This window comes from Oncorhynchus masou, unplaced genomic scaffold (genome assembly GCF_036934945.1).
Source record: "Oncorhynchus masou masou isolate Uvic2021 unplaced genomic scaffold, UVic_Omas_1.1 unplaced_scaffold_2497, whole genome shotgun sequence".
Taxonomy (NCBI): Eukaryota; Metazoa; Chordata; class Actinopteri; order Salmoniformes; family Salmonidae; genus Oncorhynchus; species Oncorhynchus masou.
Genome location: NW_027008949.1, coordinates 1 through 63,175, shown reverse-complemented (window position 1 = coordinate 63,175; position 63,175 = coordinate 1). Strand labels below are relative to the sequence as shown.

General features: G+C 43.5%; 1 protein-coding gene across 1 annotated transcript; it reads left to right on the top strand.

Annotated features, from left to right (window-relative positions):
* Window positions 1-20,139: 20,139 nt before the first annotated feature.
* On the top strand, window positions 20,140-56,029 carry LOC135533600 (metallophosphoesterase 1-like). The gene is made up of 8 exons (XM_064960889.1): window positions 20,140-20,399; window positions 20,672-20,780; window positions 23,916-24,019; window positions 46,643-46,723; window positions 47,114-47,225; window positions 50,553-50,675; window positions 53,729-53,869; window positions 55,738-56,029. The coding sequence occupies exons 1-8, from the start codon at window positions 20,140-20,142 to the stop codon at window positions 55,915-55,917; spliced, it is 1,110 nt and encodes a 369-aa protein (XP_064816961.1). The 3' UTR covers window positions 55,918-56,029.
* The last annotated feature ends 7,146 nt before the right edge of the window (window positions 56,030-63,175 follow it).

Below are 63,175 nucleotides of genomic sequence, written 5' to 3'. Positions count from 1 at the left end.
GAATATTACAGGAATATTACAGGAACATTACAGGAACATTACAGGAACATTACAGGAACATTACAGGAACATTACAGGAACAACACATTACAGGAACAATATTACAGGAACATTACAGGAACATTACAGGAACATTACAGGAATATTACGGGAATATTACGGGAACATTACGGGAACATTACGGGAACACTACGGGAACATTACGGGAACATTACGGGAACATTACGGGAACACTACGGGAACATTACGGGAATATTACAGGAACATTACAGGAACATTACAGGAACACTACAGGAACATTACAGGAACATTACAGGAACACTACAGGAACATTACAGGAATATTACAGGAACATTACAGGAATATTACAGGAACATTACAGGAATATTACAGGAATATTACAGGAATATTACAGGAATATTACAGGAATATTACAGGAATATTACAGGAACATTACAGGAACACTACAGGAACATTACAGGAATATTACAGGAACACTACAGGAACATTACAGGAATATTACAGGAACATTACAGGAATATTACAGGAATATTACAGGAATATTACAGTGCACGATTCACTCTGTGGTCAATAGTGTTATTACTGTGGGCTGTACTGTCTTCCATCTACTGATGTTGGTCCATCTCCTAATGGTGGTCCATCTCCTAATGTTGGTCCATTTCCTGATGTTGGTCCATCTCCTGATGGTGGTCCATCTCCTGATGTTGGTCCATCTCCTAATGTTGGTCCATCTCCTAATGTTGGTCCATCTCCTGATGTTGGTCCATCTCCTGATGTTGGTCCATCTCCTGATGGTGGTCCATCTCCTGATGTTGGTCCATCTCCTAATGTTGGTCCATCTCCTGATGTTGGTCCATCTCCTGATGTTGGTCCATCTCCTAATGTTGGTCCATCTCCTGATGGTGGTACATCTCCTGATGTTGGTCCATCTCCTGATGTTGGTCCATCTCCTGATGTTGGTCCATCTCCTGATGTTGGTCCATTTCCTAATGTTGGTCCATCTCCTGATGTTGGTCCATCTCCTGATGTTGGTCCATTTCCTGATGTTGGTCCATCTCCTGATGTTGGTCCATCTCCTAATGTTGGTCCATCTCCTGATGTTGGTCCATCTCCTGATGTTGGTCCATTTCCTGATGTTGGTCCATCTCCTGATGTTGGTCCATCTCCTGATGTTGGTCCATCTCCTGATGTTGGTCCATCTCCTGATGTTGGTCCATCTCCTGATGTTGGTCCATCTCCTAATGTTGGTCCATCTCCTGATGTTGGTCCATTTCCTGATGTTGGTCCATCTCCTGATATTGGTCCATCTCCTGATGTTGGTCCATCACCTAATGTTGGTCCATCTCCTAATGTTGGTCCATCTCCTGATGGTGGTCCATCTCCTGATGTTGGTCCATCTCCTGATGGTGGTCCATCTCCTAATGTTGGTCCATCTCCTGATATTGGTCCATCTCCTGATGGTGGTCCATCTCCTAATGTTGGTCCATCTCCTAATGTTGGTCCATCTCCTAATGTTGGTCTATCTCCTGATGTTGGTCCATCTCCTGATGTTGGTCCATCTCCTAATGTTGGTCCATCTCCTGATGGTGGTCCATCTCCTAATGTTGGTCCATCTCCTAATGTTGGTCCATCTCCTAATGTTGGCCCATCTCCTAATGTTGGCCCATCTCCTAATGTTGGTTCATCTCCTAATGTTGGTCCATCTCCTAATGTTGGTCCATCTCCTAATGTTGGTCCATCTCCTGATGTTGGTCCATCTCCTGATGGTGGTCCATCTCCTGATGTTGGTCCATCTCCTGATGTTGGTCCATCTCCTGATGTTGGTCCATCTCCTGATGGTGGTTCATCTCCTAATGTTGGTCCATCTCCTAATGTTGGTCCATCTCCTAATGTTGGTCCATCTCCTGTTGTTGGTCCATCTCCTGATGTTGGTCCATCTCCTGATGTTGGTCCATCTCCTAATGTTGGTCCATCTCCTGATGTTGGTCCATCTCCTGATGTTGGTCCATCTCCTGATGGTGGTCCATCTCCTAATGTTGGTCCATCTCCTAATGTTGGTCCATCTCCTAATGTTGGTCCATTTCCTGATGTTGGTCCATCTCCTGATGTTGGTCCATCTCCTGTTGTTGGTCCATCTCCTGTTGTTGGTCCATCTCCTAATGGTGGTCCATCTCCTAATGTTGGTCCATCTCCTGTTGTTGGTCCATCTCCTGATGTTGGTCCATCTCCTGATGTTGGTCCATCTCCTGATGGTGGTCCATCTCCTAATGTTGGTCCATCTCCTGATGTTGGTCCATCTCCTGATGTTGGTCCATCTCCTAATGTTGGTCCATCTCTAATGTTGGTCCATCTCCTAATGTTGGTCCATCTCCTAATGTTGGTCCATCTCCTGTTGTTGGTCCATCTCCTAATGTTGGTCCATCTCCTGTTGTTGGTCCATCTCCTAATGTTGGTCCATCTCCTAATGTTGGTCCATCTCCTAATGTTGGTCCATCTCCTGTTGTTGGTCCATCTCCTAATGTTGGTCCATCTCCTGTTGTTGGTCCATCTCCTAATGTTGGTCCATCTCCTAATGTTGGTCCATCTCCTAATGTTGGTCCATTTCCTGATGTTGGTCCATCTCCTGATGTTGGTCCATCTCCTGTTGTTGGTCCATCTCCTGTTGTTGGTCCATCTCCTAATGGTGGTCCATCTCCTAATGTTGGTCCATCTCCTGTTGTTGGTCCATCTCCTGATGTTGGTCCATCTCCTGATGTTGGTCCATCTCCTGATGGTGGTCCATCTCCTAATGTTGGTCCATCTCCTGATGTTGGTCCATCTCCTGATGTTGGTCCATCTCCTAATGTTGGTCCATCTCCTAATGTTGGTCCATCTCCTAATGTTGGTCCATCTCCTAATGTTGGTCCATCTCCTGTTGTTGGTCCATCTCCTAATGTTGGTCCATCTCCTGTTGTTGGTCCATCTCCTAATGTTGGTCCATCTCCTAATGTTGGTCCATCTCCTAATGTTGGTCCATCTCCTGTTGTTGGTCCATCTCCTAATGTTGGTCCATCTCCTGTTGTTGGTCCATCTCCTAATGTTGGTCCATCTCCTAATGTTGGTCCATCTCCTGATGTTGGTCCATCTCCTGATGTTGGTCCATCTCCTGATGGTGGTCCATCTCCTAATGTTGGTCCATCTCCTGATGTTGGTCCATCTCCTGATGTTGGTCCATCTCCTGTTGTTGGTCCATCTCCTAATGTTGGTCCATCTCCTGATGAATAGGAACAGCCATGAACACATGTCTGTTCTTACTGTCACCCACTTTACTGATAGCAGCTTTATGGAGGAAAGTTTGACTGACGATAACTGTGACTATAACTGTCCTACCTAGCTACCTTGAGAGGTCACTCTGGGTAAGACTTCAATGTAAAGATGTATACATTCAAATGGGTATGGTATAATCATTTAACAAATAGTTCTTGACCATTCTCAGGTATTTGCTAGAATACATATGAAGTCACAAAAAAATATTATATTTTTTTCTACAAAATAACAGTCCGTGAATATAGGCGACCAACTGTCATGAGCATTTCAAATACCAGTATGTACCATGTTGGATTTGACCACTCCGTTCTCCACCCTTTGTGGGTCTCCAGCTCTCCTACCATTTTGACACAGGTTGTTAAAATTGGTTGTAAAACAAGTTCAGTAATGTTGTCAAGGTTAGAAACTGTGAAGGTGAAGTAGTATTATAGGGTGTTGGTCGGAGGGGTGAAGTGCTCTTATCCTCAGGCATCTCAGATCATTATTGCTGTTTTAAAAGCTTTACCGTTATTGCCCTGTGCATTACCCTGTGTGAGTACTTCCTACGACGACCAAGAAGCTTAAATAATGTATGTCTTTATGTGTTCACCCAATGGCCATATATTGGCCCATACAGCTGCCCAGTCCCATACAGCTGCCCAGTCCCATACAGATGCCCAGTCCCATACAGATGCCCAGTCCCATTCAGATGCCCAGTCCCATACAGATGCCCAGTCCCATACAGCTGCCCAGTCCCATACAGATGCCCAGTCCCATTCAGATGCCCAGTCCCATACAGATGCCCAGTCCCATACAGCTGCCCAGTCCCATACAGCTGCCCAGTCCCATACAGCTGCCCAGTCCCATTCAGATGCCCAGTCCCATACAGATGCCCAGTCCCATTCAGATGCCCAGTCCCATACAGATGCCCAGTCCCCATACAGATGCCCAGTCCCATACAGCTGCCCAGTCTCATTCAGATGCCCAGTCCCATACAGCTGCCCAGTCCCATACAGCTGCCCAGTCTCATTCAGATGCCCAGTCCCATACAGCTGCCCAGTCCCATACAGCTGCCCAGTCCCATTCAGATGCCCAGTCCCATACAGCTGCCCAGTCTCATTCAGATGCCCAGTCCCATACAGCTGCCCAGTCCCATACAGCTGCCCAGTCTCATTCAGATGCCCAGTCCCATACAGCTGCCCAGTCTCATTCAGATGCCCAGTCCCATACAGCTGCCCAGTCCCATACAGCTGCCCAGTCCCATTCAGATGCCCAGTCCCATACAGATGCCCAGTCCCATTCAGATGCCCAGTCCCATACAGCTGCCCAGTCCCATACAGCTGCCCAGTCCCATACAGCTGCCCAGTCCCATTCAGATGCCCAGTACCATTAAAATGCCCAGTCCCATACAGCTGCCCAGTCTCATTCAGATGCCCAGTCCCATACAGCTGCCCAGTCTCATTCAGATGCCCAGTCCCATACAGCTGCCCAGTCTCATTCAGATGCCCAGTCCCATACAGCTGCCCAGTCTCATTCAGATGCCCAGTCCCATTCAGATGCCCAGTCCCATACAGCTGCCCAGTCTCATTCAGATGCCCAGTCTCATTCAGATGCCCAGTCTCATTCAGATGCCCAGTCCCATTCAGATGCCCAGTCCCATTCAGATGCCCAGTCCCATACAGCTGCCCAGTCTCATTCAGATGCCCAGTCTCATTCAGATGCCCAGTCTCATTCAGATACCCAGTCCCATACAGCTGCCCAGTCCCATACAGCTGCCCAGTCTCATTCAGATGCCCAGTCTCATTCAGATGCCCAGTCCCATACAGATGCCCAGTCTCATTCAGATGCCCAGTCCCATACAGCTGCCCAGTCCCATACAGCTGCCCAGTCCCATTACAGATGTCAGGTCTTAACTTGATCACCCTTTTGTTGCGGGGTGCAGCTGTATACTTGTTTTAGTTTCCACCATAATTTGCAAATAAATTCATTAAAAATCCTACAATGTGATTTTCGGGATTTTTTTTCTCATTTTGTCTGTCATAGTTGAAGTGCACCTACGATGAAAATTACAGGCCTCTCTCATCTTTTTAAGTGGGAAAACTTGCACAATTGGTGGCTGACTAAATACTTTTTTGCCCCACTGTATATATATTCTCATATGTGTGTTCTGTTGGAGCCTACAAGGATGTATTTGATAAATTAAATTCCGATATGGTTATATTTGTTGTACTGCTACGCTATGTGTTCCGGGACTTCCCGATTTACAAATGAAGTACTGCCTGTGTTGGCGAGGGTTTTGATTCTGGCCCGCGTCCTTCTGGCTCAAATAACTCAATCCCCTTCCCCCCGATTGATTTGATTTAATTAGACATTTCAAATATGGACAGTTCAGGGTTATTTTCACCCTTGATCTTGATATGAAATGACCATACCAGACACTTTTGGGTACGATAAATAGGAAAACCAATAAAATAACAACAGGCTAGACCAACATTAGTTTCCATTCATAGACAGTTTTGGGTAATTTGCCACAGTAGATTGGCATTGGTAAACTATAAAATACTTTATTTGTATTGTACAGAATGCTTGTCAAATAGATAAATAACCTTTAGTCTGTTCTAAAAGGACTAAGATGTTCCGATTAGAGTACCAACCAGAGGCGAAACATATCTTAAAATACTTTGGTTGCAAGCATGATTAATAGCTGATTTATGCTTGATTCGGCAGTGCTGTATGAAGGCTCCATATAGAGGGTGGGACATCATGCTGTCTGGAGGCTCCATATAGAGGGTGGGACATCATGCTGTCTGAAGGCTCCATATAGAGGGTGGGACATCATGCTGTCTGGAGGCTCCATATAGAGGGTGGGACATCATGCTGTCTGGAGGCTCCATATAGAGGGTGGGACATCATGCTGTCTGGAGGCTCCATATAGAGGGTGGGACATCATGCTGTCTGGAGGCTCCATATAGAGGGTGGGACATCATGCTGTCTGGAGGCTCCATATAGAGGGTGGGACATCATGCTGTCTGAGGCTCCATATAGAGGGTGGGACATCATGCTGTCTGGAGGCTCCATATAGAGGGTGGGACATCATGCTGTCTGGAGGCTCCATATAGAGGGTGGGACATCATGCTGTCTGCAGGCTCCATATAGAGGGTGGGACATCATGCTGTCTGGAGGCTCCATATAGAGGGTGGGACATCATGCTGTCTGGAGGCTCCATATAGAGGGTGGGACATCATGCTGTCTGCAGGCTCCATATAGAGGGTGGGACATCATGCTGTCTGGAGGCTCCATATAGAGGGTGGGACATCATGCTGTCTGGAGGCTCCATATAGAGGGTGGGACATCATGCTGTCTGGAGGCTCCATATAGAGGGTGGGACATCATGCTGTCTGCAGGCTCCATATAGAGGGTGGGACATCATGCTGTCTGGAGGCTCCATATAGAGGGTGGGACATCATGCTGTCTGGAGGCTCCATATAGAGGGTGGGACATCATGCTGTCTGGAGGCTCCATATAGAGGGTGGGACATCATGCTGTCTGGAGGCTCCATATAGAGGGTGGGACATCATGCTGTCTGCAGGCTCCATATAGAGGGTGGGACATCATGCTGTCTGGAGGCTCCATATAGAGGGTGGGACATCATGCTGTCTGGAGGCTCCATATAGAGGTGGGACATCATGCTGTCTGGAGGCTCCATATAGAGGGTGGGACATCATGCTGTCTGGAGGCTCCATATAGAGGGTGGGACATCATGCTGTCTGGAGGCTCCATATAGAGGGTGGGACATCATGCTGTCTGGAGGCTCCATATAGAGGGTGGGACATCATGCTGTCTGGAGGCTCCATATAGAGGGTGGGACATCATGCTGTCTGGAGGCTCCATATAGAGGGTGGGACATCATGCTGTCTGCAGGCTCCATATAGAGGGTGGGACATCATGCTGTCTGGAGGCTCCATATAGAGGGTGGGACATCATGCTGTCTGGAGGCTCCATATAGAGGGTGGGACATCATGCTGTCTGGAGGCTCCATATAGAGGGTGGGACATCATGCTGTCTGGAGGCTCCATATAGAGGGTGGGACATCATGCTGTCTGGAGGCTCCATATAGAGGGTGGGACATCATGCTGTCTGGAGGCTCCATATAGAGGGTGGGACATCATGCTGTCTGGAGGCTCCATATAGAGGGTGGGACATCATGCTGTCTGGAGGCTCCATATAGAGGGTGGGACATCATGCTGTCTGGAGGCTCCATATAGAGGGTGGGACATGGAGGGTTGGACATGGAATTAACCCTGTAACCACGTGGAATTAACCCGGTAACCACGTGGAATTAACCCTGTAACCATGTGGAATTAACCCTGTAACCACGTGGAATTAACCCTGTAACCACGTGGGATTAACCCTGTAACCACGTGGAATTAACCCTGTAACCACATGGAATTAACCCTGTAACCACGTGGAATTAACCCTGTAACCACGCGGAATTAACCCTGTAACCACGTGGAATTAACCCTGTAACCACATGGAATTAACCCTGTAACCACGTGGAATTAACCCTGTAACCACGTGGAATTAACCCTGTAACCACGTGGAATTAACCCTGTAACCACATGGAATTAACCCTGTAACCACGTGGAATTAACCCTGTAACCACGTGGAATTAACCCTGTAACCACATGGAATTAACCCTGTAACCGCGTGGCATTAACCCTGTAACCGCGTGGCATTAACCCTGTAACCACGTGGAATTAACCCTGTAACCATGTGGAATTAACCCTGTAACCACATAACTATTGACAATACCTTGTGTAAACTGTGTGTATTAGTTTTATGAAAATCTGTATGAACCTCGTTTTAATTGGATTGAATGTGGACATTTTATGAAACTTATCCATGGTCATGATCCAATTAGTTCAAGTCCATATGTGAAGATGAGTGTTCTATAGTAGAAATTAGAGACGCTATTACAATCTATGAGGAAGGACAAAGCACCTGGGAACAGATGGTCTTTCTTTGGAATTTCATTTTAAATTTTGGGGAACATTTAGAGTGACCAGTATTAAACATGAACCAAGAATGCCTAGCTAACGGTGAGATGATTACTACCATGGAGCATGGGGTTATTTCCTTAATACCAACACCTGATAAAGATCCCCTTTTCGTAAGATAACTGGAGGCTGATTATATTAAGTACAGATTATAAATTGATAACTTTAGCATATGCTAATAGACTTAAAATTAGTGAGGGGAATGGCACCGCAGTACCTCCAGGCTCTGATCAGGCCCTACACCCAAACAAGGGCACTGCATTCATCCACCTCTGGCCTGCTCGCCTCCCTACCACTGAGGAAGTACAGTTCCCGCTCAGCCCAGTCAAAAGTGTTCGCTGCTCTGGCCCCCCAATGGTGGAACAAACTCCCTCACGACGCCAGGACAGCGGAGTCAATCACCACCTTCCGGAGACACCTGAAACCCCACCTCTTCAAGGAATACCTAGGATAGGATAAAGTAATCCTTCTCACCCCCCCCCTTAAATGATTTAGATGCACTATTGTAAAGTGGCTGTTCCACTGGATGTCAGAAGGTGAATTCACCAATTTGTAAGTCGCTCTGGATAAGAGCGTCTGCTAAATGACTTAAATGTAAATGTAATGTAAAATGGTCCTTAACCACCTTGTTAATGAAACCCAAGCTGTTTTCATGAAAGGTCGCCACATCAGCTGTGCCATTGGGTTCGTTTTAGACTTGATTGATTACGCTGATTTAAATGACTAAAACATTGATTAAAACATTTAATACAATAGAGCACAAGTTTATTTTACATTGTCGTACACTTTTTTGTTATTAAAAAGGTCAAAATATATCTCAATTAAGCAGCTTTGTTTCTAAAAGATAAGGCTCAAGTTACTATTGAACTTAAAATAATCAAATCATTCTCTTCTACTTCTGGTCTGGAACTTAATTGAGAAATATTGTCCGTACGTAACTCAAATGATCAATCTGTTGAGAATATTGTCCGTACGTAACTCAAATGACCAATCTGTTGAGAATATTCCGGGGAAAGATCATGTGACATATTGTGGGGTGCACATGGCGAAAAGCCATATCAGAGATGAAAGAAAACTAAATCCCTCTTTAATACATGGCTCTAACGTGAACTCTCTGTTATTGGAAGGGTTTTACTGTCTAAAGCAGAGGGTCTGTCATGTTTTTTGTCTACCCTACTTTATCCCTATCTGTTACTGATCAAACCAGCAAGGATATCAACAACACTTTCCTAGCCTTTATATGGGGAAATAAACAACACAAACTTCAGAAGTCTGTCATATCAAACCTAAGAGCCGATGATGGGATAGAAGCACTAGATTTCATTGATATCAACAATACCTTTCAAATAAACTTGATAAAAAGATGTATGCTTAGCTCTGAATCCATAGTGATACTTCTGTCCTTGTCATATTTTTTTTGTAAAAAACAATTTTTTAACTTTTCTTTAGCAAAATTACCCATCAAATTGTCCAGATTTCACAAACAAGCTTTTTTTAGACTAGAAACTCTACAACTCCAAAAGAAAAATGTCCACAACTTCTCCCCCGACACAAAATACTTCTATGGAACAACAAAGATAATGTTGTTAAAAACAAGTCTTTCTTATTTATCCCTAAGTGGTTTGAAATAAATATTATATTTGTGCTTGATTAGATCTTAGAAACATAGAACTTACCAAAAAAATTATAAATAATTTAATTCTATATGCTAAGCAATACCTTCATAAATTACTCAATTAATGGCATCTCATTAGTGTTTTGGAGAACATGTCACGACAGATGCACAATTTATGTTAGAAGGTTGCCCCCTGCTGGATATGAAATGTAATCATACATTCTTAAGGGAACTCATTTTACTCCAAGAACAAGATCCCTCCTAGAGGGAAGTTCTTCTGGAACGCATATATTACTGAAATCGAAATGGAAAAAAGCTTGGTTTCTCCCTCTTAAATTTTGTATATCAAATAAAGTAAAATAAATTAACTTTAAAATCTTGCACAAAATATTCTCTTGTAAGATACCCTTGTAATGTTGGGGCGGTAGGTATCCTTGTGGTTAGAGCATTGGGCCAGTAACCGAAAGGTTGCTAGAGCTGACAAGATACAAATCTGTCAATCTGCCCCTGAACAAGGCAATTAACCCACTGTTCCACTGCTCCTAGACCAGTTAACCCACTGTTCCCAGGCCGTCATTGTAACTAAGAATCTGTTCTTCACTGACTTGCCTAGTTAAATAAAAGATAAATAATGTGGACACATTCCTTTTCTGTGATAATTTGTTATTTTGGAGTGAGTTAAGTAGTTAAATGTTTTGTTTCATGAAGACAACCCATGTATTTACAATGAAAGATCTAATATGATATTATTCAAATGAAAACAAAGCTATTGAAATCAGTTGTTCATTTATTAATTATCTCTGGGTAAATTTTACATACACAAAAACAAGTATTTGAAATCTGTCACCAAATGCAATATATTTTTACTTCAAATCAAATATTTTATCAAATGTATTAATAACAAACAAAAGTATTCTTACAACTTAAATGTATTTACTTTATTGTTATTTTATGTTTCTTAAAATAAAAAATATTTGTTGTGATGTCCTGTGTTTATTTGTTATTGTATAGTAATTTATGAAATGTTACCTTGTCAAAGCGTCACTACATGACGACAGCATACAATGACAGTCTATATGATTCTTTGCTTCTAACTTTGTGGCAACAGTTTGGGCAAGGCCCTTTGCTGTTTCAGCATGACAATGCCCCCGTGCACACAGATATGGTTTGTTGAAATCAGTGTGGAAGAACTTGACTTGCCTGCACAGAGTCCTGACCTCAACCCCATCGAACACCTTTGGGATGAATTGGAACGCCAACTGCGAGCCAGGCCTAATTGCCCAACATCAGTGCCTGTTCTCACTAATGCTCTTGTGGCTGAATGGAAGCAAGTCCCCAGCAACAATGTTCCAACATCTAGTGGAAAGCCTTCCCAGAAGAGTGGAGGCTGTTATAGCAGCAAAGGGAGGGACCAACTCAATATTAATGCCCACAATTTAGGAATGAGATGTTCGGTGAGCACGTGTACACATACCTTTGGCCATGTAGTGTAGCTACTAGAACTAACCAGTTAGTTATGCAGTAGTGAACCGTTTGAAAGCAGTTAAGCAGTTACACTAATACATTCAGAAAAACAAAATCTTACCTTGAATTGGAAGAGTTACGGTGTTGGATAACCATAGCCAGCTAGCTAACATAGCATCCCTCTCTGTTGGATAGCCATAGCTAGCTATCTAACATAGCATCCCTCTCTGTTGAATAGCCATAGCCAGCTAGCTAACATAGCATCCCTCTCTGTTGGATAGCCATAGCCAGCCAGCTAACATAGCATCCCTCTCTGTTGGATAGCCATAGCCAGCTAGCTAACATAGCATCCCTCTCTGTTGGATAACCATAGCCAGCTAGCTAACATAGCATCCCTCTCTGTTGGATAGCCATAGCTAGCTAGCTAACATAGCATCCCTCTCTGTTGGATAGCCATAGCCAGCTAGCTAACATAGCATCCCTCTCTGTTGGATAGCCATAGCCAGCTAGTTAACATAGCTTCCATCTCTGTTGGATAACCAAAGCCAGCTAGCTAACATAGCATCCCTCTCTGTTTGAGCAGGGTGTTTCAGTAGGCTAATCTAGTGAAAGTTTAATAACATACAACCAAATATAGCTAGCTTTCTCTCCCTCCTTAATTTAGGAAGAAATTAATTTGTTCAAAACGTTTCAACTATTATCTTTCTCTCTCTTTGAGTCAACTACTTGCCACATTTTATGCACCGCAGTGCTAGCTAGCTGTAGCTTATGCTTTCAGTACTAGATTCATTCTCTGATCCTTTGATTGGGTGGACAACATGTCAGTTCATGCTGCAAGAGCTCTGATAGGTTGGAGGACGTCCTCCGGAAGTTGTCATAATTACTGTGTAAGTCTATGGAAGGGGGAGACATCCATGAGCCTCATTGGTTTTATATTGCAGTCAATGTACCCAGAGGAGGACGGAAGCTAGCTGTCCTTCAGCTACACCATGGTGCTACCCTACAGAGTGCTGTTGAGGCTACCTTCATTACAAAACGGTGTGCTTTAATCAATTACTTGGTGGCATGTAAATATATTTAGTATAGTTTCATCTAAAAAGGATAACTTTAATGTTTTACTATTTTTTATTTTTTTTAATGAAATTCCCTGAGGATGGTCCTCCCCTTCCTCCTCTGAGGAGCCTCCACTGCTGTCTGTTATATGTAATAGGTATGTGAAATACAGAAAATAACATTCCTTATGTAAAGTGTTTAGTTGTTGTTCTTTGATAAGCCTCTCTCTCACATTGTGACTGTTGTCCTCGCCTCAGCTGTGGTGTGCTTGTGACGGCCGGGAGGCGTGTAGTGGTGGTGTGTTGGCTGAATTCCGCCCCTTGTCTCTAATTAACCGTATCATCTCAGTAGCAGGCTGGTGGGTGACTGAGGACAGGACAGAGTATTGGGTGGCGAGAAACTTCTGAGTACGTCCCCACACACACACCACAACACACACAGGACACACACACACCACAACATACACAGGACACACACACACCACAAAACACACAGGATACACACACACCACAAAACACACAGGATACACACACACCACAAAACACACAGGATACACACACACCACAACACACAGGATACACACACACCACAACACACACAGGACACACACACACACCACAAAACACACAGGACACACACACACACCACAACACACACAAGATACACACACACCACAACACACACAGGATACACACACACCACAACACACACATGATACACACACACCACAACACACAGGATACACACACACCACAAAACACACAGGATACACACACACCACAACACACACAGGAGACACACACACACCACAAAACACACAGGATACACACACACACCACAAAACACACAGGATACACACACACCACAAAACACACAGGATACACACACACCACAACACACAGGATACACACACACCACAACACACACAGGACACACACACACACCACAACACACACAGGACACACACACACACCACAACACACACAGGATACACACACACCACAAAACACACAGGACACACACACCACAACACACACAGGATACACACACACCACAACACACACAGGATACACACACACCACAACACACACAGGACACACACACACACCACAAAACACACAGGATACACACACACCACAACACACAGGATACACACACACCACAAAACACACAGGATACACACACACCACAACACACACAGGACACACACACACACCACAAAACACACAGGATACACACACACCACAAAACACACAGGATACACACACACCACAAAACACACAGGATACACACACACCACAACACACACAGGACACACACACACCACAACACACACAGGACACACAACACACACAGGACACACACACACAGGACACACACAGGACACACACACACCACAACACACACAGGATACACACACACCACAACACACACAGGACACACACACACGGGACACACACACACAGGACACACACACACACACCACAACACACACAGGATACACAGACACCACAACACACACAGGACACACACACACCACAAAACACACAGGATACACACACACCACAACACACACAGGATACACACACACCACAAAACACACAGGATACACACACACACCACAAAACACACAGGATACACACACACCACAAAACACACAGGATACACACACACCACAACACACACAGGATACACACACACCACAACACACACAGGATACACACACACCACACACAGGACACACACACACAGGACACACACACACCTACCGTGTGATAAGTCAGTCCCTTTCAAAAATCCTATTTTCCCTAACTCTAACCCCTAAAACTAACCCTAGCTCCGATACATAATTCTAACACTAATTCTAACCTTTGACCTTGTGGGGACTAACAAAATGTCAAAATTTGGTGTTGGGGAGTAACAGATTATATGTAAGGGAACAAAACAAACAAAAACAGCTAAAATATTATAATCAGATTACAGATACTTTTGAAAAACAAAATTATTACTTTTAAATTCAGAAAGGATATTTGTTGAAATACATATTTGACTTTCTGTTTTCTCAATGACATTCAAATCAGCATTGGGGGAAAAAAGGCGCAAGTTTGATCCACCTGAGCGAGTCAGAGACAAAATGTGTTTGATCAAAATAATTTAAAATAATAAAAGCCTTTGAATGGCAGAGATGCAAAGAAAAAGCCATATCTCAGACTGGCCAATAAAATAACACAGACACTGGACAGAGGAACTCTGCCTAGAAGGCCAGCATCAGAGAGTCGCCTCTTCACTGTTGACCTTGAGACTGGTGTTTATACACTGCTCAAAAAAATAAAGGGAACACTAAAATAACACATCCTAGATCTGAATGAATGAAATATTCTTATTAAATACTTTTTTCTTTACATAGTTGAATGTGCTGACAACAAAATCACACAAAAATTATCAATGGAAATCAAATTTATCAACCCATGAGGGTCTGGATTTGGAGTCACACTCAAAAGTGGAAAACCACACTACAGTTTGATCCAACTTTGATGTAATGTCCTTAAAACAAGTCAAAATGAGGCTCAGTAGTGTATGTGGCCTCCACATGCCTGTATGATTCAGGTCTGGGGAACGGGCAGGCCAGTCCATAGCATCAATGCCTTCCTCTTGCAGGAACTGCTGACACACTCCAGCCACATGAGGTCTAGCATTGTCTTGCATTAGGAGGAACCAAGGGCCAACCGCACCAGCATATGGTCTCACAAGGTGTCTGAGGATCTCATCTCGGTACCAAATGGCAGTCAGGCTACCTCTGGCGAGCACATGGAGGCCCCCCAAAGAAATGCCACCTCACACCATGACTGACCCACCGCCAAACCGGTCATGCTGGAGGATGTTGCAGGCAGCAGAACGTTCTCCACGGCCTCTCCAGACTCTGTCACAGACTCAGTGGCGAATATGCCAATCTTGGTGTTCTCTGGCAAATGCCAAACGTCCTGCACGGTGTTGGGCTGTAAGCACAACCCCCACCTGTGGACATAGGGCCCTCATACCACCCTCATGGAGTCTATTTCTGACCGTTTGAGCAGACACATGCACATTTGTGGCCTGCTGGAGGTCATTTTGCTCTGGCAGTGCTCCTCCTTGAATAAGGCGGAGGTAGCGGTCCTGCTGCTGGGTTGTTGCCCTCCTACGGCCTCCTCCACGTCTCCTGATGTACTGGCCTGTCTCATGGTAGCGCCTCCATGCTCTGGACACTACGCTGACAGACACAGCAAAACTTTTTGCCACAGCTCGCATTGATGTGCCATCCTGCATGAGCTGCACAACCTGAGCCACTTGTGTGGGTTGTAGACTCCGTCTCATGCTACCACTAGAGTGAAAGCACCGCCAGCATTCAAAAGTGACCAAAACATCAGCCAGGAAGCATAGGAACTGAGAAGTGGTCTGTGGTCCCCACCTGCAGAACCACTCCTTTATTGGGGGTGTCTTGCTAATTGCCTATAATTTCCACCTGTTGTCTATTCCATTTGCACAAAAGCATGTGAAATTTATTGTCAATCAGTGTTGCTTCCTAAGTGGACAGTTTGATTTCACAGAAGTGTGATTGACTAGGAGTTACATTGTGTTATTTAAGTGTTCCCTTTATTTTTTTGAGCAGTGTGTATATATATATATAACCATTAATTCTTGAAGAATGTAACTTTTATAAATGCCTCATGAGTTTAGTTCAACTGTCACACTCCCATCAGAACCCAAAATAGAAGCTTGTTCTCCTCCAATGTTTGTAAACATTGTATATGTAAACAAACACTGGTTATAACTATAATGTTGATATCATGGATGGTCAGTCCTGTATAGCCTCATAACATGGTTATAACTATAATGTTGATATCATGGATGGTCAGTCCTGTATAGTCTCATAACATGGTTATAACTATAATGTTGATATCATGGATGGTCAGTCCTGTATAGCCTCATAACATGGTTATAACTATAATGTTGATATCATGGATGATCAGGCCTTGCGTCCATTTCTCTGTCTATTAATCTGAGACTGGTTACATTTCTCCAGGCCCTTCCCTCAGCTTTATACAAAAACTGATTTTCCCTTTAAACAACTGCATATTATCAAGATATCAAAGTGTCACCAACTAAAAGGTAAACAATATATTCCTGTCGTAAATGCAGAATATGGTATTTATTTTTCCCATGTAAATAGTCCTTTTCAGTAGTGCTCAAAGCAGGCCATTCCATGAGCTCAGCGTTCGTTTTTCAACTGGAATCAATGAGCCCAGTCAGTCCTCCATGACAACACAATCATAAACAACAATCAGTCCTCCATGACAACACAATCATAAACAACAATCAGTCCTCCATGACAACACAATCATAAACAACAATCAGTCCTCCATGACAACACAATCATAAACAACAATCAGTCCTCCATGACAACACAATCATAAACAGCAATCAGTCCTCCATGACAACACAATCATAAACAACAATCAGTCCTCCATGACAACACAATCATAAACAACAATCAGTCCTCCATGACAACACAATCATAAACAACAATCAGTCCTCCATGACAACACAATCATAAACAACAATCAGTCTTCCATGACAACACAATCATAAACAACAGAGTAGGCTAATAAGTCCTTAGTTTTGGGGTCATGCTCAGGTAAAACTATTTAGATAATCTATACTTCTATATATCCAGGTCCTGTTCTTGAAGGTCAAGGGGTATAACAATTATAGGAATGACTGGAAATCTGATAGACTTTGGTTTTTAATTTAAAGATATAATGTAAATGTATTATCATGTTGTAGAAAGCGATGGGTTAGAAGAAGTCTACATCTCCAACCCATAAAGTAACATTTAACATCCATATATGGCCAGCTATGTAAACTTTAACATTGATTTATGAAATGAAAATATGTTTTGTCTTCTTCTAACGCCTCTTAAGGGGAAAGTAATCTAAAAGTAACTGAATGTAATCAGATTACATTAGACTACAATTTTGACCCGGTAACGAGTAATTGTAACGATTTACATTTAGAAGGTAACCTACCCGACCCATGTTTGTTTGTTTACTATTCTTGTGGGGACTTCTGGTACAGTATAGTTAAACACACACACACACACAACTTAGTATGGGCCTTTTTACAATAGAACAATTGTCTGTCATGAAATACGTGTTCTGATTCCTCAACAAACAACAGCTGACGTAGAGAAGCTGCTGCTACTGTATATCAATCTGGAAAGAAGGTAGAAAGAACAGTATGTTGGGTTTGTTTTACAGGGAGAATATGTTTGGGCGAGGATCGTGACCTGTGCTTATAAAGGAAGGAAAGGCAACACGTACCACCTGGCTATTAGGAAGACCGTTGCCCCTCAGAATCCCATTGTGACATAAGAGGAAGGAAAGGCAACACGTACAACCTGGCTATTAGAAGACCGTTGCCCCTCAGAATCCCATTGTGACATAAGAGGAAGGAAAGGCAACACGTACAACCTGGCTATTAGGAAGACCGTTGCCCCTCAGAATCCCATTGTGACATAAGAGGAAGGAAAGGCAACACGTACAACCTGGCTATTAGGAAGACCGTTGCCCCTCAGAATCCCATTGTGACATAAGAGGAAGGAAAGGCAACATGTACAACCTGGCTATTAGGAAGACCGTTGCCCCTCAGAATCCCATTGTGACATTAGAGGAAGGAAAGGCAACACGTACAACCTGGCTATTAGGAAGACCGTTGCCCCTCAGAATCCCATTGTGACATAAGAGGAAGGAAAGGCAACACGTACAACCTGGCTATTAGGAAGACCGTTGCCCCTCAGAATCCCATTGTGACATAAGAGGAAGGAAAGGCAACACGTACAACCTGGCTATTAGGAAGACCGTTGCCCCTCAGAATCCCATTGTGACATAAGAGGAAGGAAAGGCAACACGTACAACCTGGCTATTAGGAAGACCGTTGCCCCTCAGAATCCCATTGTGACATAAGAGGAAGGAAAGGCAACACGTACAACCTGGCTATTAGGAAGACCGTTGCCCCTCAGAATCCCATTGTGACATAAGAGGAAGGAAAGGCAACACGTACAACTTGGCTATTAGGGAGACCGTTGCCCCTCAGAATCCCATTGTGACATTAGAGGAAGGAAAGGCAACACGTACAACCTGGCTATTAGGGAGACCGTTGCCCCTCAGAATCCCATTGTGACATAAGAGGAAGGAAAGGCAACACGTACAACCTGGCTATTAGGAAGACCGTTGCCCCTCAGAATCCCATTGTGACATAAGAGGAAGGAAAGGCAACACGTACAACCTGGCTATTAGGAAGGCCGTTGCCCCTCAGAATCCCATTGTGACATAAGAGGAAGGAAAGGCAACACGTACAACCTGGCTATTAGGAAGACCGTTGCCCCTCAGAATCCCATTGTGACATTAGAGGAAGGAATGATAACACTATTAGCTTCTAGACCTGTCAATCAAAAGCCTTAGAGGCGTATCCCTGAACATATATTGTCTTCCTTATTAATGAAGGAACGAACCAAGTCCTATATTTCTTACCAGTTCCATCGCAAGTCAACGATGTCATTACGAAACAGTTGTGCCTGCCGGCTGACCTGATATTTTTTTGACATTTCTGAATGTTAATATTGAAGAATATATCAGAGATAGTACTGTCCATTCATTTCAGTGTAAACATACCGTATGAATGCCCTGTGACAGCACTGAAACACTCTCAGACACGTTACTGAACTGCACCGCACACTCATTCTGCATTGGGCTGTTTGACTGCTGTTAGCAAATGTCATATAAGAATGAACACTGATTTTGCCTTTTCATTTGTCCAGTGAAATATCAAATTGGTGAAGCAGGTAACCGTGACTGTGCCTTTAAAGCTGTTCATTGGTCCTCTCAAGAAATTGTTAGGATAATCTGGTTCCTTTATGCTCCTGAGCTCTTCATAGATTGGCTAGCTAGTTAATCTGAGAGCCCAGTCCTGATGCCACATTATAATTAGGAATCATTGTTATGTGTTGACAGTGTAAATGAAGGCTGTATTATATGATTTTAACCCCAACGTGACAAGAATGTTGTTGTAATCATAGTTATATAATTCACTGCTTTGCTGTCTGGCTTTACAGGAAAATATTCAATAAGACCTATTTCAAGTCATCTAGAGAAATCTCCAATCAATAAAGGCCCTCTTTAGAGACTCATTGTCAAGAATTACACATGGAATTATATTATTGAATGAGCCCCGTGGATCAAGGACAACAGAATCAACTACATCTACCCCCCCCCCCTCTCCCCGCTCCTCCACCCCCATCCAACTGCGAAAGCTTGAATGGGGACCTATTGCAAAACAGCGTCTTGCAGATCGCTCAGCTGTCAACAGTCCACTCGACTGCTTCCTCGGGGAGACAAGGTTATCGGTCGCCGTTCAGATCTTTGAATAAAAAATAAAAAAACATTTTTTGTATTTCTCTTCAATTGTTCAACAATGCGATGAAAACGCCACGAAGACATTGTGATATTTAGGTTTGAAAAACAGAAAAAAAGAGACGATGCCTGGTGAAACGCCGCCGATTCACCAGCGCGCCTCTATTGCAGGCCATCTGAAAACCATAACAATAGAGATATGATGCCGGGCTTGAGCGTCGTATGCAGCGCCGTTATTGTCCTGTTCGGAGCGGTTTGCAGCGTTTTCATATTCTGTGAGTATCTGATTTATTACGCCGCGATATTACAGTGTGGTTGGCCAGGGATCGACCATGGTGCGCCGGCGGCTGAGAAGAGCGCAGACGGGCAACCAAATGCGGAGGTTCTCCGCGCTTTGGTGCTTTCAGACCCGCACCTCCTCGGCGCTGTCGGAGGGCACTGGTTCGACAAACTGCGAAGGTAATTGATCCTGATAAATAGATCGAACTAAGCATTTTATTGTGAAAATAAATAATTGTATGTTTTGCATATACTTTGTGAGCGAGTTTCTATTATACAAGGGAATGCATGAGATGCGTGTACGGTGGTTCCTCCGCTCCCCGACTCTCTTTATCAGCCAATATCCACGCTGTCTCCAAGAAGACGAGTTGAGTCGTCAACAATCACAACAGAGCGGGTAATGCATGGTGCACTGAGCAGACAGTGTGTCGGTCTGTTTCTGTGCCACCCAGAGAATGGCAGATGGAACGGGCTTTCCAGACCGCGCTGGCACTGCTCCGACCCGAGGTCGTTTTTATTCTGGGAGATGTGTTCGACGAGGGGAAGTGGAGCTCTCCAAAGGTATGTGCCCATAAACGCCCGTTAATACAGGATACACTGCAGCGAATTCTTGGAGTTGTCCATATTGAGATTCGAACCAGCAACTTATTCTTAGCAATTATGCAAAGAGGTACAAGCCTGTTGATGCGGCGTCGATGTTATTCTAGCGACAGTAGGCAAACACTGAACAGCTCTATGTAATAGTCCTATATACTGACTGTATTTATTCCCCCTGTCCCGACAGGTCTATGTAATAGTCCTATATACTGACTGTATTTATTCCCCCTGTCCCGACAGGTCTATGTAATAGTCCTATACTGACTGTATTTATTCCCCCTGTCCCGACAGGTCTATGTAATAGTCCTATATACTGACTGTATTTATTCCCCCTGTCCCTACAGGTCTATGTAATAGTCCTAAAGACTGACTGTATTTATTCCCCCTGTCCCTACAGGTCTATATAATAGTCCTATATACTGACTGTATTTATTCCCCCTGTCCCTACAGGTCTATGTAATAGTCCTAAAGACTGACTGTATTTATTCCCCCTGTCCCGACAGGTCTATGTAATAGTCCTATACTGACTGTATTTATTCCCCCTGTCCCGACAGGTCTATATAATAGTCCTATATACTGACTGTATTTATTCCCCCTGTCCAGACAGGTCTATATAATAGTCCTAAAGACTGACTGTATTTATTCCCCCTGTCCCTACAGGTCTATGTAATAGTCCTAAAGACTGACTGTAATTATTACCCCTAATAATAGTCCTATAGACTGACTGTATTTATTCCTCTTCCTATGCAATAGTCCTATATACTGACTGTATTTATTCCCCCTGTCCCTACAGGTCTATATAATAGTCCTAAAGACTGACTGTATTTATTCCCCCTGTCCCTACAGGTCTATGTAATAGTCCTAAAGACTGACTGTATTTATTCCCCCTGTCCCTACAGGTCTATGTAATAGTCCTATATACTGACTGTATTTATTCCCCCTGTCCCTACAGATCTATGTAATAGTCCTAAAGACTGACTGTATTTATTCCTCTTCCTATGTAATAGTCCTATAGACTGACTGTATTTATTCCTCTTCCTATGCAATAGTCCTATATACTGACTGTATTTATTCCCCCTGTCCCTACAGATCTATGTAATAGTCCTAAAGACTGACTGTATTTATTCCCCCTGTCCCTACAGGTCTATGTAATAGTCCTAAAGACTGACTGTATTTATTCCCCCTGTCCCTACAGGTCTATGTAATAGTCCTATAGACTGATTGTATTTATTCCCCCTGTCCCTACAGGTCTATGTAATAGTCCTAAAGACTGACTGTATTTATTCCCCCTGTCCCTACAGGTCTATGTAATAGTCCTATATACTGACTGTATTTATTCCTCTTCCTATGCAATAGTCATATATACTGACTGTATTTATTCCCCTTGTCCCGACAGGTCTATGTAATAGTCCTAAAGACTGACTGTATTTATTCCCCCTGTCCCTACAGGTCTATGTAGTAGTCCTAAAGACTGACTGTATTTATTCCCCTGTCCCTACAGGTCTATGTAATAGTCCTATATACTGACTGTATTTATTCCTCTTCCTATGCAATAGTCATATATACTGACTGTATTTATTCCCACCTGTCCCGACAGGTCTATGTAATAGTCCTAAAGACTGACTGTATTTATTCCCCCTGTCCCTACAGGTCTATGTAATAGTCCTATATACTGACTGTATTTATTCCTCTTCCTATGTAATAGTCCTATAGACTGACTGTATTTATTCCTCTTCCTATGCAATAGTCCTATATACTGACTGTATTTATTCCCCCTGTCCCGACAGGTCTATGTAATAGTCCTATACTGACTGTATTTATTCCCCCTGTCCCTACAGATCTATGTAATAGTCCTAAAGACTGACTGTATTTATTCCTCTTCCTATGTAATAGTCCTATAGACTGACTGTATTTATTCCTCTTCCTATGCAATAGTCCTATATACTGACTGTATTTATTCCCCCTGTCCCTACAAGTCTATGTAATAGTCCTAAAGACTGACTGTATTTATTCCCCCTGTCCCTACAGGTCTATATAATAGTCCTAAAGACTGACTGTATTTATTCCCCCTGTCCCTACAGGTCTATGTAATAGTCCTATAGACTGATTGTATTTATTCCCCCTGTCCCTACAGGTCTATGTAATAGTCCTAAAGACTGACTGTATTTATTCCCCCTGTCCCTACAGGTCTATGTAATAGTCCTATATACTGACTGTATTTATTCCTCTTCCTATGCAATAGTCATATATACTGACTGTATTTATTCCCCTTGTCCCGACAGGTCTATGTAATAGTCCTAAAGACTGACTGTATTTATTCCCCCTGTCCCTACAGGTCTATGTAGTAGTCCTAAAGACTGACTGTATTTATTCCCCCTGTCCCTACAGGTCTATGTAATAGTCCTATATACTGACTGTATTTATTCCTCTTCCTATGCAATAGTCATATATACTGACTGTATTTATTCCCCCTGTCCCGACAGGTCTATGTAATAGTCCTAAAGACTGACTGTATTTATTCCCCCTGTCCCTACAGGTCTATGTAATAGTCCTATATACTGACTGTATTTATTCCTCTTCCTATGTAATAGTCCTATAGACTGACTGTATTTATTCCTCTTCCTATGCAATAGTCCTATATACTGACTGTATTTATTCCCCCTGTCCCGACAGGTCTATGTAATAGTCCTATACTGACTGTATTTATTCCCCCTGTCCCTACAGATCTATGTAATAGTCCTAAAGACTGACTGTATTTATTCCTCTTCCTATGTAATAGTCCTATAGACTGACTGTATTTATTCCTCTTCCTATGCAATAGTCCTATATACTGACTGTATTTATTCCCCCTGTCCCTACAAGTCTATGTAATAGTCCTATATACTGACTGTATTTATTCCCCCTGTCCCTACAGGTCTATGTAATAGTCCTATAGACTGACTGTATTTATTCCCCCTGTCCCTACAGGTCTATGTAATAGTCCTAAAGACTGACTGTATTTATTCCCCCTGCCCCTACAGGTCTATATAATAGTCCTATAGACTGACTATTTATTCCTCTTCCTATATAATACTCCCCTTGGTCTTATTCACTCCACAGAACTGGGAGGATGATGTCTGTCGTTTCCAGAAGATGTTCAGACATCCCAGTGACACAGAGCTGGTAGTTCTGGTTGGAAACCACGACATCGGCTTCCACTACGAGTAGGTTCATATCCATCAGCATGAAGCTGTAGACTCTATACTGTACATACGGTATACTGCAGACTCTATACTGTACATACCGTATACTGCACATACCGTATACTGCAAACTCTATACTGTACATACCGTATACTGCAGTCCCTATACTGTACATAATGTATACTGCAGACTCTATACTGTACATACCGTATACTGCAGTATCTATACTGCACGAACCGTACACGGCAGGTTCTATAATGTACATACTGTATACTGCAGCCTCCTGTACATACCGTATACGGCAGACTCTATACTGTACATACCGTATACTGCAGACTCTATACTGCAGACTCTATACTGTACATACCGTATACTGCACACTCTATACTGTACATACCGTATACTGCAGACTCTATACTGTACATACGGTATACTGCAGACTCTATACTGTACATACCGTATACTGCACATACCGTATACTGCAAACTCTATACTCTACATACCGTATACTGCACATACCGTATACTGCAGACTCTATACTCTACATACCGTACACTGCAGACTCTATACTCTACATACCGTATACTGCACATACCGTATACTGCAGACTCTATATTCTACATAACGTATACTGCAGACTCTATACTGCACATACCGTATACTGCAGACTCTATACTCGACATACCGTATACTGCAACCTATACTGCACATAACATACACTGCAGACTCTATACTGTACATACCGTATACTGCAAACTCTATACTTTACATACCGTATACTGCACATACTGTATACTGCAGACTCTATACTCTACATAACGTATACTGCACATACCGTATACTGCAGACTCTATACTGTACATACCGTATACTGCAGACTCTATGCTGCACATACCGTATACTGCAGACTCTATATTGTACATACCGTATACTGCAAACTCTATACTGCACATAACATATACTGCAAACTCTATACTGTACATACCGTAAAATGCAAACTATATTCTGCACATACGGTATACTGCAGACTCTATACTGCACATAACGTATACTGCAAACTCTATACTCTACATACCGTACACTGCAGACTCTATACTGTACATACCGTATACTGCAGACTCTATACTGTACATACCGTATACTGCAAACTTTATACTCTACATACCGTATACTGCAGACTCTATACTGTACAGACCGTATACTGCACACTCTATACTGTACATACCGTATACTGCAGACTCTATACTGTACATACCGTATACTGCAGACTCTATACTGTACATACCGTATACTGCACATACCGTATACTATAAACTCTATACTCTACATACCGTATACTGCACTCTATACTCTACATACCGTACACTGCAGACTCTATACTCTACATACCGTATACTGCACATACCGTATACTGTAACCTATACTAAACATAACATACACTGCAGACTCTATACTGTACATACCGTATACTGCAAACTCTATACTTTACATACCGTATACTGCACATACTGTATACTGCAGACTCTATACTCTACATAACGTATACTGCACATACCGTATACTGCAGACTCTATACTGTACATACCGTATACTGCAGACTCTATGCTGCACATACCGTATACTGCGGACTCTATACTGTACATACCGTATACTGCAAACTCTATACTGCACATAACATATACTGCAAACTCTATACTGTACATACCGTATACTGCAAACTATATACTGCACATACGGTATACTGTAGACTCTATACTGCACATAACGTATACTGCAAATTCTATACTCTACATACCGTACACTGCAGACTCGATACTGTACATACCGTATACTGCAGACTCTATACTGCACATACGGTATACTGCAGACTCTATACTGCACATAAAGTATACTGCAAACTCTATACTCTACATACCGTATACTGCACATACCGTATACTGCAGACTCTATACTCTACATACCGTATTCTGCAGACTCTATACTGCACATAACATACACTGCAGACTCTATACTGTACATACAGTATACTGCAAACTCTATACTGTACATACCGTATACTGCACATACCGTATACTGCAGACTCTATACTCTACATACCGTATACTGCAGACTCTATACTGCACATACCGTATACTGCAGACTCTATACTCTACATACCGTATACTGCAACCTATACTGCACATAACATACACTGCAGACTCTATACTGTACATACCGTATACTGCAGACTCTATACTCTACATAACGTATACTGCACATACCGTATACTGCAGACTCTATACTGTACATACCGTATACTGCAGACTCTATACTGTACATACCGTATACTGCAAACTCTATACTGCACATAACATATACTGCAAACTCTATACTGTACATACCGTATACTGCAGACTCTATACTGTACATACCGTATACTGCAGACTCTATACTGTACATACCGTATACTGCACATACCGTATACTGCAAACGCTATACTCTACATACCGTATACTGCACATACCGTATACTGCAGACTCTATACTCTACATACCGTACACTGCAGACTCTATACTCTACATACCGTATACTGCAAACTCTATACTGTACATACCGTATACTGCAGACTCTATACTGCACATAACAAACACTGCAGACTCTATACTGTACATACCGTATACTGAAAACTCTATACTGTACATACCGTATACTGCAGACTCTATACTGCAGACTCTATACTGTACAGACCGTATACTGCACACTCTATACTGTACATACCGTATACTGCAGACTCTATACTGTACATACCGTATACTGCAGACTCTATACTGTACATACCGTATACTGCACATACCGTATACTGCAAACTCTATACTCTACATACCGTATACTGCACTCTATACTCTACATACCGTACACTGCAGACTCTATACTCTACATACCGTATACTGCACATACCGTATACTGCAACCTATACTGCACATAACATACACTGCAGACTCTATACTGTACATACCGTATACTGCACATACTGTATACTGCAGACTCTATACTCTACATAACGTATACTGCACATACCATATACTGCAGACTCTATACTGTACATACCGTGTACTGCAGACTCTATGCTGCACATACCGTATACTGCGGACTCTATACTGTACATACCGTATACTGCAAACTCTATACTGCACATAACATATACTGCAAACTCTATACTGTACATACCGTATACTGCAAACTATATACTGCACATACGATATACTGCAGACTCTATACTGCACATAACGTATACTGCAAACTCTATACTCTACATACCGTACACTGCAGACTCTATACTGTACATACCGTATACTGCAGACTCAATACTGCACATACGGTATACTGCAGACTCTATACTGCACATAAAGTATACTGCAAACTCTATACTCTACATACCGTATACTGCACATACCGTATACTGCAGACTCTATACTCTACATACCGTATACTGCAGACTCTATACTGCACATAACATACACTGCAGACTCTATACTGTACATACCGTATACTGCAAACTCTATACTGTACATACCGTATACTGCACATACCGTATACTGCAGACTCTATACTCTACATACCGTATACTGCAGACTCTATACTGCACATACCGTATACTGCAGACTCTATACTCTACATACCGTATACTGCAACCTATACTGCACATAACATACACTGCAGACACTATACTGTACATACCGTATACTGCAGACTCTATACTCTACATAACGTATACTGCACATACCGTATACTGCAGACTCTACACTGTACATACCGTATACTGCAGACTCTATACTGTACATACCGTATACTGCAGACTCTATGCTGCACATACCGTATACTGCAGACTCTATACTGTACATACCGTATACTGCAAACTATATACTGCACATAAGGTATACTGCAGACTCTATACTGCACATAACGTATACTGCAAACTCTATACTCTACATACCGTACACTGCAGACTCTATACTGTACATACCGTATACTGCAGACTCTATACTGCACATACGGTATACTGCAGACTCTATACTGCACATAACGTATACTGCAAATTCTATACTGTACATACCGTATACTGCAAACTCTATACTCTACATACCGTACACTGCAGACTCTATACTCTACATACCGTACACTGCAGACTCTATACTGTGCATACTGTATACTGCAGACTCTATACTGTACATACCGTATACTGCAAACTCTATACTCTACATACCCTTACTGCACATACCGTATACTGCAGACTCTATACTCTACATACCGTATACTGCAGACTCTATACTGCACATACCTTATACTGCAGACTCTATACCGTACATACCGTATACTACAGACTCTATACTGCACATACCGTATACTGCAGACTCTATACTGTACATACCGTATACTACAGACTCTATACTCTACATACCGTATACTGCAGACTCTATACTGTACATACCGTATACTGCAGACTCTATACTGTACATACCGTATACTACAGACTCTATACTGCACATACCGTATACTGCAGACTCTATACTGTACATACCGTATACTACAGACTCTATACTGTACATACCGTATACTGCAGACTCTATACTGTACATACCGTATACTGCAGACTCTATACTGCAGACTCTATACTGTACATACCGTATACTGCACACTCTACTGTACATACCGTATACTGCAGACTCTATACTGTACATACCGTTTACTGCAGACTCTATACTGTACATACCGTATACTGCAGACTCTATACTGTACATACCGTATACTGCACATACCGTATACTGCAAACTCTATACTGTACATACCGTATACTGCACATACCGTATACTGCAGACTCTATACTCTACATACCGTATACTGCAGACTCTATACTGCACATACCGTATACTGCAGACTCTATACTCGACATACCGTATACTGCAACCTATACTGCACATAACATACACTGCAGACTCTATACTGTACATACCGTATACTGCAAACTCTATACTTTACATACCGTATACTGCACATACTGTATACTGCAGACTCTATACTCTACATAACGTATACTGCACATACCGTATACTGCAGACTCTATACTGTACATACCGTATACTGCAGACTCTATGCTGCACATACCGTATACTGCAGACTCTATATTGTACATACCGTATACTGCAAACTCTATACTGCACATAACATATACTGCAAACTCTATACTGTACATACCGTAAAATGCAAACTATATACTGCACATACGGTATACTGCAGACTCTATACTGCACATAACGTATACTGCAAACTCTATACTCTACATACCGTACACTGCAGACTCTATACTGTACATACCGTATACTGCAGACTCTATACTGTACATACCGTATACTGCAAACTTTATACTCTACATACCGTATACTGCAGACTCTATACTGTCCAGACCGTATACTGCACACTCTATACTGTACATACCGTATACTGCAGACTCTTTACTGTACATACCGTATACTGCACATACCGTATACTATAAACTCTATACTCTACATACCGTATACTGCACTCTATACTCTACATACCGTACACTGCAGACTCTATACTCTACATACCGTATACTGCACATACCGTATACTGTAACCTATACTAAACATAACATACACTGCAGACTCTATACTGTACATACCGTATACTGCAAACTCTATACTTTACATACCGTATACTGCACATACTGTATACTGCAGACTCTATACTCTACATAACGTATACTGCACATACCGTATACTGCAGACTCTATACTGTACATACCGTATACTGCAGACTCTATGCTGCACATACCGTATACTGCGGACTCTATACTGTACATACCGTATACTGAAAACTCTATACTGCACATAACATATACTGCAAACTCTATACTGTACATACCGTATACTGCAAACTATATACTGCACATACGGTATACTGTAGACTCTATACTGCACATAACGTATACTGCAAATTCTATACTCTACATACCGTACACTGCAGACTCGATACTGTACATACCGTATACTGCAGACTCTATACTGCACATACGGAATACTGCAGACTCTATACTGCACATAAAGTATACTGCAAACTCTATACTCTACATACCGTATACTGCACATACCGTATACTGCAGACTCTATACTCTACATACCGTATTCTGCAGACTCTATACTGCACATAACATACACTGCAGACTCTATACTGTACATACAGTATACTGCAAACTCTATACTGTACATACCGTATACTGCACATACCGTATACTGCAGACTCTATACTCTACATACCGTATACTGCAGACTCTATACTGCACATACCGTATACTGCAGACTCTATACTCTACATACCGTATACTGCAACCTATACTGCACATAACATACACTGCAGACTCTATACTGTACATACCGTATACTGCAGACTCTATACTCTACATAACGTATACTGCACATACCGTATACTGCAGACTCTATACTGTACATACCGTATACTGCAGACTCTATACTGTACATACCGTATACTGCAAACTCTATACTGCACATAACATATACTGCAAACTCTATACTGTACATACCGTATACTGCAGACTCTATACTGTACATACCGTATACTGCAGACTCTATACTGTACATACCGTATACTGCACATACCGTATACTGCAAACGCTATACTCTACATACCGTATACTGCACATACCGTATACTGCAGACTCTATACTCTACATACCGTACACTGCAGACTCTATACTCTACATACCGTATACTGCAAACTCTATACTGTACATACCGTATACTGCAGACTCTATACTGCACATAACAAACACTGCAGACTCTATACTGTACATACCGTATACTGAAAACTCTATACTGTACATACAGTATACTGCAGACTCTATACTGCAGACTCTATACTGTACAGACCGTATACTGCACACTCTATACTGTACATACCGTATACTGCAGACTCTATACTGTACATACCGTATACTGCAGACTCTATACTGTACATACCGTATACTGCACACACCGTATACTGCAAACTCTATACTCTACATACCGTACACTGCAGACTCTATACTCTACATACCGTATACTGCACATACCGTATACTGCAACCTATACTGCACATAACATACACTGCAGACTCTATACTGTACATACCGTATACTGCACATACTGTATACTGCAGACTCTATACTCTACATAACGTATACTGCACATACCGTATACTGCAGACTCTATACTGTACATACCGTGTACTGCAGACTCTATGCTGCACATACCGTATACTGCGGACTCTATACTGTACATACCGTATACTGCAAACTCTATACTGCACATAACATATACTGCAAACTCTATACTGTACATACCGTATACTGCAAACTATATACTGCACATACGATATACTGCAGACTCTATACTGCACATAACGTATACTGCAAACTCTATACTCTACATACCGTACACTGCAGACTCTATACTGTACATACCGTATACTGCAGACTCTATACTGCACATACGGTATACTGCAGACTCTATACTGCACATAAAGTATACTGCAAACTCTATACTCTACATACCGTATACTGCACATACCGTATACTGCAGACTCTATACTCTACATACCGTATACTGCAGACTCTATACCGTACATACCGTATACTACAGACTCTATACTGCACATACCGTATACTGCAGACTCTATACTGTACATACCGTATACTACAGACTCTATACTCTACATACCGTATACTGCAGACTCTATACCGTACATACCGTATACTACAGACTCTATACTGCACATACCGTATACTGCAGACTCTATACTGTACATACCGTATACTACAGACTCTATACTGTACATACCGTATACTGCAGACTCTATACTGTACATACCGTATACTGCAGACTCTATACTGCAGACTCTATACTGTACATACCGTATACTGCACACTCTACTGTACATACCGTATACTGCAGACTCTATACTGTACATACCGTTTACTGCAGACTCTATACTGTACATACCGTATACTGCAGACTCTATACTGTACATACCGTATACTGCACATACCGTATACTGCAAACTCTATACTCTACATACCGTATACTGCACATACCGTATACTGCAGACTCTATACTCTACATACCGTACACTGCAGACTCTATACTCTACATACCGTATACTGCACATACCGTATACTGCAGACTCTATACTCTACATACCGTATACTGCAGACTCTATACTGCACATAACATACACTGCAGACTCTATACTGTACATACCGTATACTGCAAACTCTATACTGTACATACCGTATACTGCACATACCGTATAATGCAAACTCTATACTCTACATACCGTATACTGCACATACCGTATACTGCAGACTCTATACTCTACATACCGTACACTGCAGACTCTATACTCTACATACCGTATACTGCACATACCGTATACTGCAGACTCTATACTCTACATACCGTATACTGCAGACTCTATGATGCACATACCGTATACTGCAGACTCTATGCTGCACATACCGTATACTGCAGACTCTATACTGTACATACCGTATACTGCAGACTCTATACTGTACATACCGTATACTACAGACTCTATACTGCACATACCGTATACTACAGACTCTATACTGTACATACCGTATACTACAGACTCTATACTGTACATACCGTTTACTGCAGACTCTATACTGTACATACCGTATACTGCAAACTCTATACTCTACATACCCTTACTGCACATACCGTATACTGCAGACTCTATACTCTACATACCGTATACTGCAGACTCTATACTGTACATACCGTATACTGCAGACTCTATACTGCAGACTCTATACTGTACATACCGTATACTGCACACTCTACTGTACATACCGTATACTGCAGACTCTATACTGTACATACCGTATACTGCAGACTCTATACTGTACATACCGTATACTGCAGACTCTATACTGTACATACCGTATACTGCACATACCGTATACTGCAAACTCTATACTCTACATACCGTATACTGCACATACCGTATACTGCAGACTCTATACTCTACATACCGTACACTGCAGACTCTATACTCTTCATACCGTATACTGCACATACCGTATACTGCAGACTCTATACTCTACATACCGTATACTGCAGACTCTATACTGCACATAACATACACTGCAGACTCTATACTGTACATACCGTATACTGCAGACTCTATACTGTACATACCGTATACTGCAGACTCTATACCGTACATACAGTATACTACAGACTCTATACTGCACATACCGTATACTGCAGACTCTATACTGTACATACCGTATACTACAGACTCTATACTGTACATACCGTATACTGCAGACTCTATACTGTACATACCGTATACTGCAGACTCTATACTGCAGACTCTATACTGTACATACCGTATACTGCACACTCTACTGTACATACCGTATACTGCAGACTCTATACTGTACATACCGTTTACTGCAGACTCTATACTGTACATACCGTATACTGCAGACTCTATACTGTACATACCGTATACTGCACATACCGTATACTGCAAACTCTATACTCTACATACCGTATACTGCACATACCGTATACTGCAGACTCTATACTCTACATACCGTACACTGCAGACTCTATACTCTACATACCGTATACTGCACATACCGTATACTGCAGACTCTATACTCTACATACCGTATACTGCAGACTCTATACTGCACATAACATACACTGCAGACTCTATACTGTACATACCGTATACTGCAAACTCTATACTGTACATACCGTATACTGCACATACCGTATAATGCAAACTCTATACTCTACATACCGTATACTGCACATACCGTATACTGCAGACTCTATACTCTACATACCGTACACTGCAGACTCTATACTCTACATACCGTATACTGCACATACCGTATACTGCAGACTCTATGCTGCACATACCGTATACTGCAGACTCTATACTGTACATACCGTATACTGCAGACTCTATACTGTACATACCGTATACTACAGACTCTATACTGCACATACCGTATACTACAGACTCTATACTGTACATACCGTATACTACAGACTCCATACTGTACATACCGTTTACTGCAGACTCTATACTGTACATACCGTATACTGCAAACTCTATACTCTACATACCCTTACTGCACATACCGTATACTGCAGACTCTATACTCTACATACCGTATACTGCAGACTCTATACTGTACATACCGTATACTGCAGACTCTATACTGCAGACTCTATACTGTACATACCGTATACTGCACACTCTACTGTACATACCGTATACTGCAGACTCTATACTGTACATACCGTATACTGCAGACTCTATACTGTACATACCGTATACTGCAGACTCTATACTGTACATACCGTATACTGCACATACCGTATACTGCAAACTCTATACTCTACATACCGTATACTGCACATACCGTATACTGCAGACTCTATACTCTACATACCGTACACTGCAGACTCTATACTCTTCATACCGTATACTGCACATACCGTATACTGCAGACTCTATACTCTACATACCGTATACTGCAGACTCTATACTGCACATAACATACACTGCAGACTCTATACTGTACATACCGTATACTGCAAACTCTATACTGTACATACCGTATACTGCACACACCGTATAATGCAAACTCTATACTCTACATACCGTATACTGCACATACCGTATACTGCAGACTCTATACTCTACATACCGTACACTGCAGACACTATGCTGCACATAACATACACTGCAGACTCTATACTCTACATACCGTACACTGCAGACTCTATACTCTACATACTGTATACTGTACATACCGTATACTGCAGACTCTATACTCTACATACAGTATACTGCAGACTCTATACTGCACATACTGTATACTGCAGACTCTATACTCTACATACCGTATACTGCAACCTATACTGCACATAACATACACTGCAGACTCTATACTGTACATACCGTATACTGCAGACTCTATACTCTACATACAGTATACTGCAGACTCTATACTGCACATACCGTATACTGCAGACTCTATACTCTACATACCGTATACTGCAACCTATACTGCACATAACATACACTGCAGACTCTCTACTGTACATACCGTATACTGTAAACTCTATACTTTACATACCGTATACTGCACATACTGTATACTGCAGACTCTATACTCTACATAACGTATACTGCACATACCGTATACTGCAGACTCTATACTGCACATACCGTATACTGCAGACTCTATACTGTACATACCGTATACTGCAAACTCTATACTGCACATACGGTATACTGCAGACTCTATACTGCACATAACGTATACTGCAAACTCTATACTCTACATACCGTACACTGCAGACTCTATACTGTACATACTGTATACTGCAGACTCTATACTGCACATACAGTATACTGCAGACTCTATACTGCACATAACGTATACTGCAAACTCTATACTGTACATACCGTATACTGCAAACTCTATACTCTACATACCGTACACTGCAGACTCTATACTCTACATACCGTACACTGCAGACTCTATACTGTACATACCGTATACTGCAGACTCTATACTGTACATACCGTATACTGCAAACTCTATACTCTACATACCCTTACTGCACATACCGTATACTGCAGACTCTATACTCTACATACCGTATACTGCAGACTCTATACTGCACATACCGTATACTGCAGACTCTATACCGTACATACCGTATACTACACTCTATACTGCACATACCGTATACTGCAGACTCTATACTCTACATACCGTATACTGCAGACTCTACACTGCACATACCGTATACTGCAGACTCTATACTGTACATACCGTATACTACAGACTCTATACTGCACATACCGTATACTGCAGACTCTATACTGTACATACCGTATACTCCAGACTCTATACTGTACATACCGTATACTGCAGACTCTATACTGTACATACCGTATACTGCAGACTCTATACTGCACATACCGTATACTGCAGACTCTATACTGCACATACCGTATACTGCAGACTCTACTGTACATACCGTATACTGCAGACTCTGTACTGTACATACCGTATACTGCAGACTCTATACTGTACATACCGTATACTGCAGACTCTATACTGCACATACCGTATACTGCAGACTCTATACTGCACATACCGTATACTGCACATACCGTATACTGCAGACCCTATACTGCACATACCGTATACTGCAGACTCTATACTGCACACACCGTATACTGCAGCCTCCTGTACATACTGTATACTGCAGACTCCTGTACATACCGTATACTGCAGACTCCTATACATACCGTATATTGCAGACTCCTGTACATACCGTATACTGCAGACTCTATCCTGTACATACCGTATACTGCAGACTCCTGTACATACCATATACTGCAGACTCCTGTACATACCGTATACTGCAGACTCCTGTACATACCGTATACTGCAGACTCTATACTGTACATACCGTATACTGCAGACTCCTGTACATACCATATACTGCAGACTCCTGTACATACCGTATACTGCAGACTCCTGTACATACCGTATACTGCAGACTCCTGTACATACCGTATACTGCAGACTCTATACTGTACATACCATATACTGCAGACTCCTGTACATAACATATACTGCAGACTCCTGTACATACCGTATACTGCAGACTCCTGTACACACCGTATACTGCAGACTCCTGTACATACCATATACTGCAGACTCCTGTACATACCGTATACTGCAGACTCCTGTACATACCGTATACTGCAGACTCCTGTACATACTGTATACTGCAGACTCTCTACTGTACATACCGTATACTGCAGACTCCTGTACTTACCATATACTGCAGACTCCTGTACATACCGTATACTGCAGACTCCTGTACATACCGTATACTGCAGACTCCTGTACACACCGTATACTGCAGACTCTATACTGTACATACCGTATACTGCAGACTCCTGTATATACCGTATACTGCAGACTCCTGTACATACCATATACTGCAGACTCCTGTACATACCGTATACTGCAGACCCCTGTACATACCGTATACTGCAGACTCTATCCTGTACATACCGTATACTGCAGACTCCTGTACATACCATATACTGCAGACTCCTGTACATACCGTATACTGCAGACTCCTGTACATACCGTATACTGCAGACTCCTGTACATACCGTATACTGCAGACTCTATACTGTACATACCGTATACTGCAGACGCCTGTACATACCATATACTGCAGACTCCTGTACATACCGTATACTGCAGACTCCTGTACATACCGTATACTGCAGACTCCTGTACATACCGTATACTGCAGACTCTATACTGTACATACCATCTACTGCAGACTCCTGTACATAACATATACTGCAGACTCCTGTACATACCGTATACTGCAGACTCCTGTACACACCGTATACTGCAGACTCCTGTACATACCATATACTGCAGACTCCTGTACATACCGTATACTGCAGACTCCTGTACATACCGTATACTGCAGACTCCTGTACATACCGTATACTGCAGACTCTCTACTGTACATACCGTATAATGCAGACTCCTGTACATACCATATACTGCAGACTCCTGTACATACCGTATACTGCAGACTCCTGTACATACCGTATACTGCAGACTCCTGTACACACCGTATACTGCAGACTCTATACTGTACATACCGTATACTGCAGACTCCTGTATATACCGTATACTGCAGACTCCTGTACATACCATATACTGCAGACTCCTGTACATACCGTATACTGCAGACCCCTGTACATACCGTATACTGCAGACTCTATACTGTACATACCGTATACTGCAGACTCCTGTACATACCATATACTGCAGACTCCTGTACATACCGTATACTGCAGACTCCTGTACATACTGTATACTGCAGACTCCTGTACATACCGTATACTGCAGACTCCTGTACATACTGTATACTGCAGACTCCTGTACATACCGTATACTGCAGACTCCTGTACATACCGTATACTGCAGACTCCTGTACATACCATATACTGCAGACTCCTGTACATACCGTATACTGCAGACTCCTGTAGATACCGTATACTGCAAACTCTATACTGTACATACCGTATACTGCACATACCGTATACTGCAGACTCTATACTGTACCTACCGTATACTGCACATACTGTATACTGCAGACCCGATACTGCACATACCGTACACTGCAGACTCTATACTGCACATACCGTATACTGCAGACTCTATACTGCACATACCGTATACTGCACATACCGTATACTGCAGACCCTATACTGCACATACCGTATACTGCAGACTCTATACTCTACATACCGTATACTGCACATACCGTATACTGCAGACTCTATACTCTACATACCGTATACTGCAGACTCTATGATGCACATACCGTATACTGCAGACTCTATACTGTACATACCGTATACTGCAGACTCTATACTGTACATACCGTATACTACAGACTCTATACTGCACATACCGTATACTACAGACTCTATACTGTACATACCGTATACTACAGACTCCATACTGTACATACCGTTTACTGCAGACTCTATACTGTACATACCGTATACTGCAAACTCTATACTCTACATACCCTTACTGCACATACCGTATACTGCAGACTCTATACTCTACATACCGTATACTGCAGACTCTATACTGTACATACCGTATACTGCAGACTCTATACTGCAGACTCTATACTGTACATACCGTATACTGCACAACCTACTGTACATACCGTATACTGCAGACTCTATACTGTACATACCGTATACTGCAGACTCTATACTGTACATACCGTATACTGCAGACTCTATACTGTACATACCGTATACTGCACATACCGTATACTGCAAACTCTATACTCTACATACCGTATACTGCACATACCGTATACTGCAGACTCTATACTCTACATACCGTACACTGCAGACTCTATACTCTTCATACCGTATACTGCACATACCGTATACTGCAGACTCTATACTCTACATACCGTATACTGCAGACTCTATACTGCACATAACATACACTGCAGACTCTATACTGTACATACCGTATACTGCAAACTCTATACTGTACATACCGTATACTGCACACACCGTATAATGCAAACTCTATACTCTACATACCGTATACTGCACATACCGTATACTGCAGACTCTATACTCTACATACCGTACACTGCAGACTCTATACTCTACATACTGTATACTGCACATACCGTATACTGCAGACTCTATACTCTACATACCGTATACTGCAGACACTATGCTGCACATAACATACACTGCAGACTCTATACTCTACATACCGTACACTGCAGACTCTATACTCTACATACTGTATACTGTACATACCGTATACTGCAGACTCTATACTCTACATACAGTATACTGCAGACTCTATACTGCACATACTGTATACTGCAGACTCTATACTCTACATACCGTATACTGCAACCTATACTGCACATAACATACACTGCAGACTCTATACTGTACATACCGTATACTGCAGACTCTATACTCTACATACAGTATACTGCAGACTCTATACTGCACATACCGTATACTGCAGACTCTATACTCTACATACCGTATACTGCAACCTATACTGCACATAACATACACTGCAGACTCTCTACTGTACATACCGTATACTGTAAACTCTATACTTTACATACCGTATACTGCACATACTGTATACTGCAGACTCTATACTCTACATAACGTATACTGCACATACCGTATACTGCAGACTCTATACTGCACATACCGTATACTGCAGACTCTATACTGTACATACCGTATACTGCAAACTCTATACTGCACATAACATATACTGCAAACTCTATACTGTACATACCGTATACTGCAAACTCTATACTGCACATACGGTATACTGCAGACTCTATACTGCACATAACGTATACTGCAAACTCTATACTCTACATACCGTACACTGCAGACTCTATACTGTACATACTGTATACTGCAGACTCTATACTGCACATACAGTATACTGCAGACTCTATACTGCACATAACGTATACTGCAAACTCTATACTGTACATACCGTATACTGCAAACTCTATACTCTACATACCGTACACTGCAGACTCTATACTCTACATACCGTACACTGCAGACTCTATACTGTACATACCGTATACTGCAGACTCTATACTGTACATACCGTATACTGCAAACTCTATACTCTACATACCCTTACTGCACATACCGTATACTGCAGACTCTATACTCTACATACCGTATACTGCAGACTCTATACTGCACATACCGTATACTGCAGACTCTATACTCTACATACCGTATACTGCAGACTCTACACTGCACATACCGTATACTGCAGACTCTATACTGTACATACCGTATACTACAGACTCTATACTGCACATACTGTATACTGCAGACTCTATACTGTACATACCGTATACTACAGACTCTATACTGTACATACCGTATACTGCAGACTCTATACTGTACATACCGTATACTGCAGACTCTATACTGCACATACCGTATACTGCAGACTCTATACTGCACATACCGTATACTGCAGACTCTACTGTACATACCGTATACTGCAGACTCTGTACTGTACATACCGTATACTGCAGACTCTATACTGTACATACCGTATACTGCAGACTCTATACTGCACATACCGTATACTGCAGACTCTATACTGCACATACCGTATACTGCACATACCGTATACTGCAGACCCTATACTGCACATACCGTATACTGCAGACTCTATACTGCACACACCGTATACTGCAGCCTCCTGTACATACTGTATACTGCAGACTCCTGTACATACCGTATACTGCAGACTCCTATACATACCGTATATTGCAGACTCCTGTACATACCGTATACTGCAGACTCTATCCTGTACATACCGTATACTGCAGACTCCTGTACATACCGTATACTGCAGACTCCTGTACATACCGTATACTGCAGACTCCTGTACATACCGTATACTGCAGACTCTACTGTACATACCGTATACTGCAGACTCCTGTACATACCATATACTGCAGACTCCTGTACATACCGTATACTGCAGACTCCTGTACATACCGTATACTGCAGACTCCTGTACATACCATATACTGCAGACTCCTGTACATACCGTATACTGCAGACTCCTGTACATACCGTATACTGCAGACTCCTGTACATACCATATACTGCAGACTCCTGTACATACCGTATACTGCAGACTCCTGTATATACCGTATACTGCAGACTCCTGTACATACCATATACTGCAGACTCCTGTACATACCGTATACTGCAGACCCCTGTACATACCGTATACTGCAGACTCTATCCTGTACATACCGTATACTGCAGACTCCTGTACATACCATATACTGCAGACTCCTGTACATACCGTATACTGCAGACTCCTGTACATACCGTATACTGCAGACTCCTGTACATACCGTATACTGCAGACTCTATACTGTACATACCGTATACTGCAGACGCCTGTACATACCGTATACTGCAGACTCCTGTACATACCGTATACTGCAGACTCCTGTACATACCGTATACTGCAGACTCCTGTACATACCGTATACTGCAGACTCTATACTGTACATACCGTATACTGCAGACTCCTGTACATAACATATACTGCAGACTCCTGTACATACCGTATACTGCAGACTCCTGTACACACCGTATACTGCAGACTCCTGTACATACCATATACTGCAGACTCCTGTACATACCGTATACTGCAGACTCCTGTACATACCGTATACTGCAGACTCCTGTACATACCGTATACTGCAGACTCTCTACTGTACATACCGTATAATGCAGACTCCTGTACATACCATATACTGCAGACTCCTGTACATACCGTATACTGCAGACTCCTGTACATACCGTACTGCAGACTCCTGTACACACCGTATACTGCAGACTCTATACTGTACATACCGTATACTGCAGACTCCTGTATATACCGTATACTGCAGACTCCTGTACATACCATATACTGCAGACTCCTGTACATACCGTATACTGCAGACCCCTGTACATACCGTATACTGCAGACTCTATACTGTACATACCGTATACTGCAGACTCCTGTACATACCATATACTGCAGACTCCTGTACATACCGTATACTGCAGACTCCTGTACATACTGTATACTGCAGACTCCTGTACATACCGTATACTGCAGACTCCTGTACATACTGTATACTGCAGACTCCTGTACATACCGTATACTGCAGACTCCTGTACATACCGTATACTGCAGACTCCTGTACATACCATATACTGCAGACTCCTGTACATACCGTATACTGCAGACTCCTGTAGATACCGTATACTGCAAACTCTATACTGTACATACCGTATACTGCACATACCGTATACTGCAGACTCTATACTGTACCTACCGTATACTGCACATACTGTATACTGCAGACCCGATACTGCACATACCGTACACTGCAGACTCTATACTGCACATACCGTATACTGCAGACTCTATACTGCACATACCGTATACTGCACATACCGTATACTGCAGACCCTATACTGCACATACCGTATACTGCAGACTCTATACTCTACATACCGTATACTGCACATACCGTATACTGCAGACTCTATACTCTACATACCGTATACTGCAGACTCTATGATGCACATACCGTATACTGCAGACTCTATACTGTACATACCGTATACTGCAGACTCTATACTGTACATACCGTATACTACAGACTCTATACTGCACATACCGTATACTACAGACTCTATACTGTACATACCGTATACTACAGACTCCATACTGTACATACCGTTTACTGCAGACTCTATACTGTACATACCGTATACTGCAAACTCTATACTCTACATACCCTTACTGCACATACCGTATACTGCAGACTCTATACTCTACATACCGTATACTGCAGACTCTATACTGTACATACCGTATACTGCAGACTCTATACTGCAGACTCTATACTGTACATACCGTATACTGCACAACCTACTGTACATACCGTATACTGCAGACTCTATACTGTACATACCGTATACTGCAGACTCTATACTGTACATACCGTATACTGCAGACTCTATACTGTACATACCGTATACTGCACATACCGTATACTGCAAACTCTATACTCTACATACCGTATACTGCACATACCGTATACTGCAGACTCTATACTCTACATACCGTACACTGCAGACTCTATACTCTTCATACCGTATACTGCACATACCGTATACTGCAGACTCTATACTCTACATACCGTATACTGCAGACTCTATACTGCACATAACATACACTGCAGACTCTATACTGTACATACCGTATACTGCAAACTCTATACTGTACATACCGTATACTGCACACACCGTATAATGCAAACTCTATACTCTACATACCGTATACTGCACATACCGTATACTGCAGACTCTATACTCTACATACCGTACACTGCAGACTCTATACTCTACATACTGTATACTGCACATACCGTATACTGCAGACTCTATACTCTACATACCGTATACTGCAGACACTATGCTGCACATAACATACACTGCAGACTCTATACTCTACATACCGTACACTGCAGACTCTATACTCTACATACTGTATACTGTACATACCGTATACTGCAGACTCTATACTCTACATACAGTATACTGCAGACTCTATACTGCACATACTGTATACTGCAGACTCTATACTCTACATACCGTATACTGCAACCTATACTGCACATAACATACACTGCAGACTCTATACTGTACATACCGTATACTGCAGACTCTATACTCTACATACAGTATACTGCAGACTCTATACTGCACATACCGTATACTGCAGACTCTATACTCTACATACCGTATACTGCAACCTATACTGCACATAACATACACTGCAGACTCTCTACTGTACATACCGTATACTGTAAACTCTATACTTTACATACCGTATACTGCACATACTGTATACTGCAGACTCTATACTCTACATAACGTATACTGCACATACCGTATACTGCAGACTCTATACTGCACATACCGTATACTGCAGACTCTATACTGTACATACCGTATACTGCAAACTCTATACTGCACATAACATATACTGCAAACTCTATACTGTACATACCGTATACTGCAAACTCTATACTGCACATACGGTATACTGCAGACTCTATACTGCACATAACGTATACTGCAAACTCTATACTCTACATACCGTACACTGCAGACTCTATACTGTACATACTGTATACTGCAGACTCTATACTGCACATACAGTATACTGCAGACTCTATACTGCACATAACGTATACTGCAAACTCTATACTGTACATACCGTATACTGCAAACTCTATACTCTACATTCCGTACACTGCAGACTCTATACTCTACATACCGTACACTGCAGACTCTATACTGTACATACCGTATACTGCAGACTCTATACTGTACATACCGTATACTGCAAACTCTATACTCTACGTTGCACATACCGTATACTGCAGACTCTATACTCTACATACCGTATACTGCAGACTCTATACTGCACATACCGTATACTGCAGACTCTATACTCTACATACCGTATACTGCAGACTCTACACTGCACATACCGTATACTGCAGACTCTATACTGTACATACCGTATACTACAGACTCTATACTGCACATACCGTATACTGCAGACTCTATACTGTACATACCGTATACTACAGACTCTATACTGTACATACCGTATACTGCAGACTCTATACTGTACATACCGTATACTGCAGACTCTATACTGCACATACCGTATACTGCAGACTCTATACTGCACATACCGTATACTGCAGACTCTACTGTACATACCGTATACTGCAGACTCTGTACTGTACATACCGTATACTGCAGACTCTATACTGTACATACCGTATACTGCAGACTCTATACTGCACATACCGTATACTGCAGACTCTATACTGCACATACCGTATACTGCACATAGACTGCAGACCCTATACTGCACATACCGTATACTGCAGACTCTATACTGCACACACCGTATACTGCAGCCTCCTGTACATACCGTATATTGCAGACTCCTGTACATACCGTATACTGCAGACTCTATCCTGTACATACCGTATACTGCAGACTCCTGTACATACCGTATACTGCAGACTCCTGTACATACCGTATACTGCAGACTCCTGTACATACCGTATACTGCAGACTCTACTGTACATACCGTATACTGCAGACTCCTGTACATACCATATACTGCAGACTCCTGTACATACCGTATACTGCAGACTCCTGTACATACCGTATACTGCAGACTCCTGTACATACCATATACTGCAGACTCCTGTACATACCCTATACTGCAGACTCCTGTACATACCGTATACTGCAGACTCCTGTACATACCATATACTGCAGACTCCTGTACATACCATACTGCAGACTCCTGTACATACCATATACTGCAGACTCCTGTACATACCGTATACTGCAGCCTCCTGTACATACCGTATACTGCAGCCTCCTGTACATACCTTATACTGCAGACTCCTGTACATACCATATACTGCAGACTCCTGTACATACCGTATACTGCAGACTCCTGTACATACCGTATACTGCAGCCTCCTGTACATACCGTATACTGCAGACTCCTGTACATACCGTATACTGCAGACTCCTGTACATACCGTATACTGCAGCCTCCTGTACATACCGTATACTGCAGCCTCCTGTACATACCGTATACTGCAGACTCCTGTACATACCGTATACTGCAGACTCCTGTACATACCATATACTGCAGACTCCTGTACATACCGTATACTGCAGCCTCCTGTACATACCGTATACTGCAGCCTCCCGTACATACCGTATACTGCAGACTCCTGTACATACCGTATACTGCAGCCTCCTGTACATACCGTATACTGCAGCCTCCTGTACATACCGTATACTGCAGCCTCCTGTACATACCGTATACTGCAGACTCCTGTACATACCGTATACTGTAGACTCCTGTACATATCGTATACGGCAGCCTCCTGTACATACCGTATACTGCAGACTCTATACTGTACATACCGTATACTGCAGACTCTATACTGTACATACCGTATACTGTAGACTCCTGTACATATCGTACACTGTATCCCAATTTGACAGGCCCATTCTGTAATTACCTTCTATAGTAATTTACAGATTGCAGAATAACCAAAGCGTACTGGGGAATAGTGAATAGTGGCCTCTGTTCTTGACAGTTTAACCTTCAAAAGAAGCTTGTAGTAGCCAATGAAAAGTCTCACAGAATAATGATGCAAAATGGCTTGTCTGGACGTGACTGCATGGACTAACCTCTTACTGGCTTGGGGCCATCTCCTCCTCCTGAAGAATGGACTGGTTCAAGTTACAGCGCTTTGAGAAGGCCTTCAATACCACCTCCACCAGAATGGTCACCAAGAAAGGAGTGAAGTAAGTCTCTCTACTGTATAAACCCCAAGGGGTTGTCTCTCTACTGTATAAACCCCAAGGTGTTGTCTCTGTCTCTCTACTGTATAAACCCCAAGGTGTTGTCTCTCTACTGTATAAACCCCAAGGAGTTGTCTCTCTACTGTATAAACCCCAAGGGGTTGTCTCTCTACTGTATAAACCCCAAGGTGTTGTCTCTCTACTGTATAAACCCCAAGGTGTTGTCTCTCTACTGTATAAACCCCAAGGGGTTGTCTCTCCACCGTATAAACCCCAAGGTGTTGTCTCTCTACTGTATAAACCCCAAGGTGTTGTCTCTCTACTGTATAAACCCCAAGGTGTTGTCTCTCTACTGTATAAACCCTAAGATATTGTCTCTGTGTGTCTCTCTAGCTTCCTATTGGTTAACAGCATGGCGTTGCATGGTGACGGCTGTCCTATCTGCCAATCAGTGGAGAAACAGCTGTACACACTGTCCAGGAACCTCAACTGTTCATTACTGCAGGTAGACACATCCTCCACCTCACAGACAGCTGTACACACTGTCCAGGAACCTCAACTGTTCATTACTGCAGGTAGACACATCCTCCACCTCACAGACAGCTGTACACACTGTCCAGGAACCTCAACTGTTCATTACTGCAGGTAGACACATCCTCCACCTCACAGACAGCTGTACACACTGTCCAGGAACCTCAACTGTTCATTACTGCAGGTTGACACATCCTCCTCCTCACACGTTATGGAGCCCTCATGACATGCCTGTTGTGTTTTGCTTTCTGACAGAATTCCCAGTCCAGCATTATCAAAGAATTCTGTCGAGACGCATGGACCTACCCTCCTACACCACCCATTATCCTGCAGGTAGATATATGCTTTTATAATAGCCCCTATTGCGCGGTAATAGCCCCTATTGCGCGGTAATAGCCCCTATTGCGCGGTAATTACATTTACATTTACATTTAAGTCATTTAGCAGACGCTCTTATCCAGAGCGACTTACAAATTGGTGAATTCACCTTCTGACATCAGTGGAACAGCCACTTTACAATAGTGCATCTAAATCATTTAAGGGGGGGGGGTGAGAAGGATTGCTTTATCCTATCCTAGGTATTCCTTGAAGAGGTGGGGTTTCAGGTGTCTCCGGAAGGTGGTGATTGACTCCGCTGTCCTGGCGTCGTGAGGGAGTTTGTTCCACCATTGGGGGCCAGAGCAGCGAACAGTTTTGACTGGGCTGAGCGGGAACTGTACTTCCTCAGTGGTAGGGAGGCGAGCAGGCCAGAGGTGGTTGAACGCAGTGTCCTTGTTTGGGTGTAGGGCCTGATCAGAGCCTGGAGGTACTGCGGTGCCGTTCCACTCACAGCTCCGTAGGCAAGCACCATGGTCTTGTAGCGGATGCGAGCTTCAACTGGAAGCCAGTGGAGAGAGCGGAGGAGCGGGGTGACGTGAGAGAACTTGGGAAGGTTGAACACCAGACGGGCTGCGGCGTTCTGGATGAGTTGTAGGGGTTTAATGGCACAGGCAGGGAGCCCAGCCAACAGCGAGTTGCAGTAATCCAGACGGGAGATGACAAGTGCCTGGATTAGGACCTGCGCCGCTTCCTGTGTGAGGCAGGGGCGTACTCTGCGGATGTTGTAGAGCATGAACCTACAGGAACGGGCCACCGCCTTGATGTTAGTTGAGAACGACAGGGTGTTGTCCAGGATCACGCCAAGGTTCTTAGCGCTCTGGGAGGAGGAAACAATGGAGTTGTCAACCGTGATGGCGAGATCATGGAACGGGCAGTCCTTCCCCGGGAGGAAGAGCAGCTCCGTCTTGCCGAGGTTCAGCTTGAGGTGGTGATCCGTCATCCACACTGATATGTCTGCCAGACATGCAGAGATGCGATTCGCCACCTGGTCATCAGAAGGGGGAAAGGAGAAGATTAATTGTGTGTCGTCTGCATAGCAATGATAGGAGAGACCATGTGAGGTTATGACAGAGCCAAGTGACTTGGTGTATAGCGAGAATAGGAGAGGGCCTAGAACAGAGCCCTGGGGGACACCAGTGGTGAGAGCGCGTGGCGAGGAGACAGATTCTCGCCACGCCACCTGGTAGGAGCGACCTGTCAGGTAGGACGCAATCCAAGCGTGGGCCGCACCGGAGATGCCCAACTCGGAGAGGGTGGAGAGGAGGATCTGATGGTTCACAGTATCGAAGGCAGCCGATAGGTCTAGAAGGATGAGAGCAGAAGAGAGAGAGTTAGCTTTAGCAGTGCGGAGCGCCTCCGTGATACAGAGAAGAGCAGTCTCAGTTGAATGACTAGTCTTGAAACCTGACTGATTTGGATCAAGAAGGTCATTCTGAGAGAGATAGCGGGAGAGCTGGCCAAGGACGGCACGTTCAAGAGTTTTGGAGAGAAAAGAAAGAAGGGATACTGGTCTGTAGTTGTTGACATCGGAGGGATCGAGTGTAGGTTTTTCAGAAGGGGTGCAACTCTCGCTCTCTTGAAGACGGAAGGGATGTAGCCAGCGGTCAGGGATGAGTTGATGAGCGAGGTGAGGTAAGGGAGAAGGTCTCCGGAAATGGTCTGGAGAAGAGAGGAGGGGATAGGGTCAAGCGGGCAGGTTGTTGGGCGGCCGGCCGTCACAAGAAGCGAGATTTCATCTGGAGAGAGAGGGGAGAAAGAGGTCAGAGCACAGGGTAGGGCAGTGTGAGCAGAACCAGTGGTGTTGTTTGACTTAGCAAACGAGGATCGGATGTCGTCGACCTTCTTTTCAAAATGGTTGACGAAGTCATCTGCAGAGAGGGAGGAGGGGGGAGGGGGAGGAGGATTCAGGGAGGGAGGAGAAGGTGGCAAAGAGCTTCCTAGGGTTAGAGGCAGATGCTTGGAATTTAGAGTGGAAGAATGTGGCTTTAGCAGCAGAGACAGAGGAGGAAAATGTAGAGAGGAGGGAGTGAAAGGATGCCAGGTCCGCAGGGAGGCGAAGTTTTCCTCCATTTCCGCTCGGCTGCCCGGAGCACTGTTCTGTGAGCTCGCAATGAGTCGTCGAGCCACGGAGCGGGAGGGGAGGACCGAGCCGGCCTGGAGGATAGGGGACATAGAGAGTCAAAGGATGCAGAAAGGGAAAGAGGAGGGTTGAGGAGGCAGAATCAGGAGATAGGTTGGAGAAGGTATGAGCAGAGGGAAGAGATGATAGGATGGAAGAGGAGAGAGCGGGGGAGAGAAGCGAAGGTTGGGACGGCGCGATACCATCCGAGTAGGGGCAGTGTGGGAAGTGTTGGATGAGAGCGAGAGGGAAAAGGATACAAGGTGGTGGTCGGAGACTTGGAGGGAGTTGCAATGAGGTTAGTGGAAGAACAGCATCTAGTAAAGATGAGGTCGAGCGTATTGCCTGCCTTGTGAGTAGGGGGAAGGTGAGAGGGTGAGGTCAAAGAGGAGAGGAGTGGAAAGAAGGAGGCAGAGAGGAATGAGTCAAAGGTAGACGTGGGGAGGTTAAAGTCGCCCAGGACTGTGAGAGGTGAGCCGTCCTCAGGAAAGGAGCTTATCAAGGCATCAAGCTCATTGATGAACTCTCCAATAGCCCCTATTGCGCGGTAATAGCCCCTATTGCGCGGTAATAGCCCCTATTGCGCGGTAATAGCCCCTATTGCGCGGTAATAGCCCCTATTGCGCGGTAATAGCCCCTATTGCGCGGTAAATGAGTTGAGTTTCTGAAGTTCTTTTCACATTTCTAGTTTGTTCCTCTATCCAAGTGACTTGATTGGGAAAACGAGGACTACTCACAATAATCAACAACATATTGTCTGTCTGTCTGTCTGTCTGTCTGTCTGTCTGTCTGTCTCTCTCTCAGCATTACCCTCTGTACCGGGTGAGTGATGCGGGCTGTACGGGTCGGGATGCTGCTCCTCCTGAAGAGCGCCACCTGCTGTTCAGAGAGAAGTACGACGTGCTGTCTCAGGAGGCCTCTCACAGGGTACGTGGACCACTGATAGACTGGTCCCAGATCAGTTTGTGCTCTTGCCAACCTCAATTTGCTGTCATTATGAAGCCCAACGTGTTTTGTATGGCAATGAGTGACAGGAGGTAAAGCACATGGTTTGGTTCGGTTCACAAGGACCACTACGGGTGACCGAACCCCCCCAGAAATAAAAACATTATTTGTAATTTGTTGGAATGGAAGTCAGAAGAATAGACAACAGTCAATCCATTATCCCATGTCAGATAACATTTTATAGATCGCTAGGTAAATTAGCCTTGCCAGCTATCTAAACTTGGAAGTAATCATGGCTGAATAACTGCCCAGGCTACCCAAGGCTTGTGCCCAGGGGCCCTGACCTCCAGGGGCCCTGACCTCCAGGGGCCCTGACCTCCAGGGGGCCCCATTGATTTTGTTAGTCACCAACTCAGATATACGAACATGGCAAAATGAGTAGAACTGCAGGGAATTAGGATGAAAACCGAAAAATGTTCTCTCCATCCCCAATGGCAAAATGAGTAGAATGACAAGACATCAAGATTTGAATGCAGTTTCTATGCTACAACGATTCAATGTTGAAGACATCTTTAATATTGGAAATCACAGTGTGCTGTAAGGTATCCAGTTATATGACAACCATTTGATTGTTTGATGTGAAATATTATGATTAGTTAAAATTTAGATTACTGAGATTACTATTGTTAAAAGACCCTGAAAAGCTATTGTTTAACTTACATTTTTATAAATAAATGTCTATTTGTTTAGACCGCAGCCTACCACTCAGATTATAATTTGGACCACCAAATCCCAAAGTACCGGATGTCTGTCACTAGACCAGGGACGGTACCAGATGTCTGTCACTAGACCAGGGACGGTGCCAGATGTCTGTCACTAGACCAGGGACGGTACCAGATGTCTGTCACTAGACCAGGGACGGTACCAGATGTCTGTCACTAGACCAGGGACGGTACCAGATGTCGGTCACTAGACCAGGGACGGTACCAGATGTCTGTCACTAGACCAGGGACGGTACCAGATGTCTGTCACTAGACCAGGGACGGTACCAGATGTCTGTCTAGACCAGGGATGGTACCAGATGTCTGTCACTAGACCAGGGACGGTACCAGATGTCTGTCTAGACCAGGGACGGTACCAGATGTCTGTCTAGACCAGGGACGGTACCAGATGTCTGTCACTAGACCAGGGACGGTACCAGATGTCTGTCACTAGACCAGGGACGGTATCAGATGTCTGTCACTAGACCAGGGACGGTACCAGATGTCTGTCACTAGACCAGGGACAGTACCAGATGTCTGTCACTAGACCAGGGACGGTACCAGATGTCTGTCACTAGACCAGGGACGGTACCAGATGTCTGTCACTAGACCAGGGACGGTACCAGATGTCTGTCACTAGACCAGGGACGGTACCAGATGTCTGTCACTAGACCAGGGACGGGGACGGTACCAAATGTCTATTTGTTTAGACCGCAGCCTACCACTCAGATTATAATTTGGACCACCAAATCCCAAAGTACCGGATGTCTGTCACTAGACCAGGGACGGTACCAGATGTCTGTCACTAGACCAGGGACGGTGCCAGATGTCTGTCACTAGACCAGGGACGGTACCAGATGTCTGTCACTAGACCAGGGACGGTACCAGATGTCTGTCACTAGACCAGGGACGGTACCAGATGTCGGTCACTAGACCAGGGACGGTACCAGATGTCTGTCACTAGACCAGGGACGGTACCAGATGTCTGTCTAGACCAGGGATGGTACCAGATGTCTGTCACTAGACCAGGGACGGTACCAGATGTCTGTCTAGACCAGGGACGGTACCAGATGTCTGTCACTAGACCAGGGACGGTATCAGATGTCTGTCACTAGACCAGGGACGGTACCAGATGTCTGTCACTAGACCAGGGACGGTACCAGATGTCTGTCACTAGACCAGGGACGGTACCAGATGTCTGTCACTAGACCAGGGACGGTACCAGATGTCTGTCACTAGACCAGGGACGGTACCAGATGTCTGTCACTAGACCAGGGACGGTACCAGATGTCTGTCACTAGACCAGGGACGGTACCAGATGTCTGTCACTAGACCAGGGACGGTACCAGATGTCTGTTTAGACCAGGGACGGTACCAGATGTCTGTCACTAGACCAGGGACGGTACCAGATGTCTGTCTAGACCAGGGACGGTACCAGATGTCTGTCACTAGACCAGGGACGGTACCAGATGTCTGTCACTAGACCAGGGACGGTACCAGATGTCTGTCACTAGACCAGGGACGGTACCAGATGTCTGTCACTAGACCAGGGACGGTACCAGATGTCTGTCACTAGACCAGGGATGGTACCAGATGTCTGTCACTAGACCAGGGACGGTACCAGATGTCTGTCACTAGACCAGGGATGGTACCAGATGTCTGTCACTAGACCAGGGACGGTACCAGATGTCTGTCTAGACCAGGGACGGTACCAGATGTCTGTCACTAGACCAGGGACGGTACCAGATGTCTGTCTAGACCAGGGATGGTACCAGATGTCTGTCACTAGACCAGGGACGGTACCAGATGTCTGTCACTAGACCAGGGACGGTACCAGATGTCTGTCACTAGACCAGGGACGGTACCAGATGTCTGTCTAGACCAGGGACGGTACCAGATGTCTGTCTAGACCAGGGACGGTACCAGATGTCTGTCTAGACCAGGGATGGTACCAGATGTCTGTCACTAGACCAGGGACGGTACCAGATGTCTGTCTAGTGACCTTTCACCAACAGAGCATCTGTAATGAGGCCTGGTTATCCAGTAAACCATTATCTTGTAGAGTCAGTTGGCCACCCCTGATATAATGTTACATTTGCCATTGGTGCGAGGTTCAAGTCACAGGCGGCTGGTGGCATCTTCAATGGGGAAAACAGGTACATAGTAACGGCTGGAACGGTATGAATGAACCCTGCCATTATTATGACCCGTACTCCCTCACCAGCCTCCTGGGGTACAGGTATGATGAAAGATTCCTTCCCTTCCTCCTCCCAGCTGTTGCAATGGTTTAAGCCCCGCCTGGTTCTCAGTGGCCACACCCACAGCGGCTGTCAGGTTCTCCATGACAACCGGTACACAGAGATCAGTGTTCCGTCCTTCAACTGGAGGAACCGCAACAACCCCAGCTTCATCCTGGTAAGTCACTCAATCAGTAATAAACCTCTCCACTGGGACGCCCAGATGTTTCCCAATGTTGTTGTAGCTCACCTGATTACCCTCGTCAAGGACTTGAGGGTGAGTGACAGTCGAATCTGGTGTGCTCGCTCTGGAATATATCAAACTAACCTACGAACTCTGATGTTACTCTGATACCTCAATGTTAACAGAGCTGTTTTGTGCTTTAGCCTTCTCCTGTAAACAGGGTATTCGGAAAGTATTCAGACCCCTTGACTTTTTCCACATTTTGTTTACGTTACAGCCTTATTCTAAAATGTATTAAATATTTTTTCCCCTCATCAATCTACACACAATACCATATGACAAAGCAAACACTTTTTATTTTCTCAATACACATTTACATAAGTATTGAGACTCTTTACTCAGTACTTCGTTGAAGCATCTTTGGCAGCGATTACAGTCTTGAGTCTTCTTGGGTATGATGGGAAGCATCACTGCACAGCTATTTTCAGGTCTCTCCAGAGATGTTCGATCGGGTTCAAGTCCAGGCTCTGGCTGGGCCACTCAAGGACATTCAGAGACTTGTCCCGAAGCTACTCCTGAGCTGTCTTGGCTGTGTGCTTAGGGTCATTGTCCTGTTGGAAGGTGAACTTTCACCCCAGTCTGAGGTCCTGAGCACTTGATCCTGACAAGTCCCTGCTGCTGGAAAATGCTTCACCGTGGGGATGGTGCCAGGTTTCCTCCAGACATAACGCTTGGCATTCAGGCCAAAGAGTTCAAACTTGGTTTCATGAGACCAAAGAATCTTATTTCTCATTGTCAGAGTCCTTTAGGTGCCTTTTGGCAAACTCCAATCGGTCTGTCATGTGCCTTTTACTGAGGAGTGGCATCCATCTGGCCACTCTACCATAAAGGCCTGATTGGTGGAGTGCTGCAGAGATGGTTGTCCTTCTGGAAGGTTCACCCATCTCCACAGAGGAACTCTGAATCTCTGTCAGAGTGACCATCGGATTCTTGCTCACCTCCCAGACCAAGGCCCTTCTCCCCCGATTGTTCAGTTTGGCCGGGTGGCCAGCTTTAGGAAGAGTCTTGGTGGCTCCAAACGTCTTTCATTGGACCCTTCCCCAGATCTGTGCCTCGACTCAATCCTGTCTCGGCTCTCTACAGACAATTCCTTTGACCTCATGGCTTGGTTTTTGCTCTGTCATGCACTGTAAACTGTGGGACCTTATATAGACAGGTGTGTGCTTTTCCAAATAATGCCCAAACAATTAAATTTACCACAGATGGACTCCAATCAATCTCAATGATGATCAATGGGAAACAGGATGCACCTGAACTCAAGTTCAAGTCTCATAGCAAAGAGTCTGAATAGTTATATTATTATTTCTAAAAAAACTTATTTTCGCTTTGTCATTATGGGGCAGTGTGATGTCATTATGGAGTATTGTGATGTCATTATGGAGTATTGTGATGTCATTATGAAGTATTGTGATGTCATTATGGAGTATTGTGATGTCATTATGGAGAATTGTGATGTCATTATGGAGTAGTGTGATGTCATTATGGGGTAGTGTGATGTCATTATGGGGTAGTGTGATGTCATTATGGAGTATTGTGATGTCATTATGGGGTAGTGTGATGTCATTATGGAGTATTGTGATGTCATTATGGAGTATTGTGATGTCATTATGGAGTATTGTGATGTCATTGTGGAGTAGTGTGATGTCATTATGGGGTAGTGTGATGTCATTATGGGGTAGTGTGATGTCATTATGGAGTAGTGTGATGTCATTATGGGGTAGTGTGTATAGATGCCCTGTACGCCATAGACGCAATATATACAGTATTGCCTTTCTCTCTCTCTCTCTCTCTCTCTCTCTCAGGGTTCTTTCTCTCCAAGCGGTTACGGCCTGTCGAAGTGTTTCCTTCCAGAGGAGAGTACGGTGATAGCTCTGTACTGTTCTACCGGAGCCAGCCTCCTCCTCCTCCCTCTGGTCGTGTGGATAAGAGGTCTTCTCCAGTGCATCACCTTCTGTCCCATCAGCAAACACAAGTCTCTCTGATCGTCTCAGGTAGAGGTTGTCCCTGACTGCTGAATGATACAGGGTCAGATAATGGATGCTGTCGTCCCTCTGGTGCAGAGAGGTGGCTATGCTGTCGTCCCTCTGGTGCAGAGAGGTGGCTATGCTGTCGTCCCTCTGGTGCAGAGAGGTGGCTATGCTGTCGTCCCTCTGGTGCAGAGAGGTGGCTATGCTGTCGTCCCTGTCATGCAGAGTGGTGACCAACGCTCCTGCCGGAGCGCTCCTGGTACCTGCTTCACACTATAGAACCGAACCGTACTCTGCTGGCTCAGATATTTTATTTTGTCCAATCGTCCTTTCCAGTATGGTTCCAGCAACTCTAATTGTTGCATTACCAGGCTCGCCCAGTACAGCTCTACGCGGGTTAGTAGTGTGAAAAGAGGAAAGAGTTCTCCAGGGGTCGTGTTGACCAACTCTGCCCTAATAGTACCTTAACATTAGTATTGGGGATCTGATTCTAGATCTGTAGTTAAGGACAGCTTCTACCTGGAGAGCACCTGTGTGTTGGAATCACGTTGGCTCTATTCATGCCATTTCAAACGTTTGACTACTGAATGTGGTGCATGAAATATGGTGCCCCCCCCCCGAGAAGTTTTAAAGTTCACAGTCTCCCATCTCCGGCCTGTATTCATAAAACCATCTCAGAGTAGTCGTCCTGACCTAGGATCAGGAGGCTATTCCTGTCCATGTCATCTCATTCATTGTGATCTCAAATGGCTAAACTGATCCTAGATCAGCAGTCCTACTCTGGAAGAGGGTTTATGACTACAGGTTTTGATCTCTGTACGGCCTGTATACAGTACAGAAGTCTCTGGAAGCGCATGTCTTCAACCAGCATTTGATGTATAGTATTAATGACACACACACACACACACACACACACACACACACACACACACACACACACACACACACACACACACACACACACACACACACACACACACACACACACACACACCTAATTTATGGCCCTAATGTGTCAATGTGCTTCTTTGAAGACCGTTGTTTTCCACCAGGTTTTTTTCCCCCTGATGTAAATACTAATAAAAAAAAAGCAGATTATTGTCAACAGAGTTCAGGTGAATTTGTCTGTGACTGTGGACCAATGCGGCAGAACCATCTGGAAACACTTTCTATTACAGCGCGTTGACATCAGTTAACCAGGAACTAACTAGGCATGAAACTGTCTCAACAGTTCTCAACTGCATCATTACCACCGTAGTGACACAGTAACTCGGTAAAAAAGGATCCTATTTATTTATATTTTACCTTTATTTAACTAGGCAAGTCAGTTAAGAATAAATTCTTATTTTCAATGACGGACTTAAGAACAGTGGATTAAACTGCCTTGTTCAGGGGCAGAACGACTTTATGAACATTATGAAATGGTCCAGAAGTGACTGAAAGAGGTAGAAACATAGATGGGCTTTAAACGTTGTTGCTTCAACCACTTACAACCATAGGACTCTGGTCAAAATAAGTGCACTATATAGGGAATAGGGTGCCATTTGAGATGCCATCACTAACTCACCACAGAGACACTGGCCATGTCCGAAAATCCATACTAGCATACTAAATGCGGGGGGGGGGGAAAGGTTTTATAGTGTGTGAAATTTCAGAAAACAAATTAACAGACAGACTTTCAGCATGCTTATAGGGAAGGGCACTCAACATGCTCGGCACTGACACAAATGACTGATGATCGGCTGAAATAAATTGATAGTAAGAAGATTGTGAGTGCTGTTTTGTTAGACTTCAGCGCAGCTTTTAATGTCATTGATCATAACCTATTGCTGAAAAAACTCATAGGTGTAATGGATTTGCATCCTCTGCCTTATCATGGATTGAGAGTTAACACAGGGGCTTTCGTGAGTAGAACCTCATGCAAATTCAGTTCAGTGTGGTGTACCGCAGGGCAGCCGGCTAGGAACATTATTGTTTAATGTTTTTACAAATGACCTTGAATAATGCCTGTGAGGTGGGTGGCAAGGAATAAGCTAGTCCTAAATATTTCTAAAACTAAAAACATTGTATTTGGAACAAATCATTCACTAAACCTCAACTAAATCTTGTAATAAATAATGTGGTAATTGAGCAAGTTGAGGTGACTAAACTGCTTGGAGTAACCCTGGATTGTAAACTGTCATGGTAAAAACATATTGACACAAAAGTAGCTAAGATGGGGAGAAGTATGTCTATGATAAGCCGCTGCCCTGCCTTATTTAACTGCACTATCAACAAGGAAAGTCCTCCAGGCCCTAGTTTCTACCTCCTTAACAACACTATCAACAAGGAAGGTCCTACAGGCCCTAGTTTCTACCTTCTTAACAACACTATCAACAAGGCAGGTCCTACAGGCCCTAGTTTCTACCTTCTTAACAACACTATCAACAAGGAAGGTCCTACAGACCCTGTTTTGTCTAATCTGGACTACTGTTCAGTCAGGTGCCACAAAAATGTGAAAATTACAATTGGTTCAGAACAGTACGACTGGCCCTTGGATGTACACAGAGAGCTAACATTAATAATATGCATGTCAATCTCTCCTGGCTCAAAGTGGAGGAGAGATTGACTTCAGCACTGCTTGTATCTGTGAGAGGTATTGACATGTTGAATGCACTGAGCTGTTTGTTTAAACCACTAGCACACAGCTCAGACACCCATACATACCCCACAAGACATGCCACAAGAGGTCTGTCTAAACTACTAACACACAGCTCAGGCACCCATACATACCCCACAAGACATGTCACCAGAGGTCTGTCTAAACTACTAACACACAGCTCAGACACCCATACATACCCCACAAGAGTCTCTTCACAGTCCCCAAGTCCAGAACAGACTATGGGAGGTGCACAGTACTACATAGAGCCATGACTACATGGAACTCTATTCCACAGTACGACATAGAGCCATGACTACATGGAACTCTATTCCACAGTACTACATAGAGCCATGACGACATGGAACTCTATTCCACAGTACTACATAGAGCCATGACTACATGGGACTCTATTCCACAGTACTACATAGAGCCATGACTACATGGAACTCTATTCCACAGTACTACATAGAGCCATGACTACAGCAGCAGTAGAATTAGATTTAAAAAACACCTTAATAAACAGCGTGGACTGTGAAGCAACACAAACATAGGCGCATACACACATGGATTTTGTTCTGTATATATGTGGTAGTGGTGGAGTAGGGGCCTGAGGGCACACAGTCAATGTATTGTAATGTTTTTAACATTGCATGAACTGCCTTGATTTTACTGGACCCCAGGAAGAGCCAAGGCAGCAGCTAATGGAAATCCATAATAAATACCAACAGCAAAGCACCATCACACCACCACCTCCATGCTTCACGTTGGGAACCACACATGCAGAGATCATCCGTTCACCTACTCAAATTTGGACTCATCAGACCAAAGGACAGATTTCCACCGGTCTAATGTCCAATGCACAAGTTTCTTGGCCCAAGCACGTCTCTTCTTCTTAGTGGTTTCCTTTAATAGTGGTTTCTTTGCAGCAATTCAACCATGAAGGCCCTGATTCACAGTCTCCTCTGAATAGTTGATGTTGAGATGTGTCTGTTACGTGAACTCTTAAGCATTTATTTGGGCTGCAACTTCTGAGGCTGGTAATTCTAATGAACTAATCCTCTGCAGCAGAGGTAACTCTGTCAGCTTTCCTGTGGTGGTCCTCATGAGAGCCAGTTTCATCATAGCGCTTGATTGATTTTGCAGCTGCACACTTGAAGGAACTTTCAAAGTTATAGAAATGTTCAGGTTTGACTGACCTTCATGTGTTAGAGTGTCACAACACACCTGATTGACTCAAACACATTAAGAAGGAAATAAATTCCACAAATGAACTTAACAATGCACACCCGTTAATTGAAATGCATTCCAGGTGACTTGAAGCTGGTTGAGAGAATGCCAAGAGTGTGCAAAGCCGTCATCAAGGCAAAGGGTGGCTACATAGACACACTGGCTTTACTCAAGCAATTCATTAGTAAATATTGAAAAAAGTAAGGGGCCTTGAAAGCTGCCCTGGGGAATTCCTGATTCTACCTGGATTATGTTGGATTATGTGATCTGTTAGACAGGTAACTCTTTATCCACAATATAGCAGGGGGTGTAAAGCCATAACACATACGTTTTTCCAGCAGCAGACTATGAACGATAATGTCAAAAGATGCACTGAAGTCCAATAAAACAGCCCCCCAATATTTTTATCATCAATTTCTCTCAGCCAATCATCTGTCATTTGTGTAAGTGGGCGGCAGGGTAGCCTAGTGGTTAGAGTGTTGGACTAGTAACTGAAAGGTTGCAAGATCGGATCCCCGTGCTGACGCAGGTAACAATCTGTTGTTCTGCCCCTGAACGAGGCAGTTAACCCACTGTTCCTAGGCCGTCATTGAAAGTAAGAATTTGTTCTTAACTGACTTGACTAGTTAAATAAAAGGTAAAATTACATTTTTAAAAAGTGTTGGTATGAGGCTGATTGGTGCTATAGACACTATATACACACTACAGAGACACTATATACACTACAGAGACACGATATACACTACAGAGACACTATATACACTACAGAGACACTATATACACTACAGAGACACTATATACACTACAGAGACACTATATACACTACAGAGACACTATATACACTATACACTACACTATATACACACTACAGAGACACTATATACACTAAGAGACACTATAGACACTATATACAGAGACACTATACACTACAGAGACACTATATACACTACAGAGACACTATATACACTACAGAGACACTATATACACTATATACACTCCAGAGACACTATATACACACTACAGAGACACTATATACACTAAAGAGACACTATATACACTATATACACACTATATACACTACAGAGACACTATATACACTACAGAGACACTATATACACTAGAGACACTACAGAGACACTATATATACAGAGACACCATATACACTACAGAGACACTATATACACTACAGAGACACTATATACACACACACTACAGATACACTATATACACTACAGAGGCACTATATACACTACAGAGACACTATATACACTAGAGACACTACAGAGACACTATATACACTAGGACACTACAGAGACACTATACACTACAGAGGCACTATATACACTACACTATATACACTACAGAGACACTATATACACTACAGACACTATACACTATAGAAACACTATATACACTACAGAGACACTATATACACTATAGAGACACTATATACACTATAGAAACACTATAGAACCCAAACCAGCCCAGTCCTGTGGACCAGGATGTCTTGCTCCCAGGCAGACTAAATAACTTTTGCCCGCTTGAGGACAATACAGTGCCACTGACACGGCCTGCAACGGAAACATGCGGTCTCTCCTTCACTGCAGCCGAGGTGAGTAAAACATTTAAACGTGTTAACCCTCGCAAGGCTGCAGGCCCAGGCGGCATCCCAGCCGCCCCCTCCCAGAGCATGCGCAGACCAGCTGGCTGGTGTGTTTACGGACATATTCAATCAATCCCTATACCAGTCTGCTGTTCCCACATGCTTCAAGAGGGCCACCATTGTTCCTGTTCCCCAAGAAAGCTAAGGTAACTGAGCTAACGACTACCGCCCATGTAGCACTCACTTCCGTCATCATGAAGTGCTTTGAGAGACTAGTCAAGGACCATATCACCTCCACCCTACCTGACACCCTAGACCCACTCCATTTGCTTACCGCCCAAATAGGGTCCACAGACGATGCAATCTCAACCACACTGCCCTAACCCATCTGGACAAGAGGAATACCTATGTGAGAATGCTGTTCATCGACTACAGCTCGGCATTCAACACCACAGTACCCTCCAAGCTCGTCATCGCTCGAGACCCTGGATCTCGACCCCGCCCTGTGCAACTGGGTACTGGACTTCCTGACGGGCCGCCCCCAGGTGGTGAGGGTAGGTAACAACATCTCCTCCCCGCTGATCCTCAACACTGGGGCCCCACAAGGGTGCGTTCTGAGCCCTCTCCTGTACTCCCTGTTCACCCACGACTGCGTCACCCCAACTCAATCATCAAGTTTGCGGACGACACAACAGTGGTAGGCTTGATTACCAACAACGACGAGACGGCCTACAGGGAAGAGGTGAGGGCCTCGGAGTGTGGTGTCAGGAAAATAACCTCACACTCAACGTCAACAAAACTAAGGAGATGATTGTGGACTTCAGGAAACAGCAGAGGGAACACCCCCCTATCCACATCGATGGAACAGTAGTGGAGAGAGTAGCAAGTTTTAAGTTCCTCGGCATACACATCACAGACAAACTGAATTGGTCCACTCACACAGACAGAATCGTGAAGGCGCAGCAGTGCCTCTTCAACCTCAGGAGGCTGAAGAAATGCGGCTTGTCACCAAAAGCACTCACAACTTCTACTGCTCCGCCTCTCAACCGTAAGGCTCTCCAGAGGGTAGTGTGAGGTCTGCACAACGCATCACCGGGGGCAAACTACCTGGGCCCTTCAGGACACCTACACCACCCGATGTTACAGGAAGGCCATAAAGATCAAGGACATCAACCACCTCGAGCCATCGCCTGCTCACCCCGCTACAGAAGGCGAGGCCGGTACAGGTGCATCAAAGCTGACCGAGAGACTGAAACAGCTTCTATCTCAAGGCCATCAGACTGTTAAACAGCCAACACTAACATTGAGTGCTGCCAAATATTAATTGACTCAACCCTCCAGCCACTTTAATAATGGGAATTGATGGGAATGATGTCAATATATCACTAGCCACTTTAAACAATGCTACTTACCCTACATTATTCATCTCATATGCATACGTATATACTGTAATTTCTATATCATCGACTGCATCCTCATGTAATACACAATACTAGCCACTTTAACTATGCCACTTTGTTTACATACTCATCTCATATGTATATACTGTACTCGATACCATCTACCGTATCTTGCCGATGCTCTGTACCATCACTCATTCATATATCCTTATGTACATATTCTTTATCCCCTTAAACTGTGTATAAGACAGTAGTTTAGGAATTGTTAGTTAGATTACTTTGTTGGTTATTACTGCATTGTCGGAACTAGAAGCACAAGCATTCACGACACTCCGCATTAACATCTGCTGTCCATGTGTATGTGACAACAAATTTGATTTGATTTGAGACTAGACACACTAT

What these genes read in the sequence shown, in the direction of transcription:
- LOC135533600 (XM_064960889.1), top strand. Translation starts at nt 20,140, where the DNA reads ATGATGCCGGGCTTGAGCGTCGTATGCAGCGCCGTTATTGTCCTGTTC. An exon ending in GGAAGTGGAGCTCTCCAAAG is followed by an intron (nt 20,781 to 23,915) that starts GTATGTGCCCAT and finishes TTCACTCCACAG; the next exon opens with AACTGGGAGGATGATGTCTG. An exon ending in ACAACCCCAGCTTCATCCTG is followed by an intron (nt 53,870 to 55,737) that starts GTAAGTCACTCA and finishes TCTCTCTCTCAG; the next exon opens with GGTTCTTTCTCTCCAAGCGG.